The sequence below is a fragment of the Gopherus flavomarginatus genome, chromosome 12 (genome assembly GCF_025201925.1).
Source record: "Gopherus flavomarginatus isolate rGopFla2 chromosome 12, rGopFla2.mat.asm, whole genome shotgun sequence".
Taxonomy (NCBI): Eukaryota; Metazoa; Chordata; order Testudines; family Testudinidae; genus Gopherus; species Gopherus flavomarginatus.
The window spans coordinates 12,924,319-12,996,407 of NC_066628.1; the positions used below are offsets into that span (position 1 = coordinate 12,924,319).

A 72,089-nucleotide genomic window follows, 5' to 3' on the forward strand; every position below is an offset into this window, starting at 1 on the left:
CCAAGGCTAGGTCTCTAACAAGGGCCTTTTGTCTTCTGTGAGGATTTTTAGCAAACAACCTTGTCCTGTCCATGGACAGCTCATTCTTGTCATAAGCGGCTCCCTTTGACTCCCTGCAAAGTCCCAGGAGAAAGTAATTTGAGCCAATTGGCTAAAATTAAAGTTAAAAATTAAAAATAAAGGGTTAAGGAACCATTTATTCACCCATTCTGTGCACACACTCGGACCTACAGCATCCTGCCACCAAAGCCAGGTGTTGATCACAGTAACAGGAAGTAGGAGACAGGCTGATGGCAGATTTGGATAGTACTTGAAAATGGCAAATGAAAACAAAGAACTTGAAAGCAAAATTGTTTCAACTTGACAGAAACATTTTGGTTGACTCAAAACTAAATGAAAAACCAAAACCAAAGATTTCTAGTCAATCAAAATGTTTTGGAAGATTTGAAACAAAATGTGTTTGAGTTTCTTACTTTGATGAAAACCAAAACATCCATTCTGCACTCACTTCTGCTCTCTGCTGTTTAATTCTATTAATAAATGAAATACTGATAGGAAGGGAACAGGAGGATCTGAAGTTTATACCTTTTTGGATAAAATCTGACAGAGCTTTTCTCACCAGCTGAACCTACTTTTATAGAATACCATGAAGTCATGGGAATGTTGAGAGAGATTATTATGTCAATGAAATAATTTTTGAAGCACAAATACCTGAAAGGATTCCCCACAGCCTGTGGCTAGAGCCTTCAATAAAGAATTAAATTTACTAAGATTAGCAAAGATTTTGAGGGTGCCAATCCCTAAAAGACCTACATGGATAATTTCAGGAGGTTTCACATGACTCACAAGGAAGAGGGTTCTATAGAAAAGTTCTTACAAATATACACAGTCCAAGTATTTTAAAAATCTGCCTTGTCTGATGGAGCAAACGTCTCTATCCTTGAGCAGATCTAATCATCACTGTGGAATTTGAGGGGAGCCCAAAGGGGAGCAGTAATGAGATTTTAAAATCAAGATTTGATGGCCTATTCCTACCCACCCCCCCTTTTCACCTCTGTGTTGTCCTTAACTGCCCTGGTCTACATTACAAAGTTAGATCAACATAACTCCAGCTCCCTCCCTGCATTTCCCTTCATTGCAATATCACCTCCAGAGAGACAAAGGGGAACCCAAAACTGTGACCATTTCATGTTTCCTCTGAAACTGCTCTTTCCTGGGCATTAAAAACAGGGGAGCAGACTCCCAGGGCCGAGCATCACTTTCCTGCCCTTCCCCAGCATTTTCTCTTTCAATCACATGGAGGCTGTGCCTCAGGAGCTGATGTCAGCTAAGCCTGGAGCTGCCCTTGCAGGCTAGTTGCAGCCACTGGAGAAAGTGCCTGACTCAGGCAGGCACAGAGGCAGGTTTAATGAAGATCCACGACCCAGATCCCACTTGGGAAGCAGCAGGTCCAACTTCTGGATGTTGTTATTACTGTCTGCGTGCGACCCACGAAGCTCAGCTGGTAGGGGAGTGGAGGGAACAAGACACCCTTCTTCCCCATAGTAATTACCAGAGCCACTAGTGCTTGGAGCTAATTAACCTCGCTCCCCCTCCCCCCACAACCTCTCTGTATTTAGATAGAGTTGTGTGATGGCCAAACTGAAAAAAATTGTTAGTTTCGGGCTGAAAGTGACTTTTCCCTCACAAAAAAACCAAACAAAAACACTTTGAAATAAAATGTGAATTCAAATCATTGACACTGCTGAATTTTTTTTTGTTTTCAGCCAAACTATTTCCAAAATCAACTTGAATTCTTAAGTAGTTTCAATACCACCCCTCCCAAAAAAAAAACCAACACATTTTTGGTCAATTTACTATTCACTGCAAAAAATAAAAAATTCACTGTGCTCCAACCAGCTACCTATAAAGCAAAGAAGTCCACTTTTGAAAACTTGTTTGTGCATCAGACATAAACAGATACAGACATAAAGCATCTCTTAAACCTGAGATGTAGCCAACTTCCAGATGAAATTTCTGTGGGGCAGCAAAAGAAAGAGAGACTTCAGCTTGGAATCACTAAAGGCCAAATCCTGAGATCAAGGGACCTTTGCTGAGAAGAGACCTCAAAATTTACATCCCCAATAGGCCATGTCAGTCTTGAGTGGTATCCCCCCCTTCCCTATGCCTAATAGTTTTTAAATTGCATATCAGGGCAGGGGACATGCTCTGGCAATGAGATCTGGGAAACAATCTCCGCAGTGGAAAGAGTGGGAAGCCATTTGGATTCTAGCACGGACAGTCTGTTGAAGGTTTTGGAACTAATGTGTAGTCATAAGCGACCTGATTTTTGGGGAGGGTGAGGGATGGGTGGTATTTCAAGTAGCAGTTCCCCAATCCAGCAACACTAGTACAAGGCAGTTGCCCCATCCTCATACACAATATCCACAGGGGTTGATAAGCACATTTTAAATGTTTAATTGTAGTCATAAGGGTTGTACATTTTTTTCTTTAAAAAACCTGAAGATTATTTATTTGTATCACCATAATGCAGCCCTGCATTTAGGTTCTGGAACATGATTCTGCAGCAAGGGGTGGGAGTGAGGTGAATTAGGCTGTTAACGCCACAGCAACAAAATTGCAGACAACCTGCAGAAAACACTCACTTTGCTGAGGGAAACAGGATGGGAATAAATGGACATTTTCCATTTTTAACTTTGCTTATTCTATTATACGCCAATTCAAATTAAGTAAACGGGGAATTTATAATTCAGGAACTGCAATTTCAATGTGGATACCTTACCAGTACTGCTAACTCATACAAGTAGATTCACGCCTCACTTGATTCTCTTGTTATGTAGTTTTATACTGAACCCAGGTATTTTAGACACCACCTAAATTAATAATATATTTACACATGCCTTATGCTGGGATTAACTCTTTGATACTTGCTCCTAGAAGAATAAATGAATAAATAAATCTGAAAAAAAAGTGAGTAGTGACAGGAGAAATACAGTGCATGTGATAACTCAGATTCTAACTGGGGCAGGTACAAGGAATTCAGCCATGCAGCTATCTTAGTCATAGGATTTTTTAATGCGTAAATGTCAGGGGTAGCCAAACCATGGCTTGTGAGCCACATGCAGCTCTTCTACAGTTAAAGTGTGGTTCATGGAGCCCCCCACAACCCCCTATTCTCTGCCTACCAGACTGGAGGGGGGGGGGGAGAGCTTAGGGCTTCTGCCCTGTGGGGGGGAGGGTGTGGGGCAAGGCACTTCTGCCCTCCAGCCAGGTGGTGGGGCTAGGGGCTTCAGCCTCACAGGGGGCACAGGCCAGGGCTCAGAGCTTCAGCAGGTGCGCTGCATCTCTTGAGCTACTGAAGATTGTTGCATGCAGCTTAAGAGAGTCAGTAAGTTTGGCCACCCCGGTATATGTATATGTCAGAGTTGTTATAGTGTAATGCATTAAGAATGAAACTAAGGGCTTGTCTACATCAGAAAGTTGCAGCGCTGGTGAGGGAGTTACAGCGCTGCAACTTAGGAGGTGTACACATCTGCAGGGCACCACCAGCGCTGCAACTCCCTGTTTGCAGCGCTGGCCGTACTCCCGTTTTGTCTCGGGTGTAGAGGATCCAGCGCTGGTGATCCAGCGCTGGTAATCAAGTATAGTCACTTACCAGCGCTTTTCTTGACCTCCGTGGAATAAGCAGGTATCCCAGCATACCTGAGGAAGCCTCTGGTAATCAAGCTGGTCTCCTTCCCCGGCTTGCTCTCGCGTTCCCCGAACCCCGAGCAAGCAGGTCTCCTTCCCTGAGGTTTGCTGGGTGGTTCCGGGAAGGCGAGAGCAAACCGGGAAAGGAGACCAGCTTCGCCGCGGTTTGCTCTCGCGTTCCGCGAACCACCCTGCAAACCGCAGGGAAGGAGACCTGCTTGCTCGGCGGTTCGGGGAACGCGAGAGCAAACCGCGGCGAAGCTGGTCTCCTTTCCCGGTTTGCTCTCGCGTTCCCCGAACCCGAGCAAGCAGGTCTCCTTCCCTGCGGTTTGCAGGGTGGTTCGCGGAACGCGAGAGCAAACCGCGGCGAAGCTGGTCTCCTTTCCCGGTTTGCTCTCGCGTTCCCCGAACCCGAGCAAGCAGGTCTCCTTCCCTGCAGTTTGCAGGGTGGTTCGCGGAACGCGAGAGCAAACCGCGGCGAAGCTGGTCTCCTTTCCCGGTTTGCTCTCGCGTTCCCCGAAACTCCTTGAAGCCGCCCAACAGCGCTGCAGTGTGGCCACATCTAACACCACTTGCAGCGCTGGTTGCTGTAAGTGTGGCCACTCTGCAGCGCTGGCCCTATACAGCTGTACTAATACAGCTGTAACAACCAGCGCTGCAAAATTTTAGATGTAGACATGGCCTAAAAGGGCAATAGTAATGTATTGATGGTTCTGTGGGGGTGACTGTATCAAAAAGCAGACTTCTGATGTCATTACAGTCACTAGAGCCCTGGGCAGATCCAAAATTTATATCTGCATCCGATCTGTGGTCCGCAAGCTTGGTATGCAGATATTAAGCAAATATCCGCAGATAGCAAGTGGATATCAAGCAGATATCCGCAGATTTTTAGGGCTCTAGATATAAAATTTGTATCTGCATCCATCAACATGGCCCATGGATATCCGCAGATACCTGCAGATTTTCAGCGCTATGACAGTATTACCGACAGGCTTTCCTACAGGCCCCAATCTCACCCCATTTTCACTTGTGTTGTAAGACTCAGAGTTTGGGAAACACGGTTGCACTTTATTCCTCTGCATTTAAAGTCAGAAAAAAACACATCATCCCAGTTCTGTTTCCAGTGTCCAGTTCAGGACATTGCAAACCCAAACCAGTCCATTGGTGCTCCTGAATGGACTAGAATGCTATTAAGAATAAGTCAGAAATTGCAGAAAACAAAAGAAAGATGGTTCTAGAGAAAAAGGAAAAGCAAGATAAAAAAGGTAAATGTAAGAACTTAACAGAGAATATTCAGTTTGCTGAAAGTAATAGTCAAATCCAGTGAATTCAATACAATAATCAACCTGATCACTGTGAGAGAATCTTCTGTTCAGGGAAGCTGAGTTAGTTACTAGTTTTAATAACTCCCCCTATAGCCTAGGAGGTCAGACTTCAAAGATTGGACATCTACATAGCCAGGCTTGGAAGTTTTGCATTAATCACTCCCTACAGATTTGAAGAACATGTGAAAACACATGCTGCATCGATACAAAGGATGATGAACATTCCACAGATTCATGTGTGTGGTCTATCTCAGTATAATGGTCTTTGAAGATATGCCTATGTTTATCATCTGTGTCACAACTCCCAAGCAACTGTGCCCTCCAGAACAATCCATTCTGGTTCCCACCCTCCCTGCTGCTATCTCCTGACCCCGGACATACACTGGAGCCAAAGCCAAGATTCTCAAAAGCTATTTATGCTCCTGACTTCTATTGATTTCAACAGAAATTAGGAGCCTCCTTTGAGTAACTGGGTCCAAACACCACCATCATTAATGGAAAAAGGCCAGTGTATTATTCACAATGGCTAGGTTGGATCCAGGCTTTTTTTATAAAGTTTTCCCCTGGTGTGAGTTCTCTGATGTCGAACGAGGTTTGAACTCCGGGTCATGCTCTTCCCACAGTGGGAGCACTGATAGAGTTTCTCTCCCGTGTGGGTTCTCTGGTGGGCAATAAGGTTTGAGCTCCGACTGAATCCTTTCCCGCACTCGGAGCATTTATAGGGCTTTTCTCCCGTGTGGATTCTCTGATGCGTAATAAGGTCTGAACTCTGACAGAAGCTTTTCCCACAGTCCAGGCACTTGTAGGGTTTCTCTCCTTTGTGGAACCTCTGATGTCTAATGAGGTGCGACATCTGACTGAAGCTTTTCTCACAGTCAGGGCATTGGTAAGGCGCCTCTCCAGCGTGGGATCGATGATGTGCAACAAGGTGTGAGATTCTGTTGAGCTGTTTCCCACACTCAGAGCATGTATAGGACTGCTCCCCTGTGTGGGTTCTCTGATGCGTAATAAGGTCTGAGCTCTGACAGAAACTCTTCCCGCAGTCCAGACACTTATAAGGTTTCTCTCCTGTGTGGAACCTTTGATGTCTAACGAGGTGTGACATCTGACTGTAGCTTTTCTTGCAGTCTGGGCATTGATAAGCCTTCTCTCCGCTGTGCGCAGTAAGGTGTGAAGTGCGCCGGAGGCTTTTCCCAGAGTCAGGACACTTATATGGCTTCTGTCCCGTGTGGGATTTCAGATGATTAATAAGCTGTGAGTTGCGACGGAAGTTTTTCTTGCAGTCAGGGCATTCATAGGGCTTCTCACCAGTGTGGATTCTCTCATGTGTAGTAAGGTGGGATCTCTGACTAAAACTTTTCCCACAGTCCAGACATTTATAGGGTTTCTCTCCTGTATGGATTCTCTCATGGGCAGTAAGGTGTGATCTCCAGCTAAAGGCTTTCCCACATTCAGCACACTCGTAGGATCTTTCCCCCATGTGGACTCTCAGCTGGATCGTGGTTTCATTAAGAACACTGAAACCTCCCTGGTGGTCACTGGATTTTTCCTCTCTCCCCTCTTTGTGATTTCTCTGCTCCCTCTCTGATATGTGCTGACTCTGATCAGGACTGTGGGAAACATTTCTTTTGGCTCTTTCTGAAAACATCCTGTTTGGGTCCACTTGCTCAGGATCTTCCGCAGGAGCACCTGGAAGATAATAGGGCAATAAGTAGTAGCCAACACAGATTTGTCAAGAACTAATCATGCCAAAACAACCTAATTTCTTTTTTGGAGAGGGTGACTGGTCTTGGGAAGCAGTAGACTTGATACATCTTGATTGTAGTAAGGCTTTTGACACAGTTCCACATGATATTTTCATAAGCAAACTAGGGAAATGTGGTCTAGATGAAATTACTATAAGGTGGGTGCATAATTGATTGAAAGATCATATTCAAAGAGTAGTTATCAATGACTCACTGTCAAACTGGGGGATGTATCTAGTGGAATCCTGCATGGATCTGTCCTGGGTCCAGTACTAGTCCATGTTTTCATTAATGACTTGGATAATGGAAAGGAGAGCATGCTTATAAGCTGGCTGGGGGTGGAGCATGCACTTTGCAGGACAGGATTAGAATTCAAAATGACCTTAATGAATTGGTCTGAAATCAGCTAAATGAAATTCAGTAAAGACAGGGGTGGGGGGAGAGGGGATTAATCAAATGCACAGATACAAAACAGGGATTGTTTAGTCTGCAAAAGAGAAGAATGAGGGGGATCTGGTAGCTGTTTTCAACTACCTGAAAGAGGATGGATCTAGACTGTTCTCAGTGGTATCTGATGACAGAACAAGGAGTAGTGGTCTCAGGTTGCAGTGGGGGGAGGTTTAGGTTGGATATTAGGAAAAACTTTTTCACTCGGAGCGTGGTGAAGCACTGGAATGGGTTACCTAGGGAGGTGGTGGAATCTCCTTCCTTAGAAGTTTTTAAGGTCAGGCTTGACAAAGCCCTGGCTGGGATGATTTAGTTGGGAATTAATCCTGGTTTGAGCAGGGGATTGGACTAGATGACCGCCTGAGGTCCCTTCCAACCCTGATATTCTATACTATGATTCTATGAAAATGGGGAATAACTGACTAGGCAGCAATACTGCTGAAGAGAATCTGGGTGTTATGGGGGAATCACAAATTAAATACGACCCAGCAATGTGATGCAGTTGCAAAAAAGGCTAAAATCATTTTGGGGTATATTAACGGGAGTGTCCTAAGACAGACACAGCAAGTAACTGAGCACTGGTAAGGCCTCAGCTGGAGTATTATGTCCAGTTATTAGGTGCCTCACTTTAAGAAAGACAGCATGGACATAAAAAATGCAAATAGGCTTTGAATCACAGTAACTGTCTAGGCACCTAAAAATTAAATGCTACGACGCTGAACATCATAATGCCTGACTTACGTGCCTAAGCTCCAAAGCAATGCCTGGGAAGAGACAGGTGCCTTTACACTGCAGTTGACAAAATCCAGCATGGTAGGGAGGGAGCCAGCTAAGCTACCCAAAGTGCTAAGCCTCACCCCTCTCACTGAGATAGGCGCCTAAGTCCAGGTTGCAAAGCAGTGCCGGGAGCCGTCTTTGCAGTTGGGTTCCTATGCCATTTTTGCAAAAGGCAGGTGGAGGGGTGGGAGGAGCTCCTCCTAACTTTTAGCCCAGGGTCCCGTCCCCCTGCTCCAGTGCCTTTTTAATTATTTATCCACAGTGCAACAGCTTCCACAGGAATGATGGACTATCCCATAGCTCAGTGGCTAGAGCACTCACCAGAAATCTCCTTGTAAAACCCTTCTCCCCTTCAGATGGAAGGGGCCTTGAACTGGGGCTCTCCTACATCCCAAGTGAGTACCCTAAGGCTAAGTACACTGGGCTAAAGTTTTGAGGGAGGTTCTCCTCTCCCGCGCCATTGACTGTTTTGTGTAAACTTGTCTGAGGGGCCTGATCCAGTAGGCGGCCTCTGAGCATGACAACTGGCTCAAGACATGCACACAACTGAGGCAGCTAAATGCCTGTCTTCCCCTGGTTTGTAAGTCACTCAGGGGCTCAGGCGGGTAATAAGCATCCAGATTCTTAGAGGGAGGCAGCAGCGTGCATACCAAGAGGAAGAAACATAGGTGCCTAAGGAACTTTGCCTGCCAAACACAGGCACTGAGTTAGTCAGTGGGAGTTTGGTGCACTGCAGTGGAGCGTAATATAAGAATTTAGGTGCCTAACTCCTTTGGGGTATCCAGGCAGACATGGGCAAATTGGAGAGTCCAGAGGAGAGAAACAGAAATGATCAATGGTTTTAAAAAACCTGCACTGCTAGGAAAGGTTGAAGAGAAAGAGAAAGACTTGGGGAGATGGGGCCTGTTAACAGTCTTTAAATACGTTATGGGCCGTTAGAAAGAGAAGAGTGATTGACTGTTCTCCATGTCCAATAAAGGCAGGACAAGTCATTGGCTTAATCTGCAGCACAGGAGATTAAGGTTAGATTTTAGGTGAAAAGGTTTTAATAATAAGGAACAGGTTTCCAAGGGAGGTAGCAGAATCCCCCTCACTGGAGGTTTTTAAGAAAAGGTTAGACAAACACCTTTCAGAGACGGTGTAAGTGTACTTGTCCTGTCTCAGTGTGAGGGGCTGGACTAGAGGATTTCTCGAGGTCCCTTCCAGCCCTGTATTTCTATGAATTTTCCTTCTTGCCCACTGTCTGATCTCCTGCTGAGAGAGAGAGGATCCAGACAGGAGTCATTACCTGTGGGGAAAGGGAATGCAGAAGGGGGAAAGGCAAAGGGGGTAACGAACCCAAATAACTGCAGAACAGATAAAAATAAACCATGAACCAATTCCTCCTCCTTCCAATCACTCCCCAAACCTTCCCAATAGGACAGAGAACTGGGGATCGATTCTAGCTCCACATCCTATCCACACACTCAGGGGAGTGGAAGTTACCACCAGGTGTGCTAGGAAGCCATGAGTGACAACTGTCACAAGGATCCTGATGGGGATGGGACAAAGGGGAACTGGGGCTTTATGGGAATCCCAGCATTTCACTTTGCCCACCAATCTTTTCTGACTCAGTTTATCTGGTTCCACACCCGTGCAGCTGTGTTTCAGAATCTCCGTCTCCTCAGTGCCCTGAAGATCCGGCACCTCCAACTCTTCCCTTCGTTCCATCTGAGAGGTCACGTTAGGTTTGGGAATTGGACACACTGGGGAAAGAAAACAGGTGACATTGGTATTTGTGGAGTATTCATTATGAGAAGTGTTCCATGATTATCAACTCAGCCCATTTTAACACATGCAAATCTCTGGGCCAGCTCTCCATGGAATCAGAGCTACAGGCCACTCTACTAATGGGAGAATTTAACTATCCACGTCTCTGCTGGCAACAAATCCTGCCACACATTCACCACCAACATGGTTTCCCAGCCCACTCAGAAGGGGGATGAGTTTGAATTCAAAGTCAGACATTGTGGGGTCTGCTGAGGAGGAGGAACTTGTCCATCTACAGCAGTGGTTCCCAAACTGGAATTCGTGAACCCCTGGGGGTTCATGAAATGTTACAGGGGGTTCTCGGGAAAAAGTTCCCTAATGGCGGACAGAGCTGTCCCTAAGGACCCTGGGCAGCGTAGGGCCAGCAGCCTAGAGCCTCTGGACTTCCATGAGCTAAGCAGATCAAAGCAAGCATCTCTATCACACTGAGGAGATTTAAACTTCAAGACTCCTTATAAGTAATGGAAAAGGAGGTGGATATTTTTTGCTGTTTTTAAAATTAAATAGGCAGCTAATATTGTTTTTAAAATTATTATGAAGAACAAGTTTAAGCTTTGTTGTAATCTGTGTTGTTTGCCTGGACTGCTCAAGACCTGAATGCTTGTGTAGGAGGAACTCTTTGAGTTGGCTTCTTAAATACCTTCATGCTGTTTCACATCTGGTGCTCCTTGATGAAACATACGAGCCTTGTTGTATAACAGGTTTATTCAAAGTGATACAAGCTACAAAAGCGAGATCTTGGAAAAGTGTTGCTGTTTTCATAATGTAATAGAAATACTGTAATGATAAATAATTATAAAGAGTGTGTAATAAGCATGTCATAAAAACAAATATTATATTTCCAAGATCACTGCTTTTATAATTTATACTCAGGTAAAAGAGAAAATCCCTGGAAATATTCATTTTTAGGAGAGGCTTCGCGAGACTTGACATTCTAGTGAAAGGGGTTCACAGATTGTTAAAGTTTGGGAACCACTGATCTACAGTCAAGGGGGCTAAGGGGAGAGATTTTACAAAGCTACCATGGTGGGGGAGGGGGGTGGAAAGTGTTCTGGAGGGAAGACAAGCCCATTAATACATTAGAAGGAAAGGACAATCCATAAATGGCCAAAACATTGACCTGCTTTATAAAGGCTCTGTCATTCACATAATTACTCCACCTCCATGAGTAATCTGTCGATGTAGTGCCGGTGTGGGCAGCAGTTAGGTTGCTGTAACTTGCATTGGCAAGGGGGTGTCTTTTTCACACCCCTGAGCGACGTTAAGTGAGATCAACTTATGCAGTAGTGTAGATCTGCCCTAAGTCCTTTTAAACCCACCATGTCTGATGGAACAAACATGTCCTTGGGGACATAAAATCATCTCTGTGGATTATCTCCAGGGGAAGGGAGGGCAGTAATGAGGGTAGATTTTTAAATGAAGAAACAATGCACACCCACACTTCTCTTCCCTGTATTTCCCTAACCGTACAGAGATGGTTGGATCTACTACATTTCATGATCTCTTTCCCTTCCCCCATTTCTTTTATTATCCACCTCTGTGCAGGGCTGGATTTAGGGGCAGGCAACCCAGGCGACCACCTGGAGTGCCAGGCTTGGGGGGTGCTGGGCTCGCAGATTTACAGATCCTAACGTACAACTTTATTGTCTTATATGACAAGGATAAAACTTGCATGCAAACCGTGCATCAAAGTCATGAAATGGGCTAAAAATGCAGTAAAAAATAAGGTATTCAAGTTTACCAAATGGAGAAGGGAGCACTGAAGATGCTCCTCGCCTGGGGTACCATTTGGTCTAGAGCCAGTAGTGTTAAAAATGGCTGCCTGTCTTAATTTGCTACCAGTAGCAGTTACTGATATTAAACTGCTACCTGCCCTAATCTGCTATTGGAATATGGGTAGTAAATTGTAACCAGTAGCAGTTACTAATACATATGATTGTTCTTATTTGCTATCCCTCACCTTTCCCCTCTTCTAGCACAGAAGAAAAAGTTAGAATTAAAAATTCCAAATTAGAAATCACAGTAAAAAAACATAGCAAGTGCAATACTAGCAACCCAGATGTCATTGCTAAAACTACTAGCAAGTACTAACTTATGCATATTTTCAGGGCCGGTGCAACCATTTAGGCGAACTAGGCGGTTGCCTAGGGCGCAGAGATTTGGGGGCACCAAAAAGCGCCCCCCCATTTTTTTTTAAATGGTTGACCAGCCGCTGGTGCTGGGACATAGAAGGAGTTTGACCTGCCGGCGGCAGGCGGCAGCCCAGGGTGTCCCCTGGGTCAGGGCGCCGCCGCGGCAGGCGGCAACCCAGGGTGTCCCCCGGGTCAGGGCGCCGCCGCGGCAGCCCGCAGCCCAGGGGATCCCCTGGCCCAGGGAAACCCCGGGCTGCTGGCTGCCACGGAGGCACACTGACCCTGGGTCAGCGCGCACCGCCGCAGCAGCCGGCAGGCCAGGGGCCCCCTGGGTCAGGGCACCGCCGCGGCAGCCGGCAGCCCAGGGGCCCCCCAGGTCAGGGCACCGCCGCGGCAGCCGGCAGCCCAGGGGGTCCCCCGGGTCAGGGCGCCACCGCAGCAGCCGGCAGCCCAGGGGATCCCCTGGCCCAGGGAAACCCTGGGCTGCCGCGGAGGCGCACTGACCCTGGGTCAGCGCGCACCGCCGCGGCAGCCGGCAGGCCAGTGGCCCCCTGGGTGAGGGTGCCGCCGCAGCAACCGGCAGCCCAGGGTGTCCCTGGGTCAGTGCACCGCCGCGGCAGCCGGCAGCCCAGGGTGTCCCCAGGTCAGCGCGCCGCCACAGCAGCCCGGAGCCCAGGGGGTCCCCCAGGTCAGCGCGCCGCTGCAGCGGCCGGCAGCCCAGGGTTTCCCTGGGCCAGGGGATCCCCTGGGCTGCCGGCTGCCACGGCGGCGCACTGACCGGGGGGATCCGCTGGGCTCTATCCCATTTAAGTTTGTATATCACTTGGCAATTATTGTTATGAATATTATTACTTATGTATTCTGTGTCCAAAAATGTTCTAGGATCTCTGCAGACAAATAAAAGAGACTCACTAGCCCAAAGAGCCTGTGATCTAAATTAAAAATGACACCAAGTGATAGTGACAAACAATGGCAGCAAAATAAGGAAATGGGAAGAGGAGGATACAAGAATCAGGTGACATAGTTACTTGTTAGGTTCACATCATGTTCTGCAAAATCTGTACAGTTTTTTATATTCCCTTTCCTGTATGTATCTAAACTGTTCCCGCATTTTCTAAACTTGAAGTGATTTTCTGTTTCATTATTAAACAGACCCCTTACAAACAATCCATACACCCTTGTGTGTTGTTTTAAACTATTGCATGTGTTAAAACCTACTAAACCCCCACTTCTTAGCTTAAGAGCTCGTTTACACTTATTTCCTATCTTACTTCACCACCAACCACCCTTAGCCCAGATCCCCAACCCAGGTGACTGTAAGCCTCTCATCCTCTGATATCTCCACATCTCTTCCATCCCCAGCAATCATGTCCTTATTTCAGTAAGTAAGTATTTTCATTGCCCAGAAATGAGAAGTTTACAAAAGTTACTCTTGTTATCAGACGCCTTGATCCACCTTCATAGAATCATAGAATATCAGGGTTGGAAGTGACCTCAGGAAGTCATCTAGTCCAACCCCTGCTCGAAGCAGGACCAATCCCCAGACCTTGAAGTCAGTGGAAAAATTCCCACTGATTTCAATGGGTTTTAGATCAGGCCCAGAGGCTCCAAGAGCCACTTCTTCCTCTTCCTTCACAGAAGCCCTTCAACATCATATTGCCTCCTGTTCCAGCATTCAGCTCAGGCTCTCTGTTAAATAATAAAGAACTTCTGGGGCTATTACCTCAGAAAAGCAGAAAGTTTGTTACTCCTGTTTTATTGTCCCATTTGAAATAATTCTTTAAAATGTAGGTTTCTCTTGTGTAAGGTAACAAGTGACTCAGGATCACCATCTAGCCACAACATGCATGATGCTGAGAAATAAGTAGGTGTGGTGGTTGTTTGCTGACAGGTAAAGCCCTGATTTGATGCTAAATACTGGAACAGACATGAACTATTAATATCTCTAGAGCTCCCAGGCCTCTCCCATTGATGGCCTCCTCTTTCGAATCAAGCAAATGGGATTTGCATGTGAATTCTTACAATGTAACATTCAAGGATTAGCTGGACAGCTCGGAGCACCTTGGAGTTGTACCTTCTGTGAACTTTAATCTTTTATCATTCTTTCTAGCAGAGCAGCACAATAGTGGGATCCTAGGTTGTACTAGCCAGATGTTTTCCTTACTAACTTGGAAGGTTGCTCTCCTATTATTTTGTCAGATGCTTGAATTGCACCTATCTCAAGTGAGGTAAAGTAGAACAAGGCAAAACATCTTAACAGATACTTCCTGCATAAGTGATTGCAGGATAGGGGTCTATTTCTTTAAAACAAACCTGGACCACAATGCCTCTGAGAAACTTGACAACTCCTAATATGGAACAACTTTTTGATCCTATCCAGAGCAGTTGCTGTTACACCAGTAGGATAAGATCTGCCTACATCTGTGCTTTTGTTTAGTGTAATGGTTGCAACATAAACCTAACAAGGCTTGAATACTCAGGCTTAAGCTTGAAAGTCATCTTGATCTCTTAATCAATATTTAAGTCAAACAGTTGATGAAATTCAAATAGTTAATTATAGTAAGTGACATGCATTCTCTATCCTTTACTTTTAATAGTGAACAAGAAAAAGGACTGATAGGAATAAAATTTCATTTTTTTTTCGTTTACAGTTGATGCAGCCTCATGGCAGATTTAAAAAAAAGGTCTGGGGTACAATTTCGTGACCGTGTATAATGTATGTGATTTTTTTGGGGGAAGGGGGGGCACAAGATGGAAGTTTCGCCTAGGGCGCAAAATATCCTTGCACTGGCCCTGCATATTTTCAATGAGTATTTGTTACTAAAATATAATTTAAATAGCACAATGACAAGCATCCCAGATAAGACAAATTGGTGAACTCCTATGAGACTCTATGCCGTCAAATACACTGATAAGGGATTCTTTGTTTCTGAGGGGGTGTACATAATATATTTCACTGAGTCTCCTGCAGCACCTCAGTAGGTTACATCAGACAAAGAGGAGCTGCAGTGATTAGGCATTCGGATACCTGCACTTTTACAAACCCAGCCCTGGGAAGCCCATGAGGAGAGGTACTGTCTTGTGGAAGGGGAAATAAACATGCCCCTTGGCCCACCGACTCTATTTTTTGCCAAACACTGGTGTCTCAGTCCACTGGGGTAACTGTTACCCCCTCTCCTCCTGCCTGTACCTGGGTTTTGCCCTCTGTTACCCTCTGGCCCTGAGCTTAACACCATCTCCTTCTCCTCCATTCCTGATTTTGCCCTTCAGCGCCTATCCTAACCCTGCCTCCAGCGGCTTGACCCTCCTGACCAGTCAATTTCCACCCCCTGCCAGACCCTGGCCACCTCTGATCCGCCCCCTTTGCCCCTTTTTAGCCCCTGTAAAAAGTAGTCCATGGAGTCTGAGGCCAAATATGGGCTTAGTGAAGGCAGATGTTACTGAGCACGATCAGTGCACCCTAAGTAGCAAATCAAGCCAGCAAGCAGTTTTCCACACTACACGAACCCTGCCCCAGAGAGACAAAAGGAGGAGCCCCCTTACACACTGCCACCGTTGCATGGTCACCCGGAAACTTCTCTCCCCTCCGCCCCGAATCCTCTGCGTTTAGCTCCCGGAGCAAAGCTCTGGCAGCAGCTGATGGCCAAGCAAAGCAGGGGCTTCATTACTGTTAGCTCAGCTCTGCCCTGCAGCTACAGCCACAAGAGATCTGAGCCTCCCTTGGTGCAGAGACTCTTTCCTGCCCGGCCCCGGCCCTTCCCCCGGGTCTCGCCCCTCACCTGCAGGCTCCGGCTCCGGCTCCGGCGCTAGTGTCGGCAGAGCCCGGGGCTGCCCCAGGGGCTGGTTCCAGCCCCCGCAGAAAGTCCCCCCGGCTGGGCACAGAGGGGAGTTAATGCAGCTCTCTCCCCGCACAGACCCCGCTGGGGAGCAACAGATCAAAAGCCAGGCGGCAACAGCAATGCTGCCGGTGCACAGCGAATGACCCAGGAAGCTCAGCCATTTACATGCTGAGCAGAGAGCTAGCGAGCGAGCGAGCTGCGTCCCGTCCTCCCTTAGCAATAATCAGAGCCCTCTGGTGGCAAGAGCTAGCTCTCCTTTCCCCTTCTGTACAGTAGAACCTCACAGTCACCAACACCAGGGTTAGGAACTGATCCCTAACCACACACCTCATTTGGAACTGGAAGTAGGCAATCAAGCAGCAACAGAGACAAACAAACAAATACAGGACAGTCAGGGCGGTGCAACCATTTAGGCAACGACACTAGGATTTGGGGGGCGCCATTTTCTTCGGCAGCGACCATGGCATCACTTCTCCCGTCTCCCAGGCTTGCGGTGCCAATCAGCTTAGGCGCCACAAGCCTGGGAGGCAGGAGAAATGAAGCAGCCACGGCGTGCTCAGGGTGCTCATGCTCAGGGTGCTCATGCGCAGAGCAGGGCTGATCTGAAGCGGGGGGGTGCCTTAGGGTGGAGGGTGGGGGGTGGGAAGCTGCCACAAGGGGGGGGCGCCTCAGGGTGGAGGGGAAGAGTTGCCGCAGGGGGGGATCTCAGGGCAGAGGGAGGGAGCTGCCGCGGGGTGGGGACGCCTCAGGGCGGGGGGGGGGGGCACAAGGTGGAAGTTTCGTCTAGGGTGCAAAGCATCCTTGCACCGGCCCTGAGGACAGTACTGTGTTAAAAGTAAACTATTAAAAGAAAGGGGAAAGCAGCACATTTCTTCTGCATAGTTATACTGCATTAAGCCAATGTTCAGTTGTAAACTTTGGAAAGAACAGCCATAATGTTTTGTTCAGAGTTAGGAACATCTCAGAGTTACCAACAAACTCCCTTTCTGAGTGGTTCCTAACTCTGAGGTTCTACTGTATTCAGCTCACCATAAAATAGAAACCACTCCTCTTGAAACCTTGTCCAGGCACGAGACACAAACAGGTGCAAGCACCTCTGAATCCTGAAGTGAGACCAACTTCCAGGTGGAATTCTTTGGGGCAGCAAAATGAAGAGAGGCTTCAGCTTGGCAACCCTAAAGACCAAATCCTGAGATCAAGAGATTTTTGCCTAATAGAAAATTGAAGCTATAACACTGCCCCACCTCCCTGGACACTTTGTTCTTGAGGGTTCCCCACCACCACCATCACATTGGTGCCTAACAGATTTTAATCTAATGAGGGTAGTAGAAATGTTCTGTCAATAAGATCTGTGGAGCTGGGGGACAGCCTCCCCAGGGGAAAGATCGGGAAGTGAATTGGGTTTTAGTATGGACAGTCAGTGGATAATTTTGGAGCTCGTGGGGAGTCTCCTCCTTCCAGAGGAAAAGGAGATGATAGCTATTTGAAGTCCTAGTTCCCTAACCCAGCAACACCAACAGGAACCAGTTGCCCCACTGACATTTCATTATTACCCATGCACAATATCCACAGACATGGTTAAGCACAATTTAAATAAAAAGAACAGGAGTACTTGTGGCACCTTAGAGACTAACAAATTTATTTATTTAAGACGAGGTGCAAATTTAAACCAATCTAGTTAGACCAGTATAATCCGCCCTCACTCTCCAAATGTTAGTCTCTAAGGTGCCACAAGTACTCCTGTTCTTTTTGCGGATACAGACTAACACGGCTGCTACTCTGAAACCTGTCACAATTTAAATGTTCTCTTTGCAGTCAGAAAGACTGGACATTTCCTTTATTTTTTTTTTATGTAGTTTGGATTATGGACCACAATTTTCTGTTGCAAGGGATGGGATGGGGGTGGACTCTGATGCTGAATCCGTAACCTGAAGACTGCAGCCAGCTCACGGAACTGACAACATGGAACAAGCCTATTTTTCCAAGTCAGACAGACAGAATAGGCTTGAATAGAGTTTTTCCATCTCTAACTTCAATGATTCCTGTATAGTCCAATTCAGATCAAGTGAATTGAGTTTTAAAATCCAGGATCTTCATTTATGGGGTAGTTCTGCTTTTTCCTACTTGTCATTAGAACTAACTCATGCAAACAGAAATTAACTCTATAATTGAATCTTTTGTTATTTAGTTTCATACCAAATCCAGGTTTTTTAGACTCCAGATAAATTAATAACAACGTATATATACACCCCTAAAGCTGAAGTTAATTTTTGGATTCATAAAGGAAGAAAACCACAAATAAACCATCATCCCAACTCTGTCTCCAGAGTCCAGTTCATTTCAAACCCGAACAAGCCCATTGCGTCTCTTGAATGTACCCATTTTTGTAAGTAGAGAACTGTTAAGGATAAGTTAGAAAATACAGAAAATAAAATAAAGATAGTTCTAGGGGGAAAAAAACAAACTGCAAGATTTTAACAGACAATATTCAGAGTTTATTGAAAGTAATAAGCAATCCAATTAATACAATACAATAATCAGCCTGTTCTAGATTATTTTTTCTGGGAAAGCTGATTTCATTACCAGTTTTAGTAACTATGGATCCTTTATTTCAGGTCCTTATGAAACTGCCAATCAAGCCTGCATGTGATGGTTCAGCCACACATTCTAGTATTAGAAATGGAAACAATATCAATAATTCCTTACTTCAAAGTCAGTTTGATTTGGACTGTCTGAGGAACCAAGGGTCATTAGGATCATAAATCCAAATTGCAATGGGATTGGGGTATTTAACTTTCCCATCTAGACAAACACCAATATAAGATGAGGTGCAAAATTAAACCAATCTAGTTAGACCAGTATAATCCGCCCCCGCTCCCCAAATGTGGCCATTCTTATCCCAGAATAAGAGTGCCCTTTTTTGATGTAGTTTGTCACTTTGGAAGGTGTTTAAGATAAAGCAAAAAAAAAACCCATTCTGATTCTGAAAATAGAGCGTCTACACAGGGAACTATCAGTATAACTGCTATTATAATTATACTGATATAACTGGTACACTTTTCCCATGTAGACAAATCCATAGGCTATCTCCAGGTCTTTCCCCCTATACACACACACGTCTGCTGTCTCTCACCATCCCCAACTATCAGACAGTGATTTAAAGCTGCTTTTTCACTTCTCCAAGTGCATTTCTAATCCAAAATATCTAGTGCCACTCATTTCAGCTGAAATATTAGACATTCTGTAGTATTCTGCCTCTTAATATTAGTGATTCTCTCCATTTCTCCATGTCAGAGATGCTGATAATTCCATGTGATGTCAGGTGTTCTTTAAGTCAGTTGTTTCCCAAATAGTGAGTCCCAATCCACGAGTGGGTCATAGGAGGGTTCTAGGTGGGTCACCACATCCAAGACCAGATTAATTCATCAGTCGGCCGTGGTAAACATACACTCATCCCTGCATGATACAGAAGGAAGGCCCCAGGAAGTGGGGGAGGATTGAAGAGCAAGCTGTCCTTGCACTCACCTCACAGCACCAGTTCCTGTCCCACAGGGCTGGGCCTGGCTATCCATTCTGGGCATTGCAATCCCATGCAACGCCACAAGTTCAAATTTGGCCTGGCTGCCTGTCCGTCTTTGGCCAAACCTAAGTGGCACTTGTGCGCAAGGTTGCAACACTCGTAGTGGGAGTCAGGACTCAGCCCCATGGGACAGGAGCCACTACTGTAGAATGAATGAAGGAAGGGCTTGCTCTCCAACACCCCTGGGTCTTCCTCTCAATCCCAGTCCAGGATTAGGGTTATGGTGCTGGAGTGAAGGGTGTATATATGTGATGGTGGGTTGCATGAAAAGAGAATGCAGTTGGTGTGTCGCCTTAGTAAAAATTTGGGAACCAGCTTTAAACAATCTTTGGGCAGTAAGATGACTTACACTTTCACACATTCAGGCCATTATCTCTGTGCTGCACATAGACAGAGGTTGCTATCAGAAGCTGTCATGGAACTGGAAGATTAAAGCAGCTCCTTCTGTGTAGCAGAACCTTAAAGGTACATCACGTGGCCTAATGCCTCCGGGACTGAGCCACCAGGCTCTAACACTCCTGCTTCACACCATGCTCTGTCCACAGTGAGTCCAACTGAGCTAAAGCTTTTTACACTCTTCAGGGACTGATGCACCTCAGCAAGTATTCACAGTGATGCCTGGCAGCCTCTTCCAAATAGGATAGGGGTTATCAGTCACAGGGAAGTCCTTAGGTTAGCAGAGAGAGGTGAAATTTAAGCCTTAGTCCATCCCAGCCATGCCAGCTCAATCAGCCAGCCATGCTGCTGGGAAATCCATTCCTCCTCGTCCTTCTGTCTCTTTGTCAGTCCAAGGTGAGATCCCTGTGTCTCTCCAAAAGACAGCCCCTGCCACCTGGCACCTTTCTCCTTTGTTCTCATATTGTGCCTGCTCGAATTTTCCTATGCTCTTGGTATCAGTTGTCTAGTCCTTGGAGCTCTCATTGTCTCTCCAGATCCTCCAGTGATATAGGTCAGTTTCAGCCTGTTCTTTAATGACCCATTCATTCCACCCTACATGCTCACCTCCTGTCTTCTGAGCTGCCCTTTTGCACCAACTGGGTAGCAATGCAAAGCACAGAGGGAAACTGAGGCATGCATAGACATCATAAAAATATCACAGAAAACTCCTACTTTGTCACAGAAGCCCTGAGCTCTGCTCATCTTTGGAAGAGAATTTGCAAGGTCTCTGCATTCCTAACCATCACTAGCATTCCAAAATTTTCCTTGACAGCTATCATAGATCTTATTGGTGAAACACCAGTCCCTTTCCATATTACCAGCAGGGGCTGCAGAGGAGCTTGGCCCAGGGCCTAGCTTTCTCCACTTTCTGTAACCTTTGGGCAGTCTACCCAACAGTAAACAGCTCTAAGTACGTAGGGGAGATCAATTCAGCTCTGAGGAAAAGTAGGGACACATCACTGGAGGGAGCATGGAATCTGGTCAAAGCATCTTTCGCTCAATCTCTATGGATGGGCGATTAGGGATGGGAAGGGAGACTTGCATTCAGGAAGAGAGAGTCACTAAGTGAATTCTCCTTTGCCAGGCTCACCTGTGTACTATGTGGTCCTTTGGAAAACAGAGTATGATGTGCATTGTGTTGTGTTGCAAAATGCACGTCTCCTCCTCCTACACTGTGTATGTGGGGCCTTCTCCTCCCATTCTTGATCTGTTCAAGGGATCACGTATTTCCTTCTTTCTGTCATTCTCCATCAGTGAAACAAAGGTTATTCAAAAAGAAAATAAATGGCAAGTGTTTGAATTTGGGGTGTTGGCTTGATAATTTTCAGTGCAATGAAGTGTACATTTGAAAAGTGATACAAAAGTTGGGCAGTAAGGTTGTAATTTCTGTGTAGTCACATTATGGAGCTGTGGTACTGGGCATGTGCTCTGTGCAATGTAGACATAAGATCTGATATTTCTTTTGGGAGGCTGTTTGCCAATGTTTTAGTAGAGTTGCGCAAACTTTTTTTAATTCCTTTTATTTTTGTTGAAAAAATGCATTTTGCAGGGCCTGACACCATTTGTCAAATTAAACTTGGCTAATGGTTGCAGTTGAAAAATACATTTTTGAAAGAATCAGAATGTTTCATTTTGATTTTTTTATTCAAAATGATGTTTTGATACCAAATTTGGCCAATTAAAAAAAACCAAACAAACACAAATTGGAAAGACACCTGAAACAGCTGAATCAAAATGGAAAACTTAAAAAAAAAGTTGTTAAAAAAACAAACAATTTTTTTAAGTTGATTTGAAATATTTTGGTTGATTCAAAATGAAATATTTTTGAGTTCTTTATTTGACACATTTATTCTTTTTCAATTTTCAGTTCATCACCCACACCGAAAAATCCATTATTCACTCAGCTCTGTGCCTTAGCTGTACATTTCCTTGGGTTTTGTTTTGTTTTGTGTTACAGAGCATATACTTACCTAGTTCACTCTGATTTTAGAGATATGGCACTAACCCTATATGTAAAATGGGGAATGCGACATGAAGTGATAACTTCTTTAGAACAGGAATGAATTTACATGTGCCTCCTGCAGAAGAGATACTTAAAGTAACTTACAATATATTTGTTTTTAAAGTGAATATGGACTGATACAACTGGCTAATCAGTGTGTGTTATTCATGTATGAATGGTTTTGTGAGTCTTTTCCAAAAGGGATTTTAGATTGTGGAGTAGAGTCCTAACAGTTAGCACTCCTTGATTCCAGTCTCTTGCATCCCAGCAGGAAGGGCCTTCCATCCAGTTTCTAACCCTTATTTGTGGCTTATCCTAACCTAAGAGTTTTCAATGTTCTTACCCTCCTTACTAGAGGGTTATGCCCCTTCTGCAATGAGGGTAGGTGGTAGCCCTCCTGCTCCACCAGGCTTGACCCCGGGCCTTACGAGAGACCACAAAGTCGAGCATTCTGGAATGCCCTGGAGGTGTTGCGCTCCTGGGTCACTTCCTACCCTCCATTTCCCCCCAAAGTCTCCAAGTCCAATATAAGGCATGGCCTACACTACAGGATTAGGTTGACGTAAGCTGCCTGGTGTTGACCTAGGTGTGAAAGTGTCTTCACCTAAATCTGGCTCCTGCTGATGTAAGTTGAGACATGGTTGATGTAACTGAGGTTGACGCAGTGTCAGTTTTTTCACAGTGCCCAGTGTTCAGCCTTTCTGGATAATTTGCAATCAGTGCAGTTTTAGCTTCTTCTGACCTTCAATCTTATTTATTTTGCTTCCTTTTCTGTCCCTACTTCCCTTTCCCAAAATAAGCAAACAGAAAATAACAAACCAGTAACCACTTTGTCTGTTCTCCAGCCACCACACCTAAAACTCACTTAAAATCACTACCAGTACCTCAAAGCAATCAGCTGTGCACAGACCCTGGTCGACTATGCCACTGTGACGGGTTGGATCACAGAAACCCCCTTGGGAGCTGCTGACCGATGTGCCAAGACTACTTCTATCCCTGTTTCCCCTGCCAGCTCAGGACCCCAGCACCCTGTCTTGCTGAGCCAGACACTCTGTCTGCTCCAGCAAAGACCCAGAGTCTGAATTACCTGCCCCAAAACTGCAGGTTTACCTGAAAACAGCTCACAGAAGTGTGCTTGTCTTTAGCACCCAGATGCCCAACTCCCAATGGGGTCTAAACCCAAATAAACCCATTTTACCTTGTATAAAGCTTATGCAGGGTAACTCATAAATTGTTCACCCTCTATAATACTGATAAAGAGATATGCACAGTTATTTGCTCCCCCAGGTATTAATACATACTCTGAGTTAATTAATAAGTAAAAAGTGATTTTATTAAATACAGAAAGTAGGATTTAAGTGGGTCCAAGTTATAACAGACAGAACAAAGTAAGTTACCAAGAAAAATAAAATAAAATGCACAAATCTATGTCTAATCAAACTGAATACAGATAAGAACCTCACCAGTGACAGAATGCTCCCTTTTACAGGCTAATCTCCTTTTAGCCTGGGTCCAGCAATCACTCACACCCTCTGTGGTTACTGTCCTTTGTTCTAGTTTTCTTTAAGTATCCTGGTGGGATGGAGAGATTCCTTCTTTAGCCAGCTGAAGACAAAATGGAGGGGTCTCTCACAGGTTTAAATAGACTTTCTCTTGTGGGTGGAGACCCCCTTCCTCACTCCTATGCAAAGTCCAACTCCAAGATGGAGCTCTGGAGCCACCTGGGCAAGTCACAAACCCATGCATGATTCAGTCTTTACAGGCAGAAGCCAATTTCCACATGGTATCTTATATGTCTCCAGGAAGACTTCTTATGCGGATTGGAGCCTTCCAAGCTCTTTTGTCTGTTAAGTGCTTCTGTACTGAGTACTTAATTTGCACATTCCTTTCCTAAGAAGTGACCAAATGTTTTAACTAAGGCTACTTAGAAATAAAGCAATTATACAGCCAATGTTCATAACTTTGAACACACAAATGACGCCTGCACACAACTAGGATGAGCATAACCAGTAGATTATAACCTTTACATAGATATGTTACATGGCATATGTAGCAAAACCCTATTCCAGTTATATCATACATACATTTATGAGCACCTCCCCCTCATAAAGCCTTATGGGGTACACTGTCACAGACGCAGTGTCAGTTTAGACACTGCTTTGCTCATGTCAACTCTTATTGGCTTTCAGGAGCTGTCCCACAATGCCCCACCCTGACAACCAATACAAGCACTCCAGGTGAGGACATGTACCGCTAACACAAGTGATTTAACAAGTGGGGTGTCTGTGAGCTGGCATATGTTAGGTCGATGTAACATGGCCCTAGGTAGCAAAAGGAAAGGAAAGACAACTAAACCTACAGCCCCAGCCGGGCTCAGCAGGCAGACTTCTTCCTCACAGTGAGGCTTCTTCAGCACCCATGTTCAGGAGCCCTCAGGATAGGTCTGTCCTCCACCCTAGCCTTCCCCTTCTGGGCTGAGTGGCACTGCCTCCCTTCCAAGCTTCCTCTCCAATTGGAGCATGCTCTGCACAGGGTTGCCAGGTGTCTGGTTTTTGACTGGAAAAATCCAGTCAAAAAGGGGACCTGGCAGTGTCCAGCCAGATGTACAGTTACCACGGGCAGGGGAAGGCACTGGGTCATCAACCTGTGCCAGCCCCTGCTCAATGAGACCACCTCCTACCAGCAGGTAGGCAGGCTCCATATCAGGCTGCAGCTCCTGTTCCTGCCCTGGAACAGAGGGAGCCCAGCTGAGTGTGTGGGAGGTGGAGAGGGTCGAGGGAGGAGGAAGAGGAAAGGGGGACAGCAGTGAGCGATGGGGGAGGGGTAAGAGGAGTGAGTGCGGGCAGGGCCTCAGGAAGTGGTGAGAGAGGGAGCGGGGCCTCAGGCGAAAAGGTGGGGAGGGGGTCCAGTTTTCCGAAAGTAGCAAGTTGGCAACCCTATGCAGACCTGGAGGGGCAAGGTTACTGGGCCTAGTATTATCCTGTTACCCCTTCAGGCCCAGTGTGAGGTTTGTACACCCCATCACAGGTTGTCTTTATATTTTAAGATAAAAGAATATCATTCATTCCAGGTCAGAGTGAAGGCTGTTGGGTTGTGATGAAATCTGCAATTCGGTACACTGGTAAGAACAATAGAAATCAGAAATGGCCACTAATTTGGGGTGCCTGGATTTTTTGAGTTGTCAGCTCAGGACGCATTGGACCTGATTTCAGATGTGCTGAAATCACCTACCACTACAGTGGAAGCCAATTGAAATTCAACCCCTCTGAAAATCATTACTGCTTTAAGCTTTATGCTATTTTATATTTATATATGTTTAGATTGGCTACGTTTGTGTATAACGTTTAGAGAAGGGAAAGAGGTGGACGGAAGATTATTTTGTATATAGCTTGTTTAGAATTTTTAATATGCTTTTGTTTTTGGGAGGGCTTTTTTTTATATTTTGGAATTTTTTGTGGTTTTTTTTTAGAGATTTTAGTTTAGGTTGGCTGCTTGTGGTTTTTTTGGCGTTATTAAGCCACATTGGCTTTGGGGTTACAAAGGCATTTTGTTGGATTTTATTGGACAGTTAAGCTTTGCAAATGTAATTTTAGTTTTGTAACTTGTATTGCTTTTGGTTTGTTTTTGTTTATATTTTTTTTTATAGCTAGCTGGGGCTGAAAGCAGTTTTTTTTTGTATTTAGTATAGTTTGCGTTGATTTTTGATTTTGAATGCAGAGCAATTTTTTTTTATTTTTAGGCTAAGCTGAATTTTAAATTAATTTGTTTTTTTTTTAATAGATAAATTGCTTATATTGTTAGAGGCTTTTTGGTGATCAAAAGCTTTTTTTAGATGTATGATTTTATTTAGATTGAAGGTATTTTTTAGTGGGCATTGTTTAGATGGATTTTTACGAGTGTAAAGATTTTAATTTTTTAAATATTTGCAAGTTGTTGGACTATAATGTATGTATATGAAATAAAATGGGGTACCCTTAGGGGGTGAGCTGGAATGTTTAAATTATTTTTTATTTATTTTTTAATTATATATACACAGGGGGGATACCCTGTCCGCGCTAGCTTCACTAGGAGCTGTGCCTGCTCATCACCTCTGTCTCCCTCTTGGCATCACCTGAGACCTTTGCTTTAAACACTGAAAAAAGTTATCCACATCGAGAGCTATATTCTCCATCAAGTTTCAATTATTTTCCATCAGTTTCAATGACAGACATATTGTCCAGCATTAAAATAGCAATTTCTTCAAGGGCACCAGAAAAGGAAACAATAATTACGCATGGGCACTTTATTGTTCTTTTAGAGAGTGCCTGAAAGATTCTTCTTTTTTCTCTCGATAAAATATCTGCATATTTTTTTTAGTTTGGTTTTGTTTGCTACATCTCTTGGATGTCGTAAACCTTGCAGTTCTCCTGTTTTCCATTTGCTTTTTTAAAAGGATTGGATCTTCTAATGTAAAAGGAAACAACATACATTTCAGGCCCTTCTTATTTATCATCAAGAAGCCAAAATGGTCACAAAAGCAATTTTTTTCTTTTTTGGATCACCTTTGAAAATTAGTGGTGCATTAGCTTGCTGGTTTGTCTGAACATGGGTTCAGAAGCTGTCTAGATTAGGGTGAAAGCATCAGGACTTGGCCAAAGGTATGTGTTTGATTAATCTCCAATTACAGCTCTACGACACTGTTTAATTATACTAATAAAATGCTGATGGGAAGGAGAAAGTGCTCTCACAAGGGACAGAAAGGTCTTCCTTTCGGAATGAAATCTGAAGGGTCTTTTCTCACCTGGCTGTCCTTTTTAAGCTAGTACGAAGTGATGGGTATGTTAGACAGAGATTTATCATTTAAAAAAACCCAGAAAATATGGAAGCAAAAATAAACCTAAAAATGCTGAATGTTGAGGATCCCCCCTCCCTGCATGTAGTTGAACCTTGATTAAAATTAGCCAAAACACTGAGAGCCCCAACACTACAAGGAGAAATGGGTGTTACAACAATGGGTGTGAAATGTTTGTGGAATACCATTGTGGGATGTAGTGTAGTAGTAGCTGTGTCAGTCCCAGGATATTAGAGAGACAAGGTGGGGGTGGTGATATCTTTTATTGGACCAACTTCTGTTGGTGAGAGAGAGACAAGTTTTCTCTCTGTGGTTCAAAAGCTCATTTTTCTCACCAACAGAAGTTGGTCCAATAAAAGATATTACCTCACCCACCTTGTCAGTGACATTCAAGTCCTGTAAGACCTGATGTTCCTGTATAGGGCAAATGCATCCATGACAATACTTAAATGCTGCTGTTGATTATTAATTATCATCATTATTATTATTACCCTAGCACAGATTTAACTGTCATTGCAGAATTGGACGGTGCTCCATGGCTTATCTAGGCATGCCGAAGATTGGTTAGACTTTTAAACAAAGAATAAAACCTGCGCTCAGTGATTTCCCTGACTGTGCAGAAATGGTTAAATCTCACACATTTCAGGCTGTCTCTCCCATCATCTCCCTCCTTTTCCTCTGTCTCCATGTTAATTTTCACCCTTCCATTCATAAACCCCCCAACACATACACACACATGAAGGTGACCAGATGTCCCGATTTTACAGGGCCAGTCCCGATTTTTGGGTCTTTTTCTTCTATAAGCTCCAGTTACCCCTCACCCCCATCCTGATTTTTCATACTTGCTGTCTGGTCACCCTAACACACACACACACACACACTCTGAGAGAAAACCTTCTGAATAACCTCTGCCCCTTCTTCTCCACTTCTTCCCTGTGTCTGAGCCCCCTACCCCTGGAGGTTTGCTCCCCTACCAGATGCCTGCTGGATCTGAGCAAAGAGCAAGGTGTTGTGCCTTCTTGGTTGTTAATATGCTAGTGAGAGGAACAAGAACTGTGTTACCAAGTGATCAAATTCTGCCGGGCTGTGAGATCTGAGGCTACACAAAGTGAGTGTACAATAAAAGTGGCAGCTCTGTGACTCACAGACACATGGGGGGTGAGGAGGGGCCACTTGTGCAGGGGAATTACTAGCCTGCCCACCTCCAGCACTTTCACTGAGTTCTCTCTCAATCAGCTGGTTTAGAAGCTGGTGTCAGCAGAGCCTGGGGCTGCCCCACGGGCTGGTTCCAGCCACTGCAGAAAGTCCTCCCTGGGCGGGCACGTAGGGGGTTTAATTAAGGTCTCTACCCAGCACAGACCCCGCTGGGGAGCAGCAGCTGCTCAGTCCTGGCTCCCGATCTCCGTGGAGGGAGCTGGAGGAATGATCTGGGACACTCAATCTTTGCTCCGGATCAGAGGAAAAAAGCAAGGGAAAAAAGAGAGAGCGAGAGAAATAACCCTTCTCCTTCAAGTAACCGTGCACACACACACTCTACTTTAGGTGTGCGTGCACCCAATGCATTTGAGTATGAGACTTTTGTCAGCAGTAACACTGAGCAATACCTGCATCCCTCATCCCTAGCTGGGGCATAAAAGGCGCAAGTCCACCACCTCCTTCTCAGTTCCTTCTCACCGCACTTGGAGAGAGTTGGAGCTCCCTATAGTTTTGTTAATGATTAGCCAGGCTTTCAATATTAATTCTGTAAATGGTTCTATAGTGGTGTTAGTTTAATTAGTTCTCATCATTAGTATAGTTTAGCTACAGACTTTAGTGTAAGTCCTGTGGATTTATTATGAAACATTTCTCAGGTTTTAAACACATGCAAGACTCTGTTCCCTGTCAAGAACAGGCACACAAGCTGTTTGATCTACCTAGGGGAAGAGCATGTGAGGGATCTGCACTTCTTCCCATTAGAACAAAAAATCACAGGGACTACCGTTAGAAAGTCTACTTAACGAAGAAGGCCATGCATCCTTCGTCTCCAGTGTTGGAACCAGATCAGAGTTTGCTGAATCCATGAGTAGTGGGCCCTGCGGTTGCCCAATCTCTAAATGCAAGTCATGTGAAAAACAGCGTTCCTCCTCCTCTAAGCATTCAAATTAATTTAATTAATTAAAATGCTATCAGGAATAAATCAGAAGTCAAACTAATTAAGATGAAGAAGGTTGGTGGACAACACAAGCAGAGTATACGCCCGGAAAAGAGGATGTTCTAGGCTTCTTGAGAAATAATAATCAAATCCCATCGCAGCATGGGAAACTTATCTCAGCCTCTTGCTCTGCTCCATTTCAGGATATAATTTCGTTGTCTGCTTTAATAAAGCAGTTGTGTGCCCTCATGAGAGGGCCACTCCAGCCTTGCGTGGCTGTCTGAGATCCATGGCAAATGGCAGTGGTTCTATTCCTTTTGCCAAGCCCTCATTGGCACAAGGCTCTCTCATGTATGGATTCTCTGATGCCGAATAAAGGCTGAGTTGTCACTGAAGCTTTTCCCACACTTGGGGCACTTATATGGTTTCTCTCCTGTGTGGATTCGCTGATGTTTAATAAAGGTTGATCGATCTGTGAAGCTTTTTCCACAGTCACAGCATTTATAGGGCCGCTCCTCCATGTGAATTCTTTGGTGGATAATGAGGTCTGAGCTCCGACCAAAGCTTTTCCTGCAGTCGGGGCATTTGTAGGGTTTCTGTCCCGTGTGGGTTCTCTGGTGTTTAATAAGGTGTGAACTGTCACTGAAGATTTTCCCACAGTCAATGCAATTGTACGGTTTATCGCCAGTGTGGATTCTCTGATGTTGCATAAGGTGTGAGCTCTGAATGAAGCTTTTCCCACAGTCGGTACATTTCTAACATTTCTCTCCTGTGTGGAGTTTCCAATGTTTAGTAAAGGATGAGCTCGATCTGTACGTTTTTCCACAGATGTGGCATGTGTGAGGTTTTGCTCCCATGTTGATTCTCTGCTGAATTGTGGCATCAATGAATTCCGTGAAATCTTCCCCAACAGGAGTGGATTTACCTTTCATTTTCCTTGGCTGGTTTCTCTGCTGTCTCTCTGGCCTGCTCTGACTCTCACAGGTGTCTCCCCTCCCAGATCTCTGGGAAATGTTCCCCTTGGATAGTCCTGAAACTGTCCCATGTGGTTCCACCTGTTCAGGACCTTCCTGCTGAGGATTCTCCTCCTCATTCTCACTCACCGTCCCATCACCTGCTGGGACAGATAGAGAATCCAGACAGGAGTCAGTCCCTGTGCTGGGAGACAGGGGACCTCAGAAAGGGGGGAACCAAAGTAACTACTGGGGAGATTGAAATATCAGGAATTGAATCTCCCAGACCCTTCCCCAGAGGAAAGAGAAAAGGAGGCCGGTTCTGCCTCCACATCCCATCCAAACACTCAGGGGGAAAGAGCTACAGGCAGGTGTCCATAAGGGTGGTGGGAAGCAATGAGTGACATCTGCCAAGAGGATATGACACCTGCTGGGGGCCATCCTGTCTTGGGCAAGATGAGCTGGAAGCTGGGAAGCTCACAAGCCCTTTGTGGGAATCCCAGCTGTTCCTTTCAGAGTCTGTTTCACTAAATTCTCACTTGTGCCGGCACCAATCAGGCTGTCCTTTTCCTCAGGGCCTTGGAGAACTGGGACCCACACTTGCTCCATCAGAAAGATCACGTCAGGTTTGGAAATGGAAAATCCTGTGCTGGGGGAAAAATGGTGAAAATAGGTCTCCCTATTAGAGAATACTTGCTGCAAAAATATTCCATGTTATTAAACCCAGACCATTTCTAAACCACAGTTTCTGGACACTCTCCTACTGTGGAAATTGAACTATTAACAACTCTGTTGGGAAAATAATACAGCCGAACATTCATCATTGAAGAATTATACACAGTGACACACTGTTATACTAAAGTGAGATATTTTAAATTCAGTCGGTCCAGATAACTTGCCCCAAGTTTAACATTTTCAGAAGCACCTATGGCTAATGTCTACACTAGGAGTGCTTCACCAATGTAGAAATAGTGATCTGCCAGACCAATGATTCTCAACCTTTCTGGAGTACTATACCCCTTTCAGGAGTTTGATTTGTGTTGTGTACTCCTAAGTTTCACTTCACTTAAAAACTACTTGCTTACTAAATCAGACATAAAAATACAAAAAGTGCCACAGCACACTGATACTGCAAAATTGCTGACTTTCTCATTTTTACCATATAATTATAAAATAAGTCAATTGGAATATAAATATTGTATGTACATTTCAATGTATGGTACATAGAGCAGTATAAACAAGCCAATGTCTGTATGAAATTTTAGTTTGTACTGACTTCGCTAGTGCTTTTTATGTAGCCTGTTGTAAAATTAGGCAAATATCTAGATGAATTGATGTACCCCCTGGAAGACATCTAAGTACCGCAGGGGTACATGTTACCCCTGGTTAAGAACCACTGTGCTAGACCAACAAAGTGCTCCTAATGTGAACACAGCTATCCTGGCAAAGTTGTGCTTTGTACCAAGATAGCAAAACCATTTAAGAAGGGGGCATTGAATGTTGAACAAATTGATCTTTTCTGCCAAGTGTTTGGATTTAAATGGATATTAGGGCAACAAACCAATACAAATAGGTTTGAAGTACGTGAATAAAAAAATCCTCCCTTCTTGGCCAAGAACATAGGGCCATATTTTTAAAGATATGTAGGTGCCAAGTGAGATTTTCAAAACACTAAGAAAGGGAAATCATTATTCATCACAATAGTAATGCATAGCTTTTGTCTAGCACTTTTCATCAGTAGATGTCAAAGTACTTTTTAAAAGAGGGCAGGATCATTATCCCCATTTTACAGATGGGGAAACTGAGGCACAGATCAGTGAAGTGACTTGCCCAAGGTTATCTAGCAGGCAAATGGCAGAGGTCAGAGCAGAACTCAAGAGCATTAGTTCACTAATTTCAATGCTAGGTTTTTCTCAGGTTTACTTTTACCCTAGACAGTACTTCTTGTAGTAAGATGAGGCCCTGAAACATAAACCCTTGGGATCAGAGGCCTGGTATGAGGCCTGAGGCCTGAACTAAAGTAATGGTCAAGACTTTGCTAACATAAAGCAAAGCTGTGAGCCAAAGGCAGGCCCTACTCACAGAAGTTGGCAAGAAGAAAGCTTCTAATTGCCATATACACATATATAAAAGATATCAAGTACAAGTAGGATGAATATGTGCCAGGATGGCATCAGAACATTCTGGTACGAATATATGCCACAGAGCTAATGAAGAACAGGCTGACCTATCCTAAAGACATGGTCAAAAGGATAATATGATGGATAGACTTGTTTGTGGGAACCAACATGTACCAGGAGAGAGGCAGCACCCTAACATGTAGAGGGGTTGTACCTCAATGCATCAGGAGTGATGTGTAACTTATTTGTACCTGTGTATAAGAATGCATCCCTGAGTGGATGTCTTTGTCTGACCTAGGGGGTCTGATTCCTGATTGCCTGTCCCCCCCCCCGCCATAATTTCCCACAGCTAGGACAATTTAAATCAATAAAAATAAAATGCTTTAAAATAAACATAGATACTATCTGTAAAAACTATAACAGAATAAAAATCGACCTCTGCCAAGCCTATTTACCTGTCAGTGTGGATGTGCTCTTATAAAGACACGGGATCCAAGACCTCTTAGACTTGATGTGTCCGATGAAACAAGCACATCTCTGTTCTCACTTTAATATTGAGGAGATCTACTTCTCACTCTGGAATCTGAGGGGGCGTCAAGGCTTGTCTCTGTGACTGTAGGAGGAAGTGGTAATGGGATCAGATTTTTAAATGAAGAATTAGCCCCCACCCCGTCCCGGTCTCCCCTCTGTCACTCATTATTCCCTCTCCCCTAACTGTGCAAATGGTTAAATCTGCTACATCTCACGCTGCCTCTCCCCACCCGTCTCCATTTCTCATTTTTCCTCTTCTTCCCCTTCCCGATGTTCCCCCACCCCCAGAGAAAAAGGAGACCCACACTGCGATCTGATCATGCCCCCCTGCAGCCTCCCCCTGCCCCCAACCTGTACAGCCTACCGCGGTTTTACCCTGAGCAGTGAGCACTTCCCGACAAGTCTGCGGGGAGATGTTGGATGGGATGGGAACTGAGTTACTGCAGAGAATTCCTTCTTGGGTGCTGGCTGGTGAGTCTTGCCCACATGCTCAGGGTTTAGCTGATCGCCATATTTGGGGTCGGGAAGGAATTTTCCTCCAGGGCGGATTGGCAGGGGCCCTGGAGGTTTTTCGCCTTCCTCTGCAGCGTGGGGCATGGGTCGCTTGCTGGTGAATTCTCTGCAGCTTGAGGTCTTCAAACCAGTTTTGAGGATTTCAATAACTCAGTCCTGGGTTAGGGGTTGTTATAAAAGTGGATGGGTAGGGTTCTGTGGCCTGCCTTGTGCAGGAGGTCAGACTAGATGATCATATTGGTCCTTTCTGACCTATGAGTCTATGAGTCTATAAGAAGCAGCTACTTCCTTGCAGCTCAGCTCCGTCCGTAGATGCATCTATAAAGCGGGAGCAGATTTCTAAAGGGAGCTGAGGTTCCCGGGGGTCCCTTTGTGCAAAGTCACTTTCCTCCCGTTCCCAGCACTTTCTCTATTACCAGAAGTTGCCAGCTGAGGGGTCAATGCTCCGGCAGAGCCTAGAGTTACCTTCAAAACCTGCTTCCCTCTGAATTCCCTACTTTGCTATTAGGGAGCAGACTCCTGTGAGCTGAGGATGCTCAGTAGCAGCTACTGAAGCCTCTGCCCTCACTCTGCCCTTATAAGAAGCGGACTCTGCTTCCTGCAGTAAAAAAGGGGCAAAGGGAGAAGAGAGGGCAAGCTGGAAGGTTTCCCAGCCCTCCAGGATTGTCCAGGAATCTCCAAGAGTTAAAGATTACTCTTTAATTAAAGAGTAGGCCATGTGATGAAACTTCTAGGAATACAGTAGAACCCCCGAGGGAATGTAGTCTGTGTGTAACTCTGAATGAGACATTATGGTTGTTCTTTCCAAAGTTTATAACGGAACATGGACTTAATACAGCTTTAAAACTTTACTCTGCAGAAGAAAAATGCTTTTAACCATCTACATTTAAATGAAACAAGCACAGAAACAGTTTCTTAACCACATCAATTTTTTAAAAAAAAACTTTCTCTTTATTTTTTTAGTACAAAAGAATGGCCACACTGGGTCAGACCAATAGTCCATCTAGCCCAGTATCCTGTCTTCCGACAGTGGCCAATGCCAGGTGCCCCAGAGGGAATGAACAGAAAGGGTAATCATCAAGTGATCCATCCCCTGTCACCTATTCCCTGCTTCTAGCAAACAGAGGCTATTCTGCCCATCCTGGCTAGTAGTTTATGTTCAACACTGTATTGTACTGTATTTGCTTTTGGGGAGGATTCTGCTGCTGCCTGATTGCGTAATTCCAGTTCCAAACGAGGTGTATGGTTGACCAGTAAGTTTTTCCTAATATCCAACGTAAACCTCCTCCACTGCAACTTAAGACCATTACTCCTTGTTCTGTCATCCACTATCATTGAGAACAGTCTAGAATCTGATCCATCCTCTTTGGAACCCCCTTTCAGTTAGTTGAAAGCAGCTATCAAATCCCCCCTCATTCTTCTCTTCTGGAGACTAAACAATCCCAGTTCCCTCAGGCTCTCCTCATAAGTCATGTGCTCCAGCCCCCTAATCATTATTGTTGCCCTCTGCTGGACTCTTTCCAATTTTTCCACATCCTTCTTGTAGTGTGGGGCCCAAAACTGGACACACTGCTCCTGATGAGGCCTCACCGATGTCGAATAGAGGGGAATGATCATGTCCCTCGATCTGCTGGCAATGCCCCTACTTATACAGCCCAAAATATCGTTAGCCTTCTTGGCAACAAGGGCAACCTGTCGACTCATATCCAGTTTCTCATCCACTGTAACCCCTAGGTCCTTTTCTGCAGAACTGCTGCCTAGCCACTCAGTCCCTAGTCTGTAACAGTGCATGGGATTTTTCCATCCTAAGTGCAGGACTCTGCACTTGTCCTTGTTGAACTTCATCAGATTTCTTTTGGCCCAATCCTCTGTATCCTATCCCTACCCTCCAGCATATCTACCACTTCTCCCAGTTTAGCGTCATCTGCAAACTTGCGGAGGGTGCAATCTACGCATCCTCCAGATTATTAATGAAGATATTGAACAAAACCAGCCCTGGGACTGACTCCTGGGGCACTCCACTTGATATCGGCTGCCAACTAGACATGGAGCCATTGAGCCCGACGATCTAACCAGCCAGCTTTCTATCCACCTTATGGTCCATTCGTCCAGCCCATACTTCTTTAACTTGCTGGCAAGAATACTGCGGGAGACCGTATCAAAAGCTTTGCTAAACCCCAGGATAGGGAGAAACAGAGAGGATCAAAGTTACCAAAGCAAATCTCATGATTTTTTGATAAAGCAGACTCATAATTTTTGAACATGTGGCATGGGCAATATTGCCACAGATTGGGTGAGCTGTCTGGAGTGGTTGCCCAGATAGGGTGTAGGTTGGCAGAGGTGCTTGTGTTCCTCACTGGATGGTCCATCTCAGCCTCCCCCATCCCACAGGGCTGTGGTGTTAAAGGTGCAAGGTACCCCCAATGCCTAGACAAGAGAGCGCTTCTTGATCTATAACATTGTCTTGAGCTGTCTAAGAGATTTGATTCAGAGAAATATTTGACACAGACGCCCTCCTAAATTTGTTCATATGCTACTGGAGTTTAAAATTCCTTGCCAGTTTACAAAGGTGTATGTCTGCACATGGCCTCATTGCAGCTCTTATTCTGCTATTTTGATTGCCTGAATGGCACGTCCCCTCCTGTAATCTGCAGTAAATGTAGTTTCACTCCTCCATTTATTTATTTTTAGAATGGTATTTTCATGACTCTTTTTTTTCTTGTCATGCCATCATTTACCTTGGTTAACACTGTGCCAACTATGCTACTTATATGTATGGTTTTATAGTGAATAATCACAGAAAACAATAACTGATGCTAGTAGCTAAGCAATCGCCTCACATAATGGTTTCTAGTACAACATTGCCTATGCTCTTATTGTGATTTTGTTTTAATGTACAATTTTGATTTCAAACAACTTGTTCTTCCAGTAGCAAGTTTTTTTATGACTTCAAGGCTGCCATCAAAAACTTCTTCCATTTCTTTTGACCCACGAAGGAGGACTGCCTTTCTCAGCTATTATTCTGCCTCTTTCTCTCTAGCACCTTAGGGCTTGTCTATGCTAGAAAGTTTTACCAGTTATTCGGGTGTATCTATACCAATCTAATTCCCCATGTGGGCACTCTCATTACAATATAAGAGTGCCTTTCTTTGGATTCATCTGGGGCTGTCAATTAACTGCAGTTAAGTCACATGATTAACTCAAAAAAATTAATCGCGATTAATCATAGGTTTAATCACACTGTTAAACAATAGAATACCAAGGGACATGATCATTCCCCTCTATTCAACATTAGTGAGCCTCATCTGGAGTACTGTGTCCAGTTTTGGGCCCCATGCTACAAGAAGGATGTGGAAAAATTGGGAAGTCCAGTAGAGGGCAACAAAAATGATTAGGGGGCTGGGGCATATGACTTATGCGGACAGGCTGAGGGAACTGAGATTATTTAGTTTGCAGAAGAGAAGAATTAAGGAGGATTTGATAGCTGCTTTCAACTACCTGAAAGAGGGTTCCAAAGAGGATGGATCTAGACTGTTCTCAGTGGTAGCAGATGACAGAACAAGGAGTAATGGTCTCAAGTTGCAGTGGGGGAAGTTTAGGTTGGATATTAGGAAATACTTTTTCACTAGGAGGGTGGTGAAGCACTGGAATGGGTTACCGAGGGAGGTGGTAGAATCTCCTTCCTTACAGGTTTTTAAGGTCAGGCTTGACAAAGCCCTGGCTGGCATGATTTAGTTGAGGATTGATCCTGCTTTGAGCAGGAGGTTGCACTCGATGACTTCCTGAGGTCCCTTTGAACCCTGATATTCTATGAAGTTCCATGAAAGTTCCCTTACGCATGCAAAAGTTTCTCAGTCACTGGGAATCATCCCAGACCTGCAACACTATGCAGTCCCACCAGTCTGTGCTTGTTTCCTGGGCCCAGAATCAGTGTTCCATGGCATGAACCTGCCCCATTACCACCATGATGTCCAAATTGTCATGGCCCATGCTTTGAGAGAAGTCTGTGTACATGTCCTCATCGCTATCATGATCGCGCTGTCATCGCCTCCTTGCCTGCTTTTGCAGGTTCTGCACATACTGCAGGATAATGCGTGAGGTGTTTGAGGTGTTTACAATGCTTACAACAGCAGCGGTGAGCTGAGCGAGCTCCATGCTTGCCGTGGTATGGCTTCTGCAGGAGAGCAGAGTTGCAGCAGAAGCAGTGGATGACGACAGATGCCACAAGAATAGATATTTATACAGAAAGATGAGACGGCCTGCGAGGTGGATTCATGGCACCAGGAGAGCAGAGTTGCTGCGGAAGCAGTGGATGACGATGGTTAGCAGTCTTACTGCACCGTCTGCTGACAGCAGTATGACCTCTGCATGGAAAAAAGGCACAAAACGATTGTCTGCCGTTGCTTTCACGGAGGGAGGGGCGACTGACGACATGTACCCCAAACCACCTGTGACAATATTTTTGCCCCATCAGGCATTGGGAGCTCAACCCAGAATTCCAGAGACTGCAGGAACTGTGGGATAGCTACCCAGAGTGCAACGCTCCAAAAGTCGATGCTAGCCACGGTACTGTGGATGCACTCCGCCAACTTAATGTGCTTAGTGGGGACACACACAATCGACAGTATAAATTCGCTTCCTAAAAATCGACTTTTATAAATTCAACCTAATTTTGTAGTGTAGACATTCCTTAGTGTCCATTAATTATTAGCTCTCCTTCTCTACTCAGTAGTGGACCTACACTTCCCTTTGTTTTAATTTTGCTCTTAATGTATTTATACAAAACTCTTCTTATTGCTTTTTATGTCTCCTGCTAGATGTAACTCATGTTGTGCCTTAGTCTTTCTGATTTTGTTCCTCCGTGCCTGTGCTAGTCTTTTGCATTCACCGTTAGCAATTTATCCATGTTTCCACTTTTTGTAGAATTCTCTTTTGAATTTTTCCAATCATTAAAGAACTCCTGTAACAGCCATATTGGCCTCCTACTTTTCTTCCTATCTTTCATGTTGAGATAGTTTGTTGTGCCCTTAATATTGTCTCCTTGAGAAACTGCCAGCTCTCCTGAACTCCTTTTATCCCTTCGATTTTCTTTCCATGGGACTCTACTTCCCAGTTCTCTGAGTTTGTTAAAGTCTGCTTTATTTTTAAGTCCATTGTCCTTCCTCTGCTGCTCACTCCTTCCCTTTCTTAGAGTCATGAAATTTATCATTTCATGATCAGATTCACAGCCAAGTTCCTCCCTGTTAAATCCTATCTCAAATGGCTGACCCCTGCTTACTTCCCCCACATTCTAAAACAAGAAGTTGTCCCCAGTGGTGATAAACAAGGCTGACTTTGTTGGGGGTCTACTTCAGGCAGAAATGAGAACTCTCCATTTTTCAAGGATCGCTCAACTCATCCTTTCCTGTTACTCTGTGCAACAAAGACCCAAAAAGATAGAGTAACCATTCTTGTCCCTCTCAGTTCAAACATAGACACACAATCCTGCTAACCCATGAAGAAGGATCAGCAGCCACCATCATATTCCATCCTTGGAAACTCAGGAATGTCATTGTCGCAACTACAGGGTTAGCTCCATTTTTGTCCCCTTTCTGAGTTCACCCACCTCACATCTCGGGCCTCCAAGGGAAGTTAGGCACCTAAGCACTTATCCACATCTTTAAGCTCCTGAACACCTTTTAATAATGTGACTAAGTGACTTGCACAACATCACAGAGGAAGTCTTTCGCATACCATGAATCAACAATGTGATGCAGTTGCGCCCCCCAAAAAGTGCTAATTATCATTCTGGGATGCATTAATTGGAGTGTCATATCAGAAACGGGAGATAATTGTCCCACTCTTCTCAACACTGGTGAGGCCTCAGCTGGAGTAATGTGTCCACTTCTGGGCATCTCACTTAAGGAAAGATGTGGAGGAGAGGGAAAAATATCATAAATGGTTTAGAAAATCTGACAGTGAGGAAAGGTTTTAAAAAAAAGTCGTATTTAATCTTGAGAAAAGATACCTAATGGGAAACCTGACATCATATTAGAAGACTGTTAAGGGCTATTTACAGAACCATAGAATCATAGAATATCAGGGTTGGAAGGGACCTCAGGAGGTCATCTAGTCCAACCCCCTGCTCAAAGCAGGACCAACCCCAACTAAATCTATAAAGAGGATGACCACCAATTATTCTCCTGAAGGCAGGATGAAAAGTAATCCATCTTAATATGCAGCAAGGGACATTTTGTATTAGATATTAGGAAAACTAACTAACTATCAGGGTAATTAAGATCTGGAACAGGCTTCCAAGAGAGGCTGTGGAAGCCTCATCATTGGAGGTTTTTAAGAACAGGTTGGACAAACACCTGTCAGGGACAGTCTAGGTTTACTTGGTCCTGCCTCAGTGCAGGGGGCTGGACTTGATGACCTTGCAAGATCCTTCCAGCTTTACATTTCTATGATTCGATAGCAGGAAATTGAACTCACATCTCCCAAGTTTCATTTGAAAGCCCTATCCACTGGATCATCTTTTCTCTTCTACAAGGTACCAGATACTCCTAGTGAGAGAGAGACCCTACCCAAAAGAGCTTAGAAACTAAGCAGACAAGACAGCAAAGGGTGGATTATTCTCTCCACTTGACAGAGAGAACACTAAGGCCTAAATGGCTTAAAACAGGAACTTTTGAAGAAATCCAGACACCCAAGTCACTGCAAGATGGGTACCTCGCTCATTTGGGACCCTTTGAGAACAATAAGCCTATAGTGACTTACATGAGCTCAGATTGGGAGTTCTAGACAGAAGTAGAAGTTTGAGCACTGGTCTCCCACATGACCCAGTGCAGTACCTGAATCACAAGACCAGCTTTTCTCACTTGTTTTCCTACTGTATTAGTATATCCCACAGAATTCCTCCAGACCATAAACTACTTCATAAACTCACCCCCAGAACTCAGCCCCTTTCACTGTGAGGAACTATTTCACAGAGATAAACCACAGCCAGGAAAGGATACCAGGAACAACACCCTCCTTCCAAGAGTTCAGCATAGGGTCACCATATTTCCCAAAGGAAAAATAGGACACTATGTGAGGCTGGCCCAAGCCATCCCACCCACCCCCCCACATGGGGCTGGCCTGCACCACTCGCCCGAACCCTGCCCACTCGCACCCCCTGTGTGGGGTTGGTCTTGTTGCTCGCCCAAGTCCTGTCTGCGCCCTGCATGAGGCTGGGGCTGACATCGCTGCTGTCCAAGCACTGCCAGTCCGCACGTTCCTCTGCACCTCACCTTTATGACAAAAGTGGGCATTTGTCCAATTTTCTCTTATCAACTGATCAAGTTGGCAAGAGCAAACAGGGCAAATGCCATCTTCTGCCAAAAAAGTTGTGATGGATGGAACAGGGCTTAAAAAAGGGACTGTCCTGGCCAAAATGGGACATATGGTCAACCTGAGCATACGGGTAGAAGGGATAGTCCTGGAGGAGCTAATGGCAACCGGTCCCAGCCCTGTGACTTTGATCAATGCCCTTCCTGGGTGGTGGAAGAGAATCGAACATCTGGGGCCTTCCACTAATGCAGCTGGCTGAGGCAGATCACAGATAAGATGAAGGTGAAGAACATTTGACAATCTGGCCACTGGGGACTTAAGCAGAGCTTAGTCATGAGCCAGTTGTCCATCTATGAGACAAAAGAGGGGTCAGATGCCCCAAAGGACCTGCTTGGGGAAGTGGTGGTGGGGAAAATGATGAGTTTGTCCTGTCTCAAAGCCTTTGTCATCAGGAAAAATAGCACCATCATGATGCCCCTGAATTGACTGTCCCTTGAGGACAGTGTCTTGCACACAGGATCTGATGACTATAGGGGCTGATCCCCTTGACATATGAGGGATGAGTGAAGAACCCTGCACAGAAGCTGACCCAGATGCTTCAGAGACCTCCCAGCTTGTAATGCCCAAGGGGACAGGAATCCTTACCCAGAGAGGTTAAAATCTCATAATTCTCATGCATAATGATCCTGTAGCGGGCTCTCTGGCTGGGGTCCGGTGAAGTTCGCTCACTCTCTCAGTGAAATACACAGCCACCTCTTCAAAGGTCACCAGCTCCACTTCAGACTTTTCCCTTCTCCATCCCCCAGAATGATGGGACAATCCAGAATCAGGCTGCAAAATAACATTTACATTTATCCTTGAGAGCAGGGTGACCAGCGAAGTTTCAGAAAGGGCTTTAATCTATTGCACACTCTGATTCTCAATAGGTTCTTTCTCTAAAGACAAGTTCTAGACCGGGGTGGGCAAGCTACAGCCCACGGGACCGTTCTGCCTGGTCCCCGAGCTCCTGGCCCTGGAGGCTAGCCTCTGGTCCCTCCCCTGCTGTTCTCCCTCCCCTGCAGCCTCAGCTCACTCACTCTGCTGCCTACGCAATGCTCTGGGCAATGGGGCTGTGAGCTCCTGGAGCAGCGCAGCTGCAGAGCCCAGCCTGACCTGGCATTCTGTGCTGTGTGGTGGCAGAGGTGGCAGCAGCATAGCCCGGCTCCAGCCGGGCAATATGGCTGTAGCACTGCCAGTCACCAGTGGGGCAGGGGGAGTGGGGGTGGGATAGAGGGCAGGGGAGTTTGAGCTGGTGGTCAGGGGGCGGGGGTGGTGGTCAGGAGGGGAAACGGGGTTGAATGGGGGCAGGGGTCCTGGGAGGCAGTCAGGAAGGAGGGGGTGTTGGATGGGGGGGCGGGAGTTCCAGGGACAGTAAGAGGACAGAGAGAAGGGGTGGTTGAATCAGGCAAGGGTCCCAGGGGGGCTGTCAGGAATGAGAAGAGGGGTTGGATGGGGTGGCAGGGGTCTGGGGGCAGTTAGGGGACAGGGAGCTGGGGTGTGTGGATGGGGCAGGGGTCACAGAGGGGCCGTCCGGGAACGGGGAGGTTGGGTGGGGCAGGAGTCCTGGGGGGGGCGTCAGACAAGAGGTGGGGGCCAGGCCACGACCTCCTCCCCTAACCAACCCGCCATACAATTTATGAAACCCGATGAATCCCTCAGGCCAAAAAGTTTGCCCACCCCTGTTCTAGATTCTGCCAGGCCAAATACTGGAGGCAAGATACTAAAAAAGAGCAACCAAAAGTTAAGCTCTTAAATCCATATTCATTCATCTCAGTAAGTTGCTTGACTTTTAAGACCGTGAGCATGTAACATTGGAGTTTAATTCTGAGTGCCCAGCAATTTTGCAATCAGGTGCCTGAATATAAAAAAAAAACCTTAATTTTAGACTCTTCTATTTAAAGATCTTGGCCTTGGTCTCTTTATTGTGGAATCTCCATCACTGGAGATTTTTAAGAGCAGGTTAGACAAACACCTGTCAGGGGTGGTCTAGATAATACTTAGTCCTGCCATGAGTGCAGGGGACTGGACTAGATGACCTCTGGAGGTCCCTTCCAGTCCTATGATTCTATTGCAGGGCAGAGCCTGACAGCCCTTCCCACGAGGATTAAGTCTACTGAGACACTGTTAAATCCTCCCAGTAACAGAAATAAATGAAGTCCGTAAGACCACTCACATGTTCAAAGGCAAGCAGGTGTGTCAGTGCTGGTAGAAGTGGATCCCAAGTGAGTAAAACAAATTGTACTGAATGAAAATGAAATCAGTGAGTATGCACAATGGAGAGTTATTCAACCCTCCTAAAATACTGACGTCATAACAGATTTTTACTAGACTAGAGATGACAGTGTCTGACCTTAGGAATTCTTTCCAACAACTGTAAAACTTCTAGAAAAACTGTTTAAGGTTCTAAAGCTCTTCGAAAAATAATAATGCTCTCAAAAACAAACGTTTTTAATTTCCTCCCACCCCATCCAACAAAAACGGGCTAAGTGGTTCTTCGGAAAGTTCATAAAATAAATTCAGCCCTAAAGATGAAAATAAAATTTCCAAAATGGATCGGACACGAGCTCCATCTAGTAACTCTGAGCATTTTATAAGCAACCGAAAAGGTCTTTTTAGAATGAAATTGTGCAGCCAACACTGTCAGTGTCACTGTGCACTCCAGCTATACCGAAAGAGCAGAACCAAAGGAGCCGCTCGGGGGATCCCCCGACACTGTCCCCAGGGCGGCGCATCCCCCCAGCAGCGCGGGCACCAGGCAGAGGCAGGAACTGGCTTTTCCTCTCCCTGCTCCTCCCCTTCTCCCCAGGAAAGTCAATGTGCCCCGGGCTGCTGCAGGGAGTGGGGCTGGGCAGGGCTGGGAGCCCGGACCTTCCCCCCAACTGATCGCTCCTGCTGCCCCTGCCAGACTCTCACCGTCTCCCTCCTGCCCCCTCCCCTCGGGCTGGGAGACTCGGTCCCTGGCCCGGCCCGACCCGTTCGCTCCCCGGAGCTGGCTCGGCTGCTGCAGGCGCTCAGGGGGGCATAGCCGGGGTGGGGGGTGGGATCAGGGAGGCAGCAGCTCTGGGACTCGCAGACCCCCCTTCCCCCAGGAGCAGAGCTGGGGCGAGGAGGAGCCGTTGGTGCACAGTCACTTTGCTGCCCGGCCCCAGCCCTTCCCCGGGTCTCGCCCCTCACCTGCAGGCCCCGGCTCAGGGGCTGGTGGCGGCAGAGCCCGAGGCTGCCCCGCAGAAAGTCCCCCCCGGCTGGGTACAGAGGGGGACTCGCGCAGGTTTGCCCCCGGTGTAATTTTACAACCCGTCTCTTTCTGGGCATGCGCATTAAGGGAAGTAGGCATGCTCAAAAACATCTATTTGAAGCCACTGCCCGCCCTTGGGATGGGCATTGTGCTCCCTGTATTTGCGTTCACAGCAGGTGAAAAGTGTGCAGGGCAGGAGGCGGGCGAATAGGAGAGGGAGGGCGGAGTCTGTGCAGTGGCTGACCTGACTGCACAGAAGGGTCAAACCGCTGGGGAAGAGGGGGGAGGCAAAGAGTAAAATGAGGGACGGTGCGGAAGCCAGGGTTAAGAGTGGGGTAGAGGCTCTGCCAAACAGTGGGAGAGGGGGAAACCCCATGATTGGAGGGGCAGAGGCAGTAAAGGTTACCTCACATGGGCTGAGCCATCTGCAATGTTTGCAAAAATAACTGAACTGCATTTGTCTTGTAATCCCCTGTAACTATAGTTTTGTGACTTTGTTAGCCAAATAGGCTCGTTTCCCCCTGGAGCTACTCAATTACCCCAAGGAGGCACGGAAGACAGGAAGACGGGTACCAAACCTTTATTCTCGGTCAGCTGAGCGGGTGCCTCTTTCTCGGCTAATGCCAAAGGAAGAGGACACACCTTACAAGCTCAGAGTCAGCCTTCTTATACTCTGTAACAAACAACTTAGCGTGCATACATTCCATTAGCCTATACATTGTTTACATTCCTCTTTAGGGGTAATCAGGAGGCATCTGCCTAGCGTCTATCCTGAGTACGTGGGGAGGAAGCAGCCTAGATGATAAGCGAATAGTTCAGATAGTTAACCCTTGCTCTAACACTAGGTTACAAACATCTTTTTCTTGCAGAGCTTCCATTTCTCAAGTTCCTTTTACAGACAAGTTGGTTCCGCTTAACATCTTTCTCCTATGTATTTTGCCTACGTGCATTAAGTAGGGTTACATACATGCAAAGATTAGCTGGGAAGATACTGGCGGATAAGCAGAAGTTGCCAAAAGCAAGGAATTGGCACTCCCTTTTGCTCCAACAATCCCCCCTTAAAAGCGTTTTGAGAGCTTTAAACCCCCCAGTCTTCAGTTTTTATTGGCTGATACAGTACCATCATACGTTGATATACAACTTGATTAATCACATGTCTAAATAGTGCCACTAAACAGGGAGCAAAGCAAGCTAGGGTTAATAGGGTTGCAATAAAGAGTACAACAAAGAGGAAACCCCTTCGGAGCCAACCTACTTGTGGTAACCAGGAGGTAAACCAGTCTATGTTCCACCCACCCCAAGTTTGGACCGGGACATGGGCCAACTTTCTTATTTCCTTTGTTAGCTTTTTCACCACCTTTCCATTATCAGCTATTTGTAAGCAGCAATTAGACTCATTTAGTTTCGCACAGACTCCTCCTTCCTCTGCCAACAAATAGTCGAGGACCATGTGGTGCTGATAAATTGCATTTCTCATTTGAGTTGATTGATCAGCTAAGAGGTCGAGGGCCGTGGCGGTCTGGTTAGTGACTAACTCCAAAACAGCCTGTAGCCTAATTATGCGATTCAGGTTATAAATAGGCTCCCTGGCCCCAGACAATAGCTCGTTAGGGTTCCATGTGGCTGGTCCATAGTGTGCTATGATCCTTTCAGGGGGCCATTCCTGAGCCCCCCACATATCCAACAGTTGCTAAGGTTAAAAGAATTTGCTATAATTTCCCCTAGTTGCATGAACCTGTTTTCCCAACCATAATTATAGTGAATGTATAGAAACAGAAATATTACTGATTGCTTCATTGTCTCTTTTTCTTAGAGTCCTTTCAGTCCATCGAGCCCTTGATATTCCCAGGTAGAGTCTTCGCCTGTGCCACCCTGGGCTTCCGGTGCCGGGGCAGACAGAGGGCTGGTGTCCTCTTCTGCTGACTCGGTTGCCTGGTTAGGGTCCAAAAACCTTTTTACCCGTGTGTGGTGCGTCCACTTGTCGCTCCCAAGGACTTTAACTGCAGCTTGGCTGATGAGCGAGACCGTATGTGGCCCGTCCCACCGCGGTGTAAGGGGGTCACGCTTCCATTTCCTGATAAGGACCTGGTCACCGATCTGGAACGGGTGTACAGGCTGATCCAAGGGAAGGGCCTGGAAAGGCGCCGCGTATCGATGCAGCTGTAACAAGACAGATTGCAGCCCAGACACCTGCTTCCATAAGGAATCATTCCCCACCTCCCAGTTTACATCCTCCCAGAACCCCGGGATGAGCACTCGGGGAGGGAACCCAAAGACCAGTTCAAAGGGTGAAAGTTTGAGACCCTTGCGTGGGGCCCTTCGAATGCGGGTAAGGGCGAGTGGTAAAGCGTCAAGCCACTTCAGGTTAGATTCTGTACATATTTTAGTGAGAGTATCTTTAAGAGTTCTATTCATTCTCTCTACCTGACCCGAGCTCTGTGGCCTCCAGGGTGTATGCAACTTCCACTGTATATCAAGGGCCTGAGAAACCTGTTGAACCACTTTTGAGATAAAGTGGCTTCCCTGATCAGACTCAATCACCTCGGGGAGATGGAAACGAGGAAGTATCTCATGTAACAAGGCCTTAGTGACAGCTCGGGCTTGACAATGCCGGGTGGGGAAGCATTCTCCTATCCGGTGAGCTGATCCACGAACACAAGTAGATATTTATAGCCCCTGCAAGGGGGCGCCTCAGCGAAATCAACTTGCCATCTCTGAAATGGGAAGGTGGCCCAGGGCCGTCCTCCCATTGGGGCAGGAGGGCCACACCCCTTTTGGTTTGTTTGCTGACAAACAGGGCAATTATTAACAATTCTTTGGGCTTCCACGTGCATGCCTAGCCCCTTAAGGGATCGAGCAGCCAAATCAACCATTGCTCCTGACCCCATATGTCCCTCTTTATGCAAAAGCCGGAAAATTTCCTGAAGCACTGGTCGAGGAACAAAGATCTCCCCCCCGGGTAATTTCCACCACCCAGAGGAAACTTGCCTGGCTCCTGCAGCCTGCACGTGGCAAACTTCCTCATTTGTATACTGGGGAGGAAGGGTCTTAGCTTCTGTAGCTTGAACCACCAGAAGCCAAGAGGCCCCGTCTCGGGCGGCCTCCTTCGCAGCCTGATCAGCTAGTTGATTATATCTACACTGCTCGGCCTCAGGGGCTCTTCCATGGGCACGTACATGTATCACAGCAACCCAGAGGGGAAGCATCAGGGCCTCAAGAAGCGCCTTAATGAGGCTACCGTGTGCAACCTTTTGGCCTGAGGCTGTAATGAATCCTCTTTCTTTCCACAGGGTCCCATGAGCATGTACCACCATGTAAGCATAACGACTGTCAGTATACAGATTAAGAGTTTTCCCAGTTCCCAATCGAAGAGCCTCTATAAGGGCCACTAGTTCTGCTGCTTGAGCAGACAGATTAGGGCTGAGTTTAAACTTGTGTACTCCTTTATCCTTATTCACTACCGCCGCCCCAGTAAACCGTTTGCCATCTACCACATAACTGGACCCGTCAACGTAACCTTCGATATCGGGGTTGGGCCAAGGCAAATCCGAAATATCAGGGCGGGGTTTGGTTTCTTGTTGCAACACTTCAATACAATCGTGAGTGGGGCTGGCCTCATGAGAAGCCTGGGGATCAGGTAGTAGGGTAGCTGGGTTGAGGGAGCTAACCGTCCTAAAGGTTAGATTAGGGGCTAACAAGAGCCCCACCTCATATCTGGTATGTCGACTGGGATTTAGATGCTTTTCCCCTGCGCCTGTTCCTAGTATTTGAGGCACCCCGTGGGGGACCACAACCTCAGTGTCCCCTCCCAGGGTCAACTTTTCAGCTTCCTGGACAAGGAGAAAAGTGGCCGCAACGGCCTGTAAACAGGCAGGCCATCCCTTGGCGACAGGGTCCAACACCTTTGAATAATATCCAATGGGTCGCCAGGTTGGTCCCAACCTTTGACACAGAACTCCAGCTGCCACCCCTCCTCTTTCATGAACGTATAGAGTGAATGGTTTCCGGGGATCTGGGAGGGCCAGAGCTGGAGGCTGAACCAAGGATTCTTTAAGCTCTCGAAATGCTTTTTCCATTTCCCTGGTCCATACCCAGCAAAGCAGACCTTCCTTAGTGAGGGATTCATACAACGGCTTAGCCTTCCCCCCGTAGTCTGGGATCCAGAGTCGACAAAAGCCAGTTAGTCCCAGGAAGGCCCTTAACTCCCGGGGGTTCCGGGGTTGAGGGCTGTCAGGTATAACCTGAATTCTTTCTTTGCCCAAACTACGACTCCCTTGACAGAGATGATATCCGAGAAAAGTAACCTGTTGCTTAACCAATTGAGCCTTCTCCCTTGACACTTTATACCCCTGTGCCCCAAGGTAATTAAGGAGTTCTACAGTCTGCTCTTTGCAGACTGTCTCTGTCTCAGTACTTAAAAGCAGATCATCGCAATACTGGACTATATTGCATGAGGGATGGCTAGCCAGGAATGGAGCAAGGTCTCTTTTTAATTGGCTGCCAAAAATTTCGGGTGCACAGGTAAGTCCCTGTGGAACAACAGTCCAGAGATACTGAGCCTTGTAGTGGGTATCTGGGTCTTCCCATTCAAAGGCAAACAGTTTTTGAGATTCCTGGTTAAGGGGTATAGAGAAGAAGGCATCTTTCAAATCTATTACAGAGAACCAGCTGTGATTTTTAGGAACCTGTCCCAAAATAGTATGGGGGTTTGGGACTACTGGGTAGGGGGCTTCTATTAATCTGTTAATTTGCCTCAGATCCTGGACCAATCGATACTCTCCATTAGGCTTAGGCACCCCCATTATTGGAGTATTGTATGGGGACGTGCCTTCCCTGAGCCACCCACACTGCAGAAACTTTTGAATCAGAGGTTTTAACCCGATTCGAGTGTTCAGCTTAAGGGGGTATTGTCGGATCCGGACTGGGCTGCTTCCCTCCTTAAAGGAAATATGCACCGGAGCAGCATTCTGGGCCCGAGCAACGCCTCCCTCCTCTGCCCAAACCTCAAGGTTAACTCCTAGCAGCTGGTTCTCCTCACTCCCCCGGCCCCCCTCCGGGGCGGGATTTCTAGCACTTACAAGGGCCATCTGGTAATTAGAGGCTTGTTGCTTAGGAAGCCTGACCTCCATAGTTTCATCAGTAAATGTGATTTCTGCCTGTAATTTAGTAAGAATGTCCCGTCCCAGAAGTGCTATGGGACAGGAGGGGCTGCAAACAAACTGGTGGGAAATCTGATGGTCCCCTATTTTTACGAGAAGAGGCAGAGTTTTTTCCAAAGTTGTATTTTTTTTTCCTTCAATCCCCTGAACTATGGCACGTCCCCGAGCCCTACCTTGGAGAGCCTTATTAAGGGGGAGCAGACTAAGGGTAGCCCCAGTATCAATAAGGGCTTTAATTTGGCGGCCCTCCACCTCAATTTTTACCGTGGGATCCAAGCTGGCGGCTTGCGCCGCCAGGAGGGCCGCTGGGTCCCCCGGCCTCCCTATGGGGAGGGTCCCTCCCCTGAAAATCCTGTACTGTTATAGAGGATGGGACGAGGTGGGGTTCTATCTTTACATTCCCTTCCAGTAGCCTGTTGCCGGGGGCATTCATTCTTCCAGTGTCCCTCCTCCCTACAGATAGCACACTGATTCTGACCCAGACGGGGGCCTTTTCCCCTCCCCAATGGCCCTGACCGTCCCTTGACTTTCCCCCCTTTCCTCATATCCTTCCTTTAGGGCCATGGCCAAAACGCGGGCCCCTTTCTTTCGCTCCTCATCATCCCTTCGATCATAAACCCTCATGGCAATTGCTAACAGTTCCTCTATATTTTTGCCAGACGCCCCCCTCAGGCCACTCTACTCCAAATGTTATCCATTCAAGAGTACAGAATTTTACAAGATTATCTTTACACAATGCAATTCCATAATCAGCCTGGCGTCTAAACGCCTTCCAGTTATTTAGCATACATCCCAAGGGTGTCCCGGGAAAAGTACTCTGTCCGGACCCCATTGTGTTCTTTCCCAATTTTCGAGATAAAGAAAAGATAGGGATCTAGCTCTATTTTTGATTTATACTTGGTCGTTAGGTTCGGCTGACCCCCCTTGCGATCAAGATATCCTGGTCACCGGGTCTCCCCTCGCAGGAGTCTTGGGGCGGCTAGAATCAGCCTAAGCCTCAGACCTGATCCACAGTATTTGTTTTTAGCTAGTTACAGTTTAGGTTTACAACACATCATCAAGATAAAGAACAGGAACACCCCCACAAGGAACAAAAGCAACCCTTGGGGCTGTTCTAAGTCCCAATAGTTGTTCAGAACGGCCCACGGACTCGTAGAGTTAGTGGAGTTATGCATGGGCCGTTCCTTACTTACTTAATAACATAATAACAAGACATGTACAAAACCAAAGCAATGCCAATATACCTTCCCTTTCACAGGCTGCCTAGAGGGTATTCACCATCCAACCCACACTTCGGGGGCGTTATTCCTCGAACCCAAGAGGTAAACGCACTTACCACCTGGAGTGGCCGCGTCCGGCAGCTGGATTCCCTCCTCCTCTGGAGCCGTCTTGTTTCCGTGTCTTTTGGAGTTCTCTTTAAAGGGGACGCAGCCGCCCCGGCCGATTGTGACGACCCAAAGCCTGAGCAAACCACGCTCAGGGTGGCCACTCTTCGGTATCGCCCTCGGCCGCCGGTCAGCGCTCCCTACAGGGAGAGAAGTCCTGCCGCGGTCGCCATTTGTTAGCCAAATAGGCTCGTTTCCCCCTGGAGCTACTCAATTACCCCAAGGAGGCACGGAAGACAGGAAGACGGGTACCAAACCTTTATTCTCGGTCAGCTGAGCGGGTGCCTCTTTCTCGGCTAATGCCAAAGGAAGAGGACACACCTTACAAGCTCAGAGTCAGCCTTCTTATACTCTGTAACAAACAACTTAGCGTGCATACATTCCATTAGCCTATACATTGTTTACATTCCTCTTTAGGGGTAATCAGGAGGCATCTGCCTAGCGTCTATCCTGAGTACGTGGGGAGGAAGCAGCCTAGATGATAAGCGAATAGTTCAGATAGTTAACCCTTGCTCTAACACTAGGTTACAAACATCCTTTTCGTGCAGAGCTTCCATTTCTCAAGTTCCTTTTACAGACAAGTTGGTTCCGCTTAACATCTTTCTCCTATGTATTTTGCCTACGTGCATTAAGTAGGGTTACATACATGCAAAGATTAGCTGGGAAGATACTGGGCGGATAAGCAGAAGTTGCCAAAAGCAAGGAATTGGCACTTCCTTTTGCTCCAACAACTTTAAATTATTTTGTTAATTTTTTTTGTTACTCTTCGCACTTCACCAACATTGTGCAGATGGCAGCCCCAGTGCCACTGAATATATATTTATAATAGCAAATACTCATTGAAAATATTAATAGTTTCTAGCCACTTCAGCACTCACCTCTCACAGTGTTTCTAGGACAGCACTTCCTGTTTAGAATGGGATTTTTTAATTCAAAAGGGATGTGCTGGCTGCTGTTTCGCACAGGTCCCATTGGCCTAGAGCGGCAAACCACGGCCAGTGAGAGCCGCGATTGGCCAAACCTGCGGACACAGCAGGTAAACAAACTGGCCCAGCCCCCTGGCGTTGCTGATCCCTGCTCTAGTGCCCGGGACACCTCCACCCCACTGTATCTTGTGCCAGCTCACTCCTCTCCTCCTGGGCCTTACTAACCATGGCTGGGATTGCAACTGCAGCCTGTGAATACCTGGCCAAAGTGAAAATGTGCTGCTTGAAACTTCCGTGGACTAATGAAAGTGATTTCAATATAGCAATTTTTCCATATACCTTGACTCTGCACTCACAATAGTCTTTTGCAGCTGAAAATGTGGCCTTCTCCTCTCCCTCCACACCAGTGGAGAAACTGGCCCCGATAAGGAGGGGAAGGAAAAGAATGCAGTGTGACATTGTTGCAGACACAGCAGTGCCAGAGGCAAGCAACCCAGTTGTTGCCCAGAGTGCTTAAGCGCCAATAAACACACCAGAGTGGAGAAGCAAACAACCAAATTTATTTGAGCTCAAATAAGGTGCAAGGGAGAAATAACAATCTCAGATCCTGCACCCCTAAAACAAGCAGTTTCTTCCTTTTATATCCCAGTTGTTTACTACAAAACTTTCTTGCTGACTAGCTGATTTCTCACTTCCCCCTCCTTTCCCATCCAGCTGCAGTATCTTTTCTCATTCAGTCTTTTGACTTCCCCCTTCCTCCCCCCTCTCCGCTGCTGAGACATGTATACACTATCTTAAAACGGCCTTGAGCGGGCTTTAGCCGAGCTTCAATGTATTACAGCAGAGAAGTGGCTGGTACAACCGAAAACTAACTGCTAACACTACATTTTTGCAGCTATTAGTACATTAAGTTACACTAGGTTACACAAAGTGTTTAATCATGGAGGAACATTGGTTCATTGAGGCCTACAAGAAGAGGGTTTCATTGACACTTGTGGTCTACCACCTTTCCGAGTTACCTAGGGTTATGCCAGAGTGACACCAACAACTCCCTCCTTTGAGAATACTCAACAAACTTTTGGCTGAGTGTTCTCACATTTAAATGATAACGTGTGATTAAGCTTTAGGGAGCTGGAGTGCTTTACAGCAAGCAAGCAAGAGAAGAGTAACCATACACAACACTACACCAGTGAGCAGGAGGTGAACAATACCTTCCCCTAGTTCTCCCAGGTTGAGCAACCAGCCCCAGAGGGAATCAGAAATAGTAGCTTTCCTTTCCTGGGCCTTCCACTGTTCAAAAGCCTGTTTGGCTGACAGGATGTGCTTGTTAATATCCTGTGCGCTTTCTGGGACATAAGTACAGTATTCATCCCCTATAAGGGCGCACACCCCGCCCTGGGAAGCCACACTTCCACCCAGGAAGTGTCCACATATGTCTTCATGATCACAGATCAGATGGTACTCCTGATGCATCTGTAAGGCAGTGGGCCAAGTCTGGTACTCAAGATCACTCCGAATGGCCATCAGCTGGTCATTCAGGAAATCCTGAATTCCTAAACATACTAGATCCCACTGCAATGCCTTCCCAGCCTCAGTTATATTTAATACCATCTTTTCTTGGTGTAGTACTATAATACACCTGTTATTTAACTATTCTCAGGTACTGTCAAAAGGCATTCCAATTAATAGCATACATTATTAGTCACTGGAATGGTTTCAATACGGGTAAAATTTCTAGTAGCAGAACAAACTCTTTGGGTACTTGTTATTTAAAATCCAATTAGAGAGAGCTATATCTGCTGAAGGATTTATCCAAAACACAGGGCGCAGCCGTAGAATAAACCCCAAAATCCATTCAATACCACATTCCCAAACATGGGTCCCACAAATGTCCTCCCACCACTGTATAATTCTTTGTTTCTTCACCAGGGTCAGTTCTTAATGTCCTTTCTAGTCAGGAATTCCTGGACTTTGGCAATTTCAGTGGAGTGAGTGTTCCTTCTTCTTTCCCAAAACAGTCGTGGTGCAGCATCCTACAGAGCAGAGGTTACTAGCACATAACCCTGTAATGGTTTTGATTCTTTTAGAAAAATTCAAAGGCACAGTAGATCTGTCAGTGGATAAGGGAGAGGTTACTAGCACTTCACCTTGTACTTTTTCCCTGCTGTCCAAAAGGCACAGTGGAGCTAGAAGGTGAAATAAGCTAATCATCAGTAGGAGAATTCTCCCAATGTGGAGTGGTCTCTTTGCAGTGAGAATCTTGGGTCCAAGCAGTCAGTCTTTGGCACTTCACAGCATTGTTGATAGTCATCAGGACTTAAAGGCCTTTCTAGCATGGAGCCAAGGCAGTCTTTCGTCGGTGGATCTTTACATCAGTCCCGTCTCCTGGTTCCAAGGAGTGGCAGGTTTGCTAGGGTCTTTGGGTAGCGCTTCTTTACCTGTGAGAAAAGAAACTTAACACATTTCATTAGTGCCTGGCAGTGTTTTTCAGATCTCATAGCTGTGTGGGCAAATACAAGCCCTCCTTTTCCTAGTTGTTAGCCAAGTCTTAACTGTGAGCAGTGTCCTTGAATGGAGTCAGTGTCTTATCTATAGCCTGAGCTTGCTAGCTAATTCTTTTTTCCAGTTAACTCATTCTGTTCTTTGTTCTTCTCCCTTTCTTGTCTTCTTTTAACATGCAAAGGAAACTTCCACTTTTTACTTATACACCTTTTTCCTGACAATGAAGACATAAACATTGTCATTATACAGTACATTAGTATTATTATTTAATATATGCCACACACACCCTTTTACTAAAATAACCTTATTACAGAGCTTTGGAGCAACAAGCCAGGACAAGCACACCCACTTTGAGGAGTTCACTCAATACAACCTCTAGTCCAATAGCCTTCCACCATCCCCAGCCCTCTGGCTAGAAATCTGAGGTAGCCAGAAAGATCCCATATACAATATGAGGAGTGGGTTAACTTTTCATGTCCTTGCTTTCAAAGACTGTTGGTATGCAAATTTTAACAACAATTTTTGCAATTAACAGTTTGACCAATGAAGTTTCTTTTTCTTACTTAAGGAAATGTATTAGACTTTAGTATATTACATTCTCCTGATTTATCCAAACACTTTGTATTCCAAGTTGAACAAAACAAGTATCTGCATTTTAATTTAACCTTTTTGTTTAATTTTAAACTAGACTATTTTATAAAAATATTAAACACAAAAATTCCGGCCACAAGACAAACACCACAAGACAGAACATAGAACACAAAACATAATTTCTATTGTGCCAGTAAATGCATGGTACGTTGAATGCTGTTCAGCTGGCATCAGTTTTCTCTATCTGAAAGACAAAAAAAACAGAGGTCTACCCACCCCTTCTGGGCAGACAATCATCGCTTGAAATATACAAATACCCTTGTTGACTTCAGGCAAAACAAAGGAATTACCCCATATTTTCTTGTATTTGTTTCATAGGCAGCCCAGGTTTTCAACTACATAACACTGTAAACATTCTTCAGCTAATTTAACTAAATTGTTCATAGCCAAACCAAATGATTGCAATCCAATAATTTCTTTGCCTGAATTTATTTACAAACATTTCACAGACACCAAAAACTTTTTTCTTTAGCATTTTTACAAAGTTCAACTGCTGTTTCCTCCAGCAACTACAGAGTTAACTTCTCACTCTCCCTTAAATCACTTGCTTGTCTCCCAACAGCCACTTTTATCAACTTAAATCACCATTCCAAGTAAGTCCTGGGTATTTGAAATCCCCATACTTACGCTTACTGACTCCTTCCTTCCACTACACCCTTAAAGTTTTCCAACCTGTTTTCCAATCTCTCTGTCTGTTGCCTGCCCGCCTGGGCCTGATCCTGCTTTTCTTGCTGAACCATCCCTTCCATGGGCACCAACTTGTTCCACTACCAATTTAGCTAGGAGGGTGGGCTTCTCAACTAGCCCCCACCCCTCCTGGTCTCTTCCCTTAAACATTCTTACTCACAAGACTACCCGAGTCCTCCTTCATGAGGCTTGTCACCTGGACGAAAACACATGGCCCGTTGGGCAAAGGCCATTTACTTAACATATAATCCAAACCCCTTTAGAGGATTTTACCCAGAGACCCATCCATCTGTCTGCTGACACTTAAACAGAAAAGTGAATTACACAGAAAGCAGAGGAAATTACAGTCTAAGCCAGACTTTCCCACTTCTATACACTGACCGCTACAGGGGATGGGACAGAAGGATCTCAATTCAACCTCAGAGCTTTCTTGCACACATGGCTTCCACTCGGAGGAATTACGAACGAGAGGTTCAGTTCCGCCCACACTCCTAACGTCCAAATGAACAGAGCAGAAAAACAACAGTAACCGGTTAAACAGAACAGGACCAGAACCAGATAGTGTTTCCTTATCCTATTAGGGCTCACTTACTCATGCAGTTCTCAACATATAACACCAACAGTACCAAGCAAAGCAAACATAAAATAACAAGGGTAAAACAAATAGATGGTGCAAATTCTGCAGGGCTCCCCCCTTCTTAATTGCTCACCAGACTGTGACAAATTTCCGTTACCAATATATCCCTCATGTCAGGTGATCAGGCTGACACTATAGGATCGTTGGGGGAAGATAAAGAAAACTCACCATATAACTGAATTTTAAAGCTTCATTAATAAAATAATAAAACAACAACGGAGAGTGTTGGGAACACTCCCACATCACTCAGGAAAACATTAATGCCCCAAACCCCTTTCATACTCACACACGTACGTCCAGACTGGCCACTTCTGTGTATAATGTTCAGAGGAGGTGGAGAGGTGGACAGGAGATTATCCTATATACAGCTTGTCCAGAATTTCCAACATGCTTCTGCTCTTGGGAGGGCTGTTCTCTTACACCCTGGAATCTCCTGCGATATCTCTTTCAGAGATTCCAGTCCAGGTCGGCTGTCTGTGGTTTCTTTGGTGTCACCAAGCCACACCGACTCCAGGGTCACAAAGGCACACTTACTGGACAGTTAAGCTTTGCAAATGTAATCTCAGTTCTGTAACTTGTATTGCCTTTGGTTCGCCTCTGTCTATATATTTTTCACAGCCAGCTAGGGCTGAAAGCAGCCCCTCCCTGCATCAAGCACAGTCCGTGCCGATTCCTGACCCTGAACGTAGAGCAACCCCTCCCCTTCCATCCCTGGGCCAAGATGATTTTTAAATTAACCCGTTCCTTTCTTCAATAGACAAATTTGCTCACGCTGTGTCAGGGCTTTTTGGTGATTAAACGCTCCTCTTAGATGTATGATCTTATCTAGATTGAAGTACCTTCTCATGGGCATTGTTTAGATGGATTTTCACGCATGTAAATATTCCAATTCTCTAAATACCTGCAGGTTGATGAACCATAATGTACATACATGTAATATACTGGGGTACTCTTAGGGGGTGAGATGGAATGTTTAGACTGCCCCCCACCCATTTTCCACTTACACACACAGGGAGGGTGCCCTGTCCGCGCTAAGGATTTTTCCCTACAGGGTACTCAAACAGGAGAGGCTAACGAGGATGGCCACGACCCTCCTACACCTCCCTTCAGCAAAGAGTGTCGGCTAGTCTCTGGGAGACGGCGCCGCTTACTCTGATTGCATCCAGTGAGATGATCAGACTGTCAGTAGCCCACACGGAAAGGAAAGGGGGAGGGAAGGTGGGTACACACACTCCTAGACCCAGGTAGCTTCCTCACCGGACGATGCCAGGCCGAGTCAGCCCACCATGGGTCGGACCTCCTAAAGATCCACTAGTTACCGGGCTTGCGTTAGAGGAGTCCTGGTCACGAGCTTTTGCTTCACAGGGTACTCTGGGCGTCTTCCGGTAACAGTCACTCATACTGGCCCCCCCCCTTTTTTTTTTTATTTTTTTGCAGCCACAACAGGGAGAGAGTGCACTAGGACATAGGGTCTCCCTTTCCTAGACAGGTCCCTCCTTTGTCCTTGAACTATCCCTAACCTGCTTTTGGATCCTTGCACTCCGCCAGACAGGGGGAAGAACAGGAGTTACGGTTTTGTTTTGTTTTGTTTTGTTTTTTTCTTTTTTTCTTTAACCAGAGCTTTTCATACAAACAGTTTCAGAACCTACCTGTTCACTGACAAAACAGGAGTAATTGTACTGTAATTTACTGATCCTTCAGGTGGCCACCTTTCCTGACCCTTTAATTTGTACTGAGGCTAGTCCACTGTACAAAACCTTTGTAACCTAGTTTTGGATAACGGATCTGATCCAAACACCTTCCAATTCTCCAGAATGCATTCTAGGGGGGAGCACCTTGCCTTCCCCACCTTGCTCTGCCCCTGCCCGTGTCGCAGGTAGATGCTGGGCGTCCCCAGGCCCTAGCAGAGAGAGTCCGGACAACCGGACTTTTCCTACCTTATCCAAGGGACTGGTTCCTCACCGTCGCCCACAACTGCTTCTCCACTATTTGAGCGCGTTGCACCGTTGTGCCCTCTGGGGTCGCTCACACCGCGTCTCCGCCGAGGCCCCCGGTGAAGTCACGGGTGTGCACTGGGCGTCGGTCGTCACCGCGATCCGTTGACCTCCAGGAGGGATCCAGGCAAGGCTAATTTTCGCCTCAGCCCACCCAGGAACGCCAAAACTGTTGCAGACACAGCAGTGCCAGAGGCAAGCAACAGCGGTTCGTTGCCCAGAGTGCTTAAGCGCCAATAAACACACCAGGGTGGGGAAGCAAACAACCAAATTTATTTGAGCTCAAATAAGATGCAAGGGAGAAATAACAATCTCAGATCCTGCACCCCTAAAACAAGCAGTTTCTTCATTTTATATCCCAGTTGTTTACTACAAAACGTTCTGATTTCTCACTTCCCCCTCCTTTCCCATCCAGCTGCAGTATCTTTTCTCATTCAATCTTTTGACTTCCCCCTTCCTCCCCCATCTCCACTGCTGAGACATGTATACAGTATCTTAAAACGGCCTTGAGCGGGCTTTAGCCGAGCTTCAATGCATTACAGCAGAGAACTGGCTGTTACAACCAAAAACTAACTGCTAACACTACATTTTTGCAGCTATTAGTACATTAAGTTACACTAGGTTACACAAAGTGTTTAATCATGGAGGAACATTGGTTCATTGAGGCCTACAACAGGAGGGTTTCATTGACACTTGTGGTCTACCACCTTTCTGAGTTACCTAGGGTTATGCCAGAGTGACACCAATAATATGTTTTTCAGGGATCATGCAAGCCTCTGGAGCAGTGGACACTGAGCAGAGGGTGTGAAGGATCACGCTCTCACACAAAATGGACAGGGACATTGAGAAAGGAGTTCAAAAGGAGAGTGACGTGCAACAGGAGATGATAGCACTTCTGAAGGAGCAAACAGACATGAGGAGGAGTCTGGTTAACCTTCAGGTGCAACACATTTGAGCTCACCTTGCTCTGCAGCCCCTCAACAACTCAGTTCCAGAACCCCCCCTTCCCTCCCTCACACATTCCATGTGTCATCAGGGCCAGTGCCTTAACCCTACCACTCCTCCCTGGGCAGAGTACAGAGCATCACAGCTACATACACAATACACTTACCTTGTCTGTCACAGATCAGTGTATGTGTTTTTCAAAGGCAAATGCCTGTGGTTTCCCTTTCCCAAATTCAGTCCCCTGTATTGGCAAAGTTCATGTCAGTTGTAAATACAGCCAGTGTTTTCAATAAAAGTCTGTTTATGGAAACTAGGGCTCGTGATTAAGCGTAGTTAACTCATTAAAAAAATTAATCGTGATAAAAAAGTGCAGTTAATTGCAGTTTTAATGCACGGTTAAACAGTAAAATACTAATTGAAATTTAGTACATATTTTGGATGTTTTTCTACATTTTCAAATATATTTATTTCAATTACAACACAGAATACAAAGTGAACAAGGCTCACTTTATAATATTTTTATTACAAATATTTGCACTGGAAAAATGATAAATAGTATTTTTCAGTTCACCTCATACAACTACTGCAGTGCAATCTCTATCGAGAAAGTGCAACTTACAAATGTAGATTTTTTAAAAATAACTGCACTCAAACAAAACAATGTAAAACTTTCGAGCCTTCAAGTCCACTCAGTCCTACTTCTTGTTCAGCCAATCTCTAAAAGAAACAAGTTTGTTTACCTTTGAAGGAGATAATGCTGGCTGCTTCTTATTTACAATGTTACCTGAAAGTGAGAACAGGCTTTCATACGGTGCTGTTGTAGCTAGCGTTGCAAGATATTTACATGCCAGATGCGCTTAAGATTCATCTGTCCCTTCATTCTTCAGCCACCATTCCAGAGGGCATGCTGATGGATGCTTATTAAAAAATATACATTAATTAAATTTGTGACTGAACCTCTTGGGGGAGAATTGTATGTTTCCCTTTCTGTTTTACTCTGATTCTGCCATATATTTCATGGTATAGCAGTCTTGGATGATGACCCCAGTGCATGTTGTTCATTTTAAGAACAATTTCATGGCATATTTGACAAAAGGCAAAGAAGGTAACCATGTGAGATTTCTAAGAATAGATACAGCCCTCGACCCAAGGTTTAACAATCTGAAGCACTTTCCAAAAACATGAGCAGGAGGAGGTGAGGAGCATGCTTTCAGAAGTCATAAAGAGCAACCCCCCCATGCAGAAACTACAGAACCTGAACCACCAAAAAAGAAAATCCATTTTCTGCTGGTGGCATCTGAAAATGCACATGCATCGGTCCACACTACTTTGAATTATTATTGAGCAGAACCCATCATCAGCATGGATGGATGTCCTCTGGAATGGTGGTTGAAGCATGAAGGGACATATGAAACTTTAGCGCATCTGGCACGTAAATATCTTGCAACACCAGCTACAAGGGCACTGTGCGAAAGCCTGTTCTGACTTTTAGGTGACATTGTAACTAAGGGCTTGTCTACATCACAAAGTTGCAGCGCTGGTGAAGGGGTTACAGTGCTGCAACTTAGGAGGTGTACACATCTGCAGGGCATCACCAGCGCTGCAACTCCCTGTTTGCAGCGCTGGCCGTACTCCCGTTTTGTCTTGGGTGTAGAGGATCCAGCGCTGGTAATCAAGTGTAGACACTTACCAGCGCTTTTCTTGACCTCCGTGGAATAAGCAGGTATCGCAGCATACCTGAGGAAGCCTCTCTGGTAATCAAGCAGGTCTCCTTCCCCGGTTTGCTCTCGCGTTCCCCGAACCCCCGAGCAAGCAGGTCTCCTTCCCTGCGGTTTGCAGGGGGGTTTGGGGAACGCGAGAGCAAACCGCGGGGAAGCAGGTCTCCTTCCCCGGTTTGCTCTCGCGTTCCCCGAACCCCCGTGCAAGCAGGTCTCCTTCCCCAGTTTGCTCTCGCGTTCCCTGAACCCCCGTGCAAGCAGGTCTCCTTCCCTGCGGTTTGCTCTCGCGTTCCCCGAACCCCCCTTGAAGCCGCCCAACAGCGCTGCAGTGTGGCCACATCTAACACCACTTGCAGCGCTGGTTGCTGTAAGTGTGGCCACTCTGCAGCGCTGGCCCTATACAGCTGTACTAATACAGCTGTAACAACCAGCGCTGCAAAATTGTAGATGTAGACATACCCTAAGAAGCAGGCAGCATTATCTCCTGCAAATGTAAACAAACTTGTTTCTCTTAGTGAGTGGCTGAGCAAGAAGTAGGACGGAGTGGACTTGTAGGCTCTGAAGTTTTATATTGTTTTGTTTGAATGAAGTTATGTAACAAAAAAACCAAACAAACTATATCTGTAAGTTGCACTTTCACGATAGAGATTGCACTACAATAATTGTATGAGGTGAATTGAAAAATAAAATCATTTTCCAGTACAAGTATTTGTTATAAATATATAAAATGTGAGCACTATGCACTTTGTATTCTGTGTTGTAATTGAAATCAATATATTTGAAAATGTAGAAAACGTCCAAAATATTTAAATAAATGATGTTCTATTATTGTTTACAAAAATTAATGGTGATTAATCCTCTGTTAATCGCTTGACAACCCAATGGAAACACAATCCATCTTTATTAGTTCAAAACATCTGGGTAATGGGGGTGATATCATCCTGAGAGAATAGCAATATGTGCATTTGCAAGGTTACATTATTAAACACACACAGCACTCACAGCAAGGTTCAGACCAGGGTCCTAAAAAACACACTGGCAGACACACCACAGAAAAGCAACACACATTTCTATGGCTCATTATTAAAGCAGTCTTTAAAAGCCTCCCTGAGCCACATGGTTTCCCATTGAGCTATAACCCTGGTATCAGCCAGCCAACCCACCATCACCCTCCATGCCAGGGGAAACTTTTCCCGCTTTGCTTCACAGAGATTATGAAGCACACATCAAACAGCAATAACCAGGGGTATTATTTTTTCTATTGAGGTCTAGCCTGCTGAGTAGACAGCACCAACAGCTTTTCAAATGGCAAAAGGCACATTCAACAGTCATTCAGCACCTGCTGAGCCTGTTGTTGAAGCACTCCTTGCTGCTGCCCAGGTGGACAGTGTACAGCTTCATGAGCCCTGGGGGGAAAAGGGGTAGGATGGGTCTTCCTGGATCATGACTGGCATTTCAATATTTCCAACTGTGATATGGTCTGGAAGGAAAGTCCCTGCTTGCAGCTGTCTGGACAGACCTATGTTCTTAAAGATGTGTGCATCATGCACCTTCCCAGACCATCCTGTGTAGATGTTGGTAAAATGGCCCTAGTGATCCATCAGTGCATGCAACACACAGAAAAATAGCCCTTTCCATTGATGTACTCTGTGGCAAGGTAGTTTGGTGCCAAGATAAGGCTACGTGTACCTTTTATCACCCCACTACAGCTCAGGAAACCCATTACAGCAAAACCATCCACTATATCCTGCACATTGCCCAGAGTCACAGTCCTTCTTAGCAGATGGTGATTAATGGCATGGACAGCACATATTGTAGGCCAGGGAAGGCTAAGCCTCCCCAGACAGCCCCGCATGGCCCTTCCCATGCTCCATCCTGAGGGACCCTCCTGCTTGCCGCTTCCCCCTTGACCCGAGCCCAGGAAGGCTGCTCATCTTTTAGGAAGCATGCTGGAGCTGGGGCAGCTGTCCTGTAGCCTGGACTTGAGGTGGCTGGGGCTTTCCAGCACTTGGGGACAGGAGGGCTGGAGGCACTGGGGCTGCCCGCCCTGTGCTGGGGGAGAAACAGGGGGTGATGGGGCTGCTGCATTGTGCTCAGGGGGCTGGGGCTTTTGGGGCTGCAGTGCCCTGTGCTTGGGGAAGGGCTGTGGGCGCTCAGATGGGATGGCCTGGGGCATCCCAGGGCTGGGGTGGCAGGAGTGGTGGCCTCCCTGTTAGGGGAAGGGAGGGGCAGCAGAAGAGGCAGAGGGGCCTCAGGCAGAAGGGGCCGGGTCAGGGGCCTCACCCAATGGGCAGCTCATGTGACACCCATGATTAATGGCCCTGTGTACTTGGATCACAGCAATGCCCACAGTCTAGCATGACAAACTTCCACTCAGTGATTGCCACTCACTTCTCCACCATCAGGGCACCTGTGATTTTGGTGTTTCTGCACTGGAAGGCTGGGGCGAGCTCCACATATAATTCCAGGAAAGTGGCCTTATGCATCTGAAAGTTCTGCAGCCACTGGTGGGCATCCCATACCTGCAATCCCACCACTCAGTGCTTGTTTCTTGTGCCCAGAACTGGCGCTCCACTGTGTTCAGCTGCTCCAAGACTGCCAAAAGCAACCGGGAACTGTTTCATTCCATGCCTTCCAGAAAGGCTAGCACAAAAGGAATTGTCATATTCCACAGGGCAGCTCCTCTGGCAGCTCTGAAGATAGTGCAGGATCAGGCACAAGAGTGCAGAGCTACGTGAGATCCATGCATCTCACAGAGATGGCAGGTATGCCATGTTCCCAGTCACCCCTGCACAAATGTTTTGCCCCCTTGTGGCATTGTGAACCCTTCCCAAAACACCCTGCACCACTGAGTTACACAGTAGAAAGGCTACCCACAGTGCACTGCTCTCTGCATTGATGCAAGCACTGCTAGTGAGGCTGTGCACTGCTGACAGAAGGAGCATTCTGTGGACATGCACAATGTAACAGAGAGAAGACTCACTGTTGCAGCTCCTCCTGCTAGTCATCAGGGAATTTGCTCTTTTCTAGCCTCGGAGTGCCCTCTTCTGGCCAGTGGCTTGCCTGCCTCTGGCCCCCTATGTCCCTCCCAGATCCCAGTACCCTTTATCTCAGGGTTCTGCCCCAGCAGTACCCCCAAACTCAGGGTCTTCCCTCCCAGGAGAACCTCTTCCCCCATGCCCACCTTGCCTCAGTGGTTACTGCCAGTCATCATCTAACCCCCTTTCTCTGCGGCAAACTGCAGTCTGTAATGGCCACTCATCATTGGCAAGGAGGTTGGACCAGCTGCTTCTGCCTATTCCCAGGCTGCATTTCCCAGCTACAGTATCTACTTAGGCCTTTACCAAGGCCTCTGCCAGAGGAGCTGCCAAGCTGGAGCTCCCCAGTTCTTTTTACCCTTCCCTAGCAGGGCTGGATCTAACTTTTTTGCCACCCCAAGCAAAAAAGAAGAGCGCCACCCCACCGCACACCGCCCCCCCGCGAGAGCCTTGCCACTGAAACCCTGCTCCGGAGTGCCACCCTGCCCAAAACCCCACCCCCCTCAGAGCGCCGCACCAAGGCCCTGTCCCCCTGAGACCTGTGCTACGCCCCCGCCCCTCTCCAAGTGCAGCACTGCCCCAAGCCCCCCCCACCACTCCGAGTGCCGTGCCAGCCCCTGCCACCCGAGCGCCATGCTGCCCAAAACCCTGCCCCCTTCAGAGCACCGTGCTGTGCCAAGGCGTCGTACCCCTGAGCACTGTGCTGCCCCAAGCCCCCACTCCCCCGAGCACCATGCCGCCTGAAGCCCCACCCCCGAGTGCCATGCCACCCGAAGCCCCTCCCCTCTCAGAGCACCGCGCCAAGGCCCCACCCCTCCAAGTGCCGCGCCGCGCCCCCACCTTCCTCTGAGCGCCACGCTATCCCAAGCCCCTGCCCTCCCCCCAGAGCTGTGCCATGCCCCCGCCCCCCGAGCGCCATGCTATGCCCCCACCCCCCTGAGCGCCACACCGCCAAAACAAAGGAAAACCTCTCCAGTGCTGCCCCGACAAACCAAAAAAAAAAAAACTCGAGTGCCGTCCTGCCCCAAGGTGCCTCCCCACGCACATGCTTGGTCAGCTGGTGTCTAGAGCCGGCCCTGGGCAGTTGGTGGTTCCTGAGAGGTACCGCCACAAACTGTTATACTTGGTCTATGATATCCCCCTTTCAGGGCATCAGGGCATTCGGTTCACCAGGCAAAGGCAGCTGCAGAACTTTTACTGGACTGGGGTCTTTGATGCTGTCCGACAGTATTGCAGGTCCTGTGACCCCTGCCAGAGGGTGGGAAAGGCCCGGGACAAGGGTAAAGCACTGCTGAGACCTTTGCGCATCATAGAGGAGCCTTTCCAGAAGGTGGCCGTGGACATAGTGGGGCCCCTCAACAGGGTGACCCAGGCAGGGAAGAAATACATTCTGGTGGTGGTAGATTTCACTACGTGTTACCCCGAGGTGATGGCCTTATCCTCTATCGAGGCAGACACCGTGGCAGGCGCACTGCTGACCATCTTCAGCAGAGTGGGGTTCCCCAAGGAGGTCCTTACAGATCGGGGGTCTAACTTCATGTTAACCCTCCTCCAGTGCTTGTGAGACAAGTGTGGGATCCGACACACCTGGGCCTCAGCCTACCACCCTCAGTTCAACGGGCTGGTGGAGAGGTTCAATGGGACCCTAAAGAGGATGCTGAAAATCTTTATGGATCAGCATCTGCAGGGCTGGGACAAGTATTTACCCCATCTGCTGCTCGCATATAGGGAAGTGCCCCAGGAATCCACAGAGTTCTCCCCTTTCGAGTTGCTGTATGAGAGAAGGGTGAGGGGACCCTTGGACTAGATGAGGGCCAAGTGGGAGGGTGTCATAAACAGATAGTTAAGGGTTAATAGAACAGGAGTACTTCATATCTCTTTTGACTGTAAAGGGTTAACAAAATCAGTGAGCCTGGCTATCACCTGACCAGAGGACCAATCAGGGGACAGGATACTTTCAAATCTTGAGGGAGGGAAGTTTTTGTGTGTGCTGTTAGTGTTCAGTTGTTGTTATCTCTGGGTTCTGAGGGCAACCAGACGTGCAACCAGGTTTCTCTCCAATCTCTCTGATACAGTCTCTTAAATGTCCAGAATAGTAAGTACTAGGTAGATAAGGCGAGTTAGGCTTATGTTTGTTTTCTTTATTTGAAAATGTGTATTTGACTGGAAGGAGTTCAAATTTGTATTTTGCTGAAAGGATTTTACTTGTACTTGTATACTTAGGCTGGGAGGGTATTCCCAGTGTCTATAGCTGAAAGACCCTGTAACATATTCCATCTTAAATTTACAAAGATAATGTTTACTGTTTTTTCTTTCTTTAATTAAAAGCTTTTCTTGTTTAAGTACCTGATTGTTTTTTTATTCTGATGTGAGATCCCAGGGGACGGGGTCTGGATTCACCAGGGAATTGGTGGGGAGAAAGGAGGGAAGGGGGAGAGAAGGGTTAATTTCTCTTTTTGTTAGGATTACTTTCTCTCTCAGGGAGAGTCTGGGAGAGGGAGAGAGAAGGAGGGGGGAAGGTGAATTTTCCTCTCTGTTTTAAGATTCAAGGAGTTTGAATCACAGTGATCTTCCAGGTAACCCAGGGAGGGGAAGCCTGGGAGAGGCAAAGGTGAGGGAAAGGGTTTACTTTCCTTGTGTTAAGATCCAGAGGGACTGGGTCTTTGGGGTCCCTGGGCAAGGTTTTGGGGGGGACCAGAGTGTACCAGGCACTGGAATTCCTGGTTGGTGGCTGCGCTACAAGTACTAAGCTGGTAATTGAGCTTAGAGGAATTCATGCTGGTACCCCATCTTTTGGAAGCTAAGGTTCAGAGTGGAGGTTTATACCATGACAGAGGGAAAGATCTCTCCCAATGGGGAATCAGTGGTGGAGTATGTACTAACTTTCTGGAAAAAGCTTGTGGAGATCATGGGCTTGGCTAGGGGAAACGTAGCAAGGGCCCAGAGGAAGCAGAAGGTCTGGTATGACCACTCAGCACGTGCCTGCTCCTATGCTACCGGGGACCAGGTGATGCTCCTCATCCCTGTGAGGAAGAACAAGCTGCAAGCTGCCTGGGATGGCCCCTTCAAAGAAATCAGACAGGTAAACGAGGTGAACTATGTAGTGAAACTGTCCAACCGGGCACACAGCCATCGGGTGTATCATGTCCACATGATGAAACCATACTGGGACAGGGAGGAGTTGCTGCAGGCTGTGTGTGGGCAGTGGGAGGAGAAGGGAGAGGATCCCCTGGTGGGACTCCTCCCTGAGGCTGGGGCTAACCCCTCGCTGGAATCAATTCCCCTCTCAGACCAGCTAACTCCTGCCCAGCAGGCAGAGATCAGAGAGGTGCTGCATTCATACCGGCAGCTGTTCTCCAACTGGCCTGGGCTCACTAACCAGCTGTCCACCGGGTGGAGACGGGAGCCAACCCTCCCATCAGTGTTACCCATTCAGTGTCACTGTGAAAACAGCCCAGGAACTGGAGAGAGAGGTCGGGGATATGCTGGCTTTAGGGGTGATCCAGCCATCCGCCAGCCCCTGGGCCTCGCCTGTGGTGCTGGTCCCCAAGAAGGATGGGTCAATCCAGTTCTGTGTGGACTATTGGAAGCTCAATGACATCACCATGTCTGATGCCTAACCCATGCCTAGGACCGATGAGATCCTGGACAAATTGGGGGATGCCCGGTACCTCACTATCATGGATCTAACCAAAGGCTCCTGGCAGGTGCCTTTGGACCTGGAGGCCAGGGTGGAGTTTGCCATCACCAACCCAATAGGGCTCTTCGAGTTCTTGGTCCTGCCTTTAGGTCTCAAGGGGGCACCTGCCACCTTCCAGCGCCTGGTGGATCAGTTGCTAAAGGGGATGGAGGACTTTGCTCTGGCATATATTGACAATATCTGTGTCTTTAGCCAGACCTGGGACGAACATGTGTCCCAGGTGAAGAGGGTGCTGGGTCGCCTCTAGGATGCAGGACTGACCATAAAAGGTGAAAAGTGCAAGGTGGGGATGGCGGAGGTTTCATACCTGGCCACAAGGTAGGGAGCAGCCACCTAAAGCCGGAGCTGGCCAAGGTGGAGGCGATCCAGGACTGGCCAGCTCCCCAGACTAAGCAGCAGGTCCAGGCTTTCATTGGGATGGCGGGGTACTACAGGACGTTTGTGCCCCACTTTAGCTCCCTGGTGGCTTCCCTCACCGAGCTGTGTAGGAAGGGAAAGCCAGACAAGGTGGTCTGGACCAAGCAGTGCCAGAGGGCTCTCTGTGCACTGAAGGGGGCACGCATCCAGGGCCCGGTGCTGGTAAACCCAGATTTTAACAAGCCCTTCCTGGTGTTCACTAATGCCTCAGACACAGGGCTAGGGGTGGTGCTGATGCAAACTGATACTAAGGGGGAAAGACACCCCATTGTGTACCTGAGCAAGAAGCTGCTGCCCTGGGAGCAGCACTATGCAGCCGTAAAGAAGGAATGTCTGGCCATGGTGTGGGTCCTCAAAAAACTGCAGCCGTATCTATTTGGGCAGCACTTCACCGTGTACACTGACCATTCACCCCTGATGTGGCTACATCAAATGAAAGGGGCTAATGAAAAGCTGCTGAGATGGAGCCTGCTCTTCCAGGGGTATGACATGAAGGTGGTCCATGTGAGGGGGAGTGCCAATGTTATAGCTGATGCTTTATCATGGGGCAGGGGCCCTGAACTTCCCCAGGTCACTGGCTAAGTGACCCTGCTCCCTTTCATCCACGAAGTGGGGAGAGATGTGATGAAGTGGGGGATTTTTTTGGTTTTTCTGTGTTTACCAGTGGGTTGCATGCAGAGGGAGTGGGACTTAGTGTCCCTGGGTGTTACTAGTTTAACAAGATGAGGGGAGAGAGAGTTTGTTGTTACAGAGGACCGGAGAGGGAACTTGGGACCCCAGCCGATGGCCTGGAGGATGGATACCCTAGCTACTGGTGACTTGGTGACCTGGAGACGCAGCTCAGGAGTCACAGCTGGTTCTGGCCAGCGGGAGGACAGTGGGCTGCACAGAGAGGACCCCGGTGACCTAACCAGCTGGTTCCATCCAGAGGGAGCCAGAGGAGGACTGAGAGGAGAGGAAGCCCAAGCCACCCTGTTTACCACCCTCTTTATCTGGAAAGAAGACAATGGACAGAGGTGGCTCTTGGGGCTGGGGATATCGGATGCCCAGCTGGGAAGCAGGGGGGCTCTGGGCTGGAGAGGGGGAGCAGGTAGAGCTTACCAGGATGCAGGGCAACTAGGATGTGCTGTGCTGAGGGAGGCCAGGCTTGAGGCCCTGAGAATTTCCTGCGCTGTATTCAACCCTCAATAAACCCTCCTGTTTTACGCTGGCTGAGAGTTGCTCCTGTCTAGAGAACAGGGTTGCATCAACCCCTTCGGGGGTGGAGGCCCGGGGGGTCCAGAGTAAGTGGACTTCCTGAGGGGGCCCATGGCGAGAAACAGGTGTGCTAAGGCTCAGAGAGGTGCAGCTCCAGGAGGTGGAGGGGCCTGACCCCGAGAGAGAATGGACCCCCAAGAAGGGCTGTCACACTGGAAAGGGCACCCCCCATGGACCACACGGGGCCACGAGTGGGCACGATCTGTGAGTCCGTGACATCTCCCTCTCTGGGTATAACAGATGCAGGTCCCCTCTTCCCTCAAGGAGGGACCTTCAGGCAGTTGCTGAGGGACAGAGCCAGCCTTCCCTCAGGACCTGCCAGATAAAGGACCTTCCACTTGCCAGGTCTGTCCACAAGGGAGCTGTTCTGTTCCCTTTTAAATCTCCCTCCAGTCTGTGCTTACCCTGCAGCTGTGTTGGGGTGGGGCTGGCTGAGGCCAGAGCAGCTCCTTAATCCCTTGTTGTCCAGTGTGAGATTTGTATTCCTCATCACAATTCCAAACAGAAGGGAAAAAACCTTGAAGATACAGCTTTCCATACTGTTAATGGCTACCAAGCCTAGCAGGTCTGAGGGTCTATTTTTGTAAGTAGAGCTTTTTGATCTATTGGGTACTTTTATCTAATTCTTCAGATGTATTATTTGAGTAGCAAATTATTACCCCAACTATCAGTAACAATATGAATTTTGAATCCTTGATTTTATCCTGGTTTCTCTTTAACTCCTTGTAAGGTGATTTTAGATGATGCTTCATGCGTCAAACATTCTGTTGCCCTGTGTCATCCTGGCATCTCCCTTGCCGGGTTTGGAAGGAGGGTTAGAGAGAATCCATTCTGCCGATAGGGGCTGCAACCTGGCACACTCTACATAAACGTGCGCCAGGGTTTCCCTTGTGCCACAGAAGGGGCAGGAGTCCAGGATAGGGGTAAAACATGTGAAGTACACGCCCGTGCTCACGGCCCTGTGGACGAGCCACCAATTGATATCTCCGGAGGGCCTTGGAACCAGGGTGGAGTATAGGCTGGTCCACTGGGACTTCTCACCCTCGAGAGGTGGCAGGAGGTCCTGCCCCTTTGTGTTGGGGCGAGACACGAGGGTGAGTAAGTGAAGGGTGTGGAGCAAGAGCATGTACAAATGTTTCCTTGGCATCAGTGATTTCCCTACACCCCCCTGAATTTTCCCAACCCCCCCCCAGTTTTGTGAACTAGTTACATGCCAAACCTGGTGGCTGAACTTTGCGACTTTGTCCTCACCCACAACTATTTCACATTTGTGGACAAATGTCAAGTCAATGGCATTGCTATGGGTACCCGCATGGCCCCAAAGTATGCCAACATTTTTATGGCTCACTTAGAACAACGTTTCCTTAGCTCTCATCCCCTAACACCCCTACATTACTTGCACAACACTGATGACATCTTAATCATCTGGACCCATGGAAAAAGGCCCTTGAGGAATTCCATTATTTCAACAATTTCCATCCCACCATCAACCTCAGCCTAGACTAGTCCGCACAAGCAGTCCATTTCCTGGACACTACCGTGCTAATAAGCGATGGTCATATAAACACCATCCTATACCGGAAACCTACTAATCGCTATACTTATCTACATGCCTCCAGCTTCCATCCAGGACACACCACACAATCCATTATCTACAGCCAAGCTCTAAGATACAACCGCATTTGCTCCAGTCCCTCAGATAGAGATAAACACCTATGAGATCTCTATCAAGCATTCTTAAAACTACAATACCCACCTGCTGAAGTCAAAAAACAGATTGACAGAGCCAGAAGAGTACCCAGAAGTCACCAGCACAAGACAGGCCCAACATAGAAAATAACAGAACGCCACTAGCCGCTACCTTCAGCTCCCAACTAAAACCTCTCCAGCGCATCCTCAGAGATCTACAACCTATCCTGAAAGATGATCCCTCACTCTCCCAGATCTTGGGAGACAGGCCTATTCTTGCTTACAGACAGCCCCCTGACCTGAAGCAAATACTCACCAGCAACCACACACCACAGAACAAAAACACTAACCCAGGAACCTATCCTTGCAACAAAGCCCGATGCCAACTCTGTCCACATATCTATTCAAGTGACACCATCATAGGATCTAATCACATCAGCCACACCATCAGGGGCTCATTCACCTGCACATCTACCAATGTGATATATGCCATCACTTGCCAGCAATGCTCCTCTGCCATGTACATTGGCCAAGCCGGACAGTCTCTACGCAAAAGAATAAATGGACACAAACCTGACATCAGGAATCATAATATTCAAAAACCAGTAGGAGAACACTTCAACTTCTCTGGCCATTCAGTAACAAATTTAAAGGTGGCAATTTTACAACAGAAATCTTCAAAAACAGACTCCAACTAGAAACTGCTGAACTTGAATTAATATGTAAACTAGATACAATTAATTTAGGCTTAAATAGAGACTGGGAATGGCTGAGCCGTTACACACATTGAATCTATTTCCCCACGTTAAGTATCCTCACACCTTCTTGTCAAACTGTCTTAAATAGGCTATCTTGATTATCACTACAAAAGATTTTTTTCTCCTGCTGACAATAACACATCTTAATTAATTAGCCTCTTAGAGTTGGTTGGGCAACTCTCACCTTTTCATGCTCTCTGTATGTATATCTATCTCCTCACTGTAAGTTCCATTCTCTGCATCCGATGAAGTGGGCCCACAAAAGCTTATGCTCAAATACATTTGTTAGTCTCTAAGGTGCCACAAGTACTCCTGTTCTTTTTGCAGATACAGACTAACACGGCTGCTACTCTGAAACATGCTAATTTAGTGACAGTTTGGAAATTTTAATTGAAATTGAAACGTTAATACACACTTTAAAAGCATGTACAGTGTATGATAAAATACGTGTATCTGAAAGTATAATAGATTTGAAAAGTATAAACAGAGACTAACTTCCTTATACAGCTGTTGCTTTTTATAACAATGTCAGTGCATTCATTTCAGTGATGTTGGCCAACTTAGTAATTTCAAATGATGATTTGTAAGCAAAGTCTAAGGCCTTGGCTACACTACAGAGTTGCAGCGCTGGTGAGGGGGTTACAGCGCTGCAACTTAGCATGTGTACACACTTGCACAGCACGGCCAGCGCTGCAACTCCCTGGTTGCAGCGCTGGCTGTACACCCGGTCGAGCCTCGGGTGTAGGGGATCCAGCGCTAGTGATCCAGCGCTGGTCAGCAAGTGTGGACACCCACCAGAGCTTTTATTGACCTCCGTGGCATAAGGAGGTATCCCAGCATACCTAAGAAGCCTCTCTGGTAATCATGCAAACTCCACTGCCCTGGGCTCACCTGACCCCTCCTTTAAATGCCCCGGGAATTTTAAAAATCCCCTTCCTGTTTGCTCAGCCAGGTGTGGAGTGCAATTACTCAATCAATCAATCAGCGACCATGCCTCCACGCACCAAACGAGCCCCAGCATGGACCAATGCAGAGCTGCAGGACCTCATAAGTGTTTGGGGAGAGGAGGCTGTGCAAGCACAGCTGCGCTCCAGAAGGAGAAATTATGATACCTATGGGCAGATATCGCAGTCCTTGATGAGAAGGGGTCATGAACAGGACGCGTTGCAGTGCAGGGA

The 72,089-nt window shown here is 46.7% G+C and overlaps 1 protein-coding gene and 1 long non-coding RNA gene across 2 annotated transcripts; both read right to left on the reverse strand.

Moving 5' to 3' along the window:
• Positions 1 to 4,382: 4,382 nt before the first annotated feature.
• LOC127033153 (zinc finger protein 436-like) lies at positions 4,383 to 32,398 on the reverse strand. Its single transcript, XM_050920957.1, is given in 7 exon segments — positions 4,383 to 6,704; positions 9,616 to 9,729; positions 15,705 to 15,932; positions 24,398 to 24,511; positions 29,099 to 29,863; positions 30,239 to 30,348; positions 32,275 to 32,398. Coding segments are annotated over 6 exon segments (2,454 nt in total). The 5' UTR covers positions 30,309 to 30,348; positions 32,275 to 32,398; the 3' UTR covers positions 4,383 to 5,541.
• Positions 32,399 to 36,148: 3,750 nt separating this feature from the next.
• Positions 36,149 to 43,504, reverse strand: LOC127032896 (uncharacterized). Its single transcript, XR_007768948.1, has 3 exons — positions 43,388 to 43,504; positions 40,820 to 41,005; positions 36,149 to 37,227 (listed from the first exon to the last, which is right to left on the reverse strand). It is a non-coding gene; the product is annotated as an uncharacterized LOC127032896 (long non-coding RNA).
• Positions 43,505 to 72,089: the final 28,585 nt, after the last annotated feature.